Source organism: Patagioenas fasciata, chromosome W (assembly GCF_037038585.1).
Source record: "Patagioenas fasciata isolate bPatFas1 chromosome W, bPatFas1.hap1, whole genome shotgun sequence".
Classification (NCBI taxonomy): domain Eukaryota; kingdom Metazoa; phylum Chordata; class Aves; order Columbiformes; family Columbidae; genus Patagioenas; species Patagioenas fasciata.
In genome coordinates this window covers 57,895,959-57,968,047 of record NC_092559.1, presented here as the reverse complement: position 1 = coordinate 57,968,047, position 72,089 = coordinate 57,895,959, and the positions used below count along the sequence as shown (strand labels likewise).

At 42.7% G+C, this 72,089-nt stretch overlaps 1 pseudogene; it reads left to right on the top strand.

The window, feature by feature from the left end:
* Positions 1 to 22,046: 22,046 nt before the first annotated feature.
* Positions 22,047 to 50,290, top strand: LOC136114545 (soluble lamin-associated protein of 75 kDa-like; annotated as a pseudogene).
* The last annotated feature ends 21,799 nt before the right edge of the window (positions 50,291 to 72,089 follow it).

Below are 72,089 nucleotides of genomic sequence, written 5' to 3'. Positions count from 1 at the left end.
AAGGGACAGGCTAACAAGGGGACACTGTTGTGGGTGTTTGCTACAGGCCACCTGATCAGGAAGAGGAAGTTGATGAGGCTTTCTACAGACAGATGGAAGTAGCCTCACAATCACATGCCCTGGTTCTCATGGGGGAATTCAATCACCCTGACATCTGCTGGGTGGGCAACACAGCTAAGCACGCACAGTCCAGGGGGTTCCTACAGATAAGTAATGATAGCTTCTTGACACAGATGGTAGAGGAGCCAATGAGGAGAGGTGTGCTGCTGGACCTTGTCCTAACAAACCAAGAAGAACTCGTTGGAGATGTGAGGGTTGGGGGCAACCTCAGCTGCAGTGACCATGAGATGGTGGAGTTCAGGATCCTGCATGGATGAAGTAGGGCAATAAGTAGGAATAAAACCCTGGACTTCAGCAGGGTGAATTTTGGCCTCTTCAAGGTCCTGCTTGGAAGAATCCCATGGGTTAGGGATCTAGAAGGTAGAAGGGTCCAAGAGAGCTGGCTAATATTCAACTTAATAATAATTCACTTCCTCCAAGATCAAGACTGATGCATCTCTATGAGCAAGAAACCAAGTAAAGGGAGTAGAAAACCAAGTAAAGGGAGTAGAAAGCCAGCATGGATGAGTAAAGAGCTTCAGTCAAAACTCAGGTGGAAGAGTGATGTTTATGTAATGTGGAATAAGGGACAGACCACCTGGGAGAAATATAAGGAGGCTGTTAGAGTATACAGGGATGCAGTGAGGAAAGAGAAGGTCCACTTGGAATTAAATCTGGCAAAGGATGTCAAGGAGAACAAGAAGGGCTTCTTCAAGTACATCAGCAGCAAAAGGAAGGTTAGGGAAAACGTAGAATGAGGTGGGTTCCCTGGTGATGGAAACACAGAGAAGACAGAGTTACTGAATGCCTTCTTTGCCTCTGTCTTTACTGCTAAGACTGGGCCTCAGGAATCCCAGACCCTAGAAGTAGGACAGAATGCGAGGGCGAAAAATCATGGACTCCACACAATCCAATATGAATTCAAGCGAAGCCATTTATTACAGTGTCCTGGTTTTGTTAAAAAACAAGTTTCTCTTTTAGTGAATTTGCCTGTCAGCTAAAGCTTTCATATTAGCTGCATTTTCCTGGAGAACCAGATATATGTTTTGGTAAACATAGCAATGAAATGCAAAGTTATTGATAAGCATGGATGGACATCTCGCAAGAGGGGCAACGAGAAACAGGTGACCAAGAAACTGACCGATGGAGTATAACATTCCATTCACGTGAATACTTCATATAAAAGTTGGAGATCACGTGGATCTCATCCCTTCTTCTTTCCCTTCTGCCTATGGCCGACATTAGGACAGGATCTTGCTAGTCGTCCCTGCGAACTGAGGCCTAGAGAGAGACTGAATCCAGCTCCGGTTGGCTGCAGAGTCCAATGCAGGACTTGGGGTGCCATCTCTGCAGTTGCTGAGACTTTCAAGATTGGTTTTGTATATTTTGTATTATTTTCTCTATTCTTATTAGGAGTATTAGTAAAACATTTTTAATTTTTTCCTACTCTATTCTCTCTGTCCTACTTTTCCTCCCGATCGCCTGTCCTTAGTGGGAAGGGGGGAGAGGGAGAGGCAAAAGGGGGAAGGGGGTGGGGAGAGGAGGTTAACAATACATCTGCCAGGGTTTTATTGTCACCCTGCAATCTAAACCCTCGACATACAGAAACAAGCCTCCTTATATATGCAGTTATTTCCTGATCACGCGTCCACGCTCCAAGCATGCATTAGCTGATTGGATATTGTCTATGTTCACAAGCTGTCCACACGCCCAAGTCTCACTGCTAATAGGTCTGTTGATTTACGCTGTGTTTTCAGCTTTCGAGGGTGGCCTTGAAATTCTTTTGGGCCTGGCTAGTTTAATAACAAATCTCCATCTAATAGAATCCCATCCACACATTAACTTCAAGAAAATCCCTCAAATCTCCCACAATTCCCCTTTTTTGTTCTTGAACCAGCCAGGCCTTGTTTACAACACGCTGAATCATCTTTGAAATACACTGCAACATACAATCACATGATTAACAACAGAATTACAGTTTACATATAATGCAGTTAAGCCTTACTTAATAAGATCAAACAACTACCCATCTATTCCCAAGCTTTTAAACCATTTGTCAAACCATAATTCTACTATGACAATCTTATTAACATGCTGTTTTAGTTTGTCTAAAGTACTATGAATAGATTCAGAAGGATCAGACAAGTTCATAAAACACATTTTCTTGAATTCTTCACAACCATGACCTAGTGTTAAAAGATCTATAACTGTGCGATTTTGTAGAGTAGTATGCCTAATACCATCAACATCTACTATTAATTGAGTTAATATCTCAGAAGTTAGATTAGTCTGTTTAAAAGACCAGCAGCTTAACTTTGATATGTCTCCTAAAGCTTTACCAGCTGCTAGACTAGGGAGAAAGAGTGCAGTAGATACTATGGTAGGAATGTCTCATAATTTTACCTCATTTTTGCATTGACTATCTAAGTGTAATATCACCATTTTGGCTCTCCTGCTGTTTGTTCAAATTGCCATTCTCTACAGAAGGTACACCACCTGCTTGCTAATAGCCTTCTAGACCACCAGGTCTGTGAGCATCTATAACACTGAATTAGGATTCATGGTTTACATCTGAAACAGTCCTCACAACATATCTCCCTCCTGTCCATCTGCATCCCTTGAATCTTTGTTGTCTTTATTCAGCCATGGCTTGACCCGTTTTGCAGGAATCCACTTCAATCCTTGGCCTGTAACGACACAAGCATAACCTTTTCCCCAGGTTATCAATTGATGTGGCCTTTTCCATTTAGAATTAACTAGTGATTTGATCATAACTAATGTAGGTTCTTTCTGATTTAGCATGGTTTTGGGTCATACTTGCAAAGTGCTTCACCACATACAATGCTTTTGACAATTGGTTTTGTGGTGTTTCCCCTACTTCTCCCTTTTTAAAACAAACAAACAAACAAACAAGTTCGGAATCAGATACGTGCATTGGATCGTGACTACATACTCAGAATCACAAATCAAATGTAGAGGTTCCTCCTTAAAAAGCTCTAAGTAATGTAAAGCTGTGCCAAGTTCTGCTAATTGGGTTGAACCTTCAATAATTTTTACAGAATGATGTCAACTGTTATCTTCACGCCAGACCTCTACAGATTTATGAGACTTCCCAGAACTATCAACAAAAACTTTTCAAGTATGTAGGATCAGACCAAATACAAGTATGGCCTGTGACCTGATGTTAAAGACCTGCAGGTTCTGCATCAATTTCCATTTAGGCATGCCAAAAGCTGTGCTGTTAAGAAAACCAGCTAGTGCAATTTACAAGGATATAGATTGCAAATAAAAAAAAATCAGAATTAAATTTCACAAATGGTACATATATGACAAAAGGACCATGGCCTATTAATACATAAATTAATTCCCTGCATTTCTTGATCAAAGTAATAATTGGTATATCAATCTGTTAGCATTCTTATCATACTGTCCCATAATAGCCACAGGTTGTTTCTACTTTGTAGCTATAAATAGACAAATCTACAAGTCCAGTCAAATGCAGTTAGCTTGTAAGGTTGTCATAAACTAATTCATCAAAGTTTCTAACTCCATTTTGGCTGTCGTATTTATTGGATATTGTTTTCCCTTACCGGATCAAAGTCCACTTTCAGGTCTATCAGTACAGTGTTTGCTTTATCAAAACACTGGCTGTTAATACTAGTGGAAATACAGCATTCGAAATTTCCTTGGAGATTCCTTACTTGAAGCAAGCAGATCTGCACCATCCAAGCATCTTCTTATGGGACATGCAATTAAACAGAATTCTCAGAAAATGTTATTTGAGCTTACAATTTACTTAACAAATCTTGATCCAAGAGAGGGTATAGGGCTTTCTGGCAACTACAAGAATTCATGTATTAAAACTTTGTTCCAAATTTGGCATTCTATTGGTCTCAAAAAACAGCCTTTCTTTCATTCTCTCCCATGACCTCAAAAACTAGCACAGTGAATTTACTAAGAAGTCTCTTACAACCAGTTACCACAGAATAAGTCTATTAAAAAAAAATTTTGGTTTAATTTCCCAGTTTCATTAGAACTATGGATCCACTGGCAATGCCTTTAAACTTCACCCTCAGACTCCTTCATGCAGTATTACAGTTCTCTAGCAGTAACATTTTGGGGCGAGGGGGGGAATAAAACCTCCCTCTCGCCCCCATCTGAGATGGCAGGATCTCCAGCTCAGCATGAAAACAAATCAGTTCGAACTCCACATCAAACCAACCTGGCTCCACTCCACACCCAAATTAGTACCAGTCTGACCCAGAGAAGCACTGAGCACTCTGACCTCCCAAAGCTGACCAGTGTGAAAAGACTGACTTCAGCAAGGAGGTAAAATGATGAGCTCTCTCCCCAGATATGCCAGAACCTAGGAAACAAGACTGAAGCAAAAAGAAACAGCACCAACAACCCCCAATTCAAAGCCAATAAGCAATACAGTGCCACAACAAGGATGGATGACAACACTCCAGGAAAAAAAAAGACAAGGCGGGGGGAACAAAGCCCCCCTTTCTCCGCTTAGCAGCGGGCAAAGAGATATTTTGCTTTTTTGTGTTCCCATTTCATTCCAACCATAATAGGCTTTATACTGTGACAGAATGCAAACCCCCCTTTCTCCCACTCCCTCCTTCATCATGGAAGGAGTAGGCACATCCCCTTCTCTTTCGAGGTGAGGCTAACAGCTTCTTTTGTTTGGCCCCAGAGCACCCTGGCCAGGGCCATTAGGAGAAGGGATTGCTGAGGCGCCAGTGAGCCGCTGGGCACCTGTGACCAGTGTGGGGGATGTTTGGAGGCTTCAGGGGCACCCCGCACACGGTGTGGGGGTGCAGAGAAGCTTCTAGAATGCCTACAGTCAGGTCTGATCAGCCAGTATAAAAACGGGACTCTCTCGTCGAGACTGGGCCCATTGTCAGCGGTCTCTCGGAGTGGCAAGCTGAAGATGCTGCCGCCGAGAGCCCCCATCTCCGGGATGGAGACTCCGCTTGCCTTGCCGCCACGTGTGTGAGTAAAACTTCTCACAGGATTGCAAGTATATTTATCCTTTCGGTGCACATATGCACGTGTAACTTCCTGTGCTTAATACAAGCACGTATAAAATTATTTCCTCGCACAATCGCAAGTGTATTTATATTCCGTGCACATTTGAATGCGTACTTTAAATTATTTCCTCGCACAATCGTGAGTGTAACTTTATTCCGTGCACATTTGCACGCGTACTTTAAATTATTTCCTCACACAATCGCGAATATAACTTTATTTCCTCGCACAATTGCGAGTGTATTATAAATTTATCCTCGCACAATCGTGAGTGTATTTTCCTCCCATGCTTCTATATAAGCACGTGTAGTATTCCGTGCACATTCGCACGTGTAAGTAAATTAACCCTCACAGGATTGCGAGTGTATTATAAATGTACCCTCGCGGAATCGCGAGTGTACACTTTCTGTACTCACTACGAGTACCTATATCTCTTTAAGAATAATCCCGCACCGTGTTCAGGCAAGTGTGTACTCCTCTGGGACTCAGGGGCGGTTCCGGCATTGTTTTGGGTGAAGCCACGTGCATGCACTCTGTGGACCGCCTGTTGTACTAGTTGCTGCCCCTTAATAATTTTCCTCAACTGATACCCGAACCTATATTTAAGTCACTTTTGGAGTGCTAAAACCCTGTTTCTCACCGGTTTAATAAAAGTTGCTTTGGACCCTGTTGTCCCTTAAACTAGCCTCAGGGTGCCTCCATGACATATACGCAATTCCAATTAGCTCAACAGTCGTTACATTCCTCAGCCCCATTTACCTTTTACAATCTACAGATGTCAAAAAACAGTATATTAAACATCAATCCATTACTCCATTTTACTAGATCCAAATCAGTTCATATTCTAGCAACTTTTAAATACAACCTTATATAATACCATGTTCACATCCATCATAGCATTTAGGTGGTGGGTTTCTTTTTTTTGTTTTTGTCTTTGTTTTGTTTTTTTTTAATGCGAATCAGAGTTTAACAAATTAAATTCTTTTCTGGTCTCAAACTTACTAGAAAACAATATGAGCAATTACTCTAATGTGTAAGGATGCATCCTAACGGGGAACAAGGTGATATTTTAGCAGTGGAACCAGTTCCCATTTTGTAATTATCTCCCCAATCAAAATTCTTCTGGTACCAAATATAAATATACAAATTAAAATACTGAGCTCAGATATGAAAACCAAATACCAAGTTCAAATATGCAGATAGATCAGAGTTACAGCTATTCAAGACAATATCTCAATTTTTGCATTGCACCTTTGGGCTGCTTACTGCTCAGCCAGGCAGAGGTACCACTGGGTCTCCCTGACAAAACAGGTCAGTGCGTGCTGGAGCCCATCGGCACCTGCCCCCCCGCCGACACAGTAAACTGGACTGGGCAAGGCTTTTACTAGTGTCTCATCTGGTGTTTTACAACTGTTATCCCAAAACCAGGATTCTTTACTTGGTGTGCATACAAAAGAGCCAAATCCAGCACAAGATGAGACACGGTCTATCACAGAGTTGTGCAAGTCTTGATATTGGAATAAAGCTAGCATGCTAGAAAGAAAAGTAACAGCTATTACACACAAAATCTAACCACCACATTCACGCAATAAAGAACTAAATTACTCATGGTCTTCTGTATTATCACAAAATGTACATTTTGAGTCCATGGATTCTCATGATTTAACAGTCTGTGATCTTACTGTACCATGTAACAGGCAAAGACCTATTAAACTGTAATATGTCTGAAATGGTTTAATGATCTCTTGTAGGGATTTACTTTCTCCTGCTCTTCTGGCCTTAAAAACAACATTAATTGCAACAAAGTGTTATACTTCAAGATTCTATTCTCTGGACACTTTTCCCAATCATTTAACTTATACAGCAGTCACCATTAATTACAATATTTCACAAGATCTTCCTTCCTCATATTTCCAATTACTTTCCTATGTTCTAAAACACCTCCCAATACCAATTTCTTAGGAACACGACTGAAAACAGTCATTCCTGACCCCATCTCATAAGTAAAAACCATGAGAAGAGGTGGGGGGGGGAGGAAGCACAGGGCTGCTTGCAGTGCAAGTGGGAAAAGTGGGGAGAAGGTCTACAGTGTACCCATATAAAAAATGTCACAAAGAAAGAACTGCAAACAACCACCAAGAAAACAATTAACTCACATTCCTGACAAGTTGCTTGATTTTCAGAGAGGCAATACAGAGAAGCACGTAAATGTACTGTAAAACTCGCAGATAACACGTTGATAGCAAACGTTAGCATTCTCTACTGCTAATTTCAACACTAGTGCTTCCTCAGCTTCTAGGTTTTCAACCTGCTTATTGATGGCCTCTTGAAGATGGTCAATAAATTGCATGTAATTCTCACTGGGACCCTGATTAATAGTTGTAAATGTTTTGGCTGCTTTGTTGGTTTCGGGCACCTCTATCACAGCTTGATATGCAAGGTCCGCTAACTGCCTCAGGATTTCAGAAACTTATCACACCTGTAGTTGTGATGTGTCAATTAGTGTCTTTTCCAAGAGTTGGGGGATACCTGCCCCTTTCAACGAATCCCCATCGTTCCGTCCTAAATGATCTATAGCTGTTACATTGTATAGGTCTAATTTTGCTTGAGTCTTTCATGGTTTTTATCTGATCTCGAGGCAACACGTACACATATTTGTCTTCCTTTTAACTTCTCAAAAACAATGCTGCAAACCCCTATCCTCATCTGAGTCATCAGATAACACAGACTTGAACGGTGCTGGAGAATCATAAGTAACAGGGATGTTCGGAACAGTGCACATTCTCGCCAATACTTTCTAGCATCATAATTATTCGTATAACCTGAGTCCCCAGGCACACCCCCTTTCCCGTCACGATCAGCATGACTGCATTGCCAACTGCTGGATTCACTCGCTATTAGCTGATCTAATCTTTTGCATAGTTCTTTTGTCCAGTTCTTATCTAGTGACTCCTGCTCTCTCGTGGGAGTTGGAGGGGTAGAAGGCGGTAAAGGTGGATAAAAATTGGTAAAAGGACTGATAGTACACTTGTTTATGACTTTAGCATTCTCAGTTTTCACAGGTTCTTTGGGCAAGTCATCCGACTCCAGTCCTTTGGATTTGTTGTTCTCACCAGGGTTGCGCAATGGTACAGCAGGCCACCCGCTCGGCATTTTTCCTCCCCCCGCCCCGGACTGCTGAGCCATCAGGGGTGCCGAAGGCACAGCAGGGGATGGAGTAGGGAGGGTATCAAAGACATGAACTGGGTAAGCTTCATAGTGATTTTCAGGTTTCTTATCAGGCTGCAACGCTGCAAAAATTCCGGCAGCAGCAGACCATTCAGCCTTAAGATCTTTTAAGGTGGTAATTATAAGCTTCCATGTAGTTGATAATGATTTAGCTTCTTTATCTCCATTGCTGACTTTATCCCATAATTTCTGCCCTGTATCGTCCCAAAGTTCAAGTTTAAGTTTTGAGTCACTAATGCTCTGTATGGGAATTGCGGAAGATTGGGCGAGGAGGAGAAAGGTAAACATGCTCAAGTGACCCACAGCTGGGGTATAAAGAAAGGACATACATCACACTAATTGTTTTACTGGCGTTGTGTGCTTGACAAGTAGAACCTCTGTGTGAGATAACATAGGCCTGAGAGAAACCCTACAGTACCTTATCATGTCTGAGATTCCTGCTTTGTTTTGAGAAAGAGCAGAGCACAGCAACAAGCTACATCTGCTCTAAGCCTTTAAATATAGGCGAGCGTAGCCGGCCTAACAATCTTCCAGCAGGGCTAAACTTATCAGCACCTGCGTCCCCACTTACACCGCCTCTGCCTGGGAGCTTAGGTGTGGCTACGGAGATCCCCCAGTAGAGAGGTAACTAAAATAAAACTTGCTCTTTGCAATTACATTTGTGGCCTCTGGCTCTTCTCGCGACGTGCCTCTGCTTGTGTACACATGCTCATAACAGTCTTTTCAGGTTTTAATTGCTTCAGTGTAGTAATTATCAGTTGCCAGGCGGTTACAAGGCCAAGAATATATTTTTCACTGCAACTGATCGCCTTCCACAACACAGTTCCCACTATTTCCCAAGTCTCTATTTGAAAAGCTTCTAACAGGTCAGCAGGAAACCCATTGCCTCTGCACCAAATTAATAGTCTTTTGAGGTTACTGTCCTCATACTTCATCCTTCTCATAGAGAGTATATGTGAGAGGAGCCGCAGTATTTCTTCTTCTTTAGAAATATTTTGCCCCATCTCCTCTCACCCCCAGCTGCTCACCTCTTTGGGTGTCCATTGCAATGATATTGGATCCTCTATCCCTCCTCTGTCGCTTCTGTAGCAATCAATCAGGAGACACGCAGCCCGCAGACTACGTCCCGGTCACGGTCCAGCCGTACCGTCTCCAGCTGGAGCTCGTTTCTCGCAGCAGTCGTCCCCTCACCGTAAATTCTCATTGCGGTCACGTCAGGGTCATCACTTGTGAGGGCGAAAAATCATGGACTCCACACAATCCAATATGAATTCAAGCAAAGCCATTTATTACAGAAACAAGCCTCCTTATATATGCAGTTATTTCCTGATCACACGTCCACGCTCCAAGCATGCATTAGCTGATTGGATATTGTCTATGTTCACAAGCTGTCCACACGCCCAAGTCTCACTGCTAATAGGTCTGTTGATTTACGTCGTGTTTTTAGCTTTCGAGGGTGGCCTTGAAATTCTTTTGGGCCTGGCTATTTTAATAACAAATCTCCATCTAATAGAAACCTGTCCACACATTAACTTCAAGAAAATCCCTCAAATCTCCAACAACAGAAAGTCTGGCAACAGGAAGACTTTCCCTTGGTTGAGGAGGATTAGGTTAGCGATCATTTACACAAACTGGACACTCACAAATCCATGGGCCCAGATGGGATGCACCCACGAGTGCTGAGAAAGTTTGCACATGTTATTACTAAACCACTCTCCATCATCTTTGAAAGGTCTTGGAGAACAGGAGATGTGCCTGAGGACTAAAAGAAAGCCAGTGTAGTTGCCAAGACACGCTCCATGGTATTTGAGAAGTCATGGAAGACAGGTGAAGTCCTTGGTGACTGGAAAAAAGGGAAACATTGCACCTATTTTTAAAAAGGGTAGAAAGGAGGACCCAGGGAACTACCGACCTGTCAGCCTCACCTCTGTGCCTGGGAAGATCATAAAACAGATCCTCCAAGAACTTATGTTAAGGCACATGGGGGACAGGGAGGTGATTTGAGACAGCCTGCGTGGCTTCACCGAGGGCAAGTCCTGCCTGACCAACCTAGTAGCCTTCTACAATGGAGTGACTACATCACTGGACAAAGGAAGGGCTATGGATGTCGTCTACCTGGACTTCTGTAAAGCCTTTGACACAGTCCCCCGCTACATCCTTCTTTCTAGATTGGAGAGGTATGGATTTGATGGGTGAACTATTGGGTGGATGAGGAAATGGTTGGATGGTTGCATCCAGAGAGTAATGTTCAATGGCACAATGTCTGGATGGACATCAGTGACAAGTGGTGTCCCTCAGGGGTCTGTACTGGGACCAGTACTGTTTAATATATTTATTAGTGACATAGACAGTGGGACTTAGTGCACCCTCAGAAATTTTGCAGATGATATCAAGCTGAGTGGTGCAGTTGACATACCTGAGGGAAGGGATGCCATCCATGGGGACCTGGACAAGATCAAGAAGTGGGCACATGCGAACCTCATGAGGTTCAATAAGGCCAAGTGCAAGGTCCTGTGCCTGGGTCAGGGCAACCCCCGGTATCAGTACAGGCTGGGGGATGAAGGGATTGAGAGCAACCCTGCTGAGAAGGACTTGGGGGTACTGGTGGATGAAAGATGGACATAAGCCAGCAGTGTGCACTTGCAGCCCAGAAGGCCAATCATATTGTCGGCTGCATCAAAAGGAGTGTGGCCAGCAGATCAAGTGAAGTGATACTGCCTACCTGCTCCGCTCTGGTGAGTCTCCCATTTGGAATACTGCATCCAGCTCTGGAGCCCTCAGTAGAGGAAAGACATGGACCTGTTGAAGAGACATGGAGCTTGGAGAAGAGAAGGCTCTGGGGAGACCTTATTGTGGGCTTTCAGTACTTAAAAGGGGTCTGTAAGAAAGATGGGGACAGGACAGACTTGTAGCATGGCCTGTTGCAACAGGACAAGGAGGAATGGTTTTAAACCAAAATAAGGGAGATTCAAGCTAGACATGAGGAAGACATTTTTTACATTGAGTATGGTAAAATATTGGAACAGGTTGCCCAGAGAGATGGTAGATGCCCCATCCCTGGAACCATTCAAGGCCAGGCTGGATGGGGCTCTGAGCAACCTGATCTGGTTGAAGATGCCCCTGCTCATTGCAGGGGGTTGGACTAGATGACCTTTGAAGGTGCCTTCCAACCTAAACTGTTCTATGACTCTATGATTCTATGAAAAGCAACAAAACAGGTTGGCTGGAGACTGGGCTTATAAGCAGCTGAAACTGCATGAACACAGCAGAAAAATCTGACTGATTTAACCACTTTACACTATAAATATGTGCAGCCAAAAGGGTCCGTTGACTTCTCCCCCCATAACAGCTGTCTGCGTGGTGATCTCCCCTTGAGTAGGGACACCTCTCAAGGTTACCCCTTGAGGCTGAGAGATCCCTTACCAGACACCAGGCATCATTGGGCTGGTGATATCTTTTGGTATGCATGTATGTCCTGGTTTTGTTCCAACTTGAAGTCTAAGTCTCCCTTCCTTCTTATCTTCCTTACTGTCTTTCCAATCTAAGGAAAGGGTGAGGGGAGGGTAAGGGGGTAACAGGGAGCATCTACCACAGTTTATTGTCACCTTGCTTTAAATCTTGACAGATTTAATTGGTAGCCCATAGGGGGAATCAAACCTGCGAGGAGAGAGAAGCTGTACGGGGAAAAGAGGAGCCGTATGGGGAAAAATAAGAGGAAACCATGACAAGCTTTATTGGTGCCATGACTCGGATTCGAATGAGAAACGCTGACAGTTTTATTTGCGACGGAGGAAGGATGGGGTTTGAGTGAGATGGGCTAAGAGCAGTATCTGACAATTAGTATAAACAGCTTACTGGGTAGTGTAAGTGAGAGAGCATCAGACTTTGATGTTCGTGATCTGAGTTTGAACCCTCTGGTGGAAGGAAACTTTGGGAAACAGGTCATAAAGCAGACTGCACTTGAGTTTGTTTTTGATTTAAAGGATGTTGTTGCAAATCTGGTTGTATCTGATAATGCCTTTTGGGGGTTAATTCTTCTTGTTAATGTTTTTTTGTGCAGAACATTATTTTTGGAAGTAGGGATAAAGTTGTTATAATAGTTTTGTTCCTGGGTTCTGTATCACTGATTTATGTGATTTTAGTTAAGTCCATGATGTATTTCTACTCATTGTTATCATACTTCGGGAGTATGCATTTTTGGGATTCTTTGGTAGAAGCAGAAGAAATTAAAGAGACCTGTGCCTTTTGTTTTCTCAGTTTCAAGAGTGAGATTTTAAGACAGCTATTTAACTATTCTCTGCCTGTGTCATTAGAGAAATTTACAGATGCCTCTGGGAATTTTGAATATCCCTGGACCTTTGAGCACAGCTTCTTATTATTACTAGGTCTCTGGAACGTGTGTCAGTCCTTGCTGGTGATAAAACTACTTAGGAGGATTGTAGCGATTCTAACTTCTGTGGCAGGAGTTGCCACTCTTAAAGCTACCAGCACTTCGGCCACTCCAGTTCCTGACTTGGATATTGCAGCCACTACAACTGCAACATCAGAAGATATGTGTAAATGGCATGGAAAACCCACTGCTGACCTACAGGAACGAGTACGTGAGTTGAAAAAGAAAGCTCCCAAGAGAAAAGCTGCTCCAGTTTCCAGTGGGAGGCTTTCCAGCCAGGGTAGGAAAGATTCTTGTGCCTCCCTACCAGAGACTGTGCAAAGCACCAATTAGTGGGGCCCTGCCTCCAGCCAGGTGGAGAGGGACAATGACAACTGAGTTTATTGGACTGTGTGGATTCGGTGGCCTGGTACGTCAGAACCACATGAGTATAAATCCCTGGTAGACACTGGTGCACAGTGTACAATGATGCCATAGAAGCATAAAGGGTCAGTATCTGTCAGTATTGAAGGAGTGACTGGGGGATCCAAGCGACCATGAACTGGTGGAGTTCAGGATCTCCTGTGGCAGAAAAAGAATTGCTAGCAGAATTGCAACCCTGGACTTCAGCTGGGCAAACTTTGGCCTTTTCAAACAATTGCTAGGGGAAATCCCATGGACAAGGCTGCTTGAAGGTAAAGAGGCCCAAGATAGTTGGTTAGTGTTCAGGGACTGCTTCTACCAGGCACAAGATCAAAGCATCCTGACACGTAGGAAGTCGGGGAAGGGAGCCAGGAGACCTGCGTGGTTAAAAAGGGAGCTTCTGGGTAAGTTCAAGTGGAAGAGGAGAATTTATAGATCATGGAAGGAGGGGCTGGTCACTTGGGGAAAATACAAGGCTGTTGTCAGAAGATGTAGGAAGGCAACCAGGAAAGCTAAGGCCTCCTTAGAATTAAACCTGGCGAGAGGGGTCAAGGACAACAGAAAGAGGTTTTTCAGATACATGTCAGATAAAACTAACACCAGAGGCAATGTAGGCCCACTAATGAATGGTGTGGGTGCCCTGGTGACAGAACATACAGAGAAGGCAGAGTTACTGAATGCCACCGTTGTCTCTGTCTACTCTGCTGGAGGCTGTCCTGAGAAGTCCCGTACCACTGAGGCCGCAGAGGAAGTCAGGAAAATGGAGGAGTTTGCCTCAGTTGATGAGGACTGGGTTAGGGAGCAATTAGGCAATCTGGACATCCATAAATCCATGGGTCTGGATGGGATGCACCCACGGGTGCTGAGGGAGCTGGCTGAGGTCATTGCTAGACCACTCTCCATCATCTTTGCCAAGTCTTGGGAAATGGGAGAGGTGTCTGAGGACTGGAGGAAAGCAAATGTCACTCCAGTCTTCAAAAAGGGCAAGAAGGAGGACCTGGGTAACTATAGACCGGTCAGCCTCACCTCCATCCCTGGGAAAGTGATGAAACAACTTGAGTAAGGCATTTGACAGAGTCTCCCACAGCATCCTTAATGGTAAACTGAGGAAGTGCGGTCTGGATGATCAGGTTGCGAGGTGGACTGTGAACTGGCTGAAGAGAAGAAGCCAGAGAGTCGTGGTCAATGGGGAGGAGTCTCGTTGGAGGCCTGTATCTAGTGGAGTGCCTCAAGGGTCAGTACTGGAGCCTGTATTATTCAATATATTCATCAGTGATTTGGATGAGGGAATAGAGTGTACTATCAGCAAGTTTGCTGATGACACCAAGCTGGGAGGAGTGGCTGACACACCAGAAAGCTGTGCTGCCATCCAGCGAGACCTAGACAGGCTGGAGAGTTGGGTGGGGAAAAATTTAATGAAATATAACAAGGGCAAGTGTAGAGTATTGCATCTGGGTAGGAACAACCCCAGGTTCCAGTATGAGTTGGGGAATGACCTATTAGAGAGCAGTGTAGGGGAAAGAGACGTGGAGGTTCTGGTGGACAGCAGGATGACCATGAGCCAGCACTGTGCCCTTGTGGCCAGGAAGGCCAATGGCATCCTGGGGTGTATTAGAAGGGGGGTGGTTAGTAGGTCAAGAGAAGTTCTCCTTCCTCTCTACTCTACCCTGGTGAGACCCCATCTGGAATATTGTGTCCAGTTCTGGGCCCCTCAGTTCAAGAAGGACAGGGAACTGCTTGAAAGAGTCCAGCACAGGGCAACAAAGATGATTAAGGGAGTGGAACATCTCCCTTATGAAGGAAAGGCTGAGAGAGCTGGGTGTCTTTAGTTTGGAGGAGACTGAGGGGTGATCTTATTAATGTTTACAAATATATAAAGGGTGAGTGTCACGAGGATGGAGACAGGCTCTTCTCGGTGACAATCAATGATAGGATAAGGGGTAATGGGTTCAAAGTGAAACACAAGATGTTCCACTTAAATTTGAGAAAAAACTTCTCAGTGAGGGTATCAGAACACTGGAACAGGCTGCCCAGGGGGATTGTGGAGTCTCCTACTCTGGAGACATTCAAAACCCACCTGGACACCTTCCTGTGTAGCCTCATCTAAGTGTTCCTGCTCCAGCAGGGGAATTGGACCAGATGATCTTTTGAGTTCCTTTCCAATCCCAAACATTCTGTGGTTCTGTGAAGGCTGCTCAGCTTCCTTGCTGTGTCCTTTTTACCTTTGGCCTGGTGTGCTGAGTTGGCTGGGGCTCAAACTGATGAGCCGGTTAGAACTGTCTTATCTCCTGTCCTGTGCCCAAGATTCTCCTTATCTTGTTCACCCAAGATGTAGCTAGGTTTTTTTATCTTTGCAAGGCCTGTGAAGTCATCAGCCAACTCCTGTTTCTCATACAATAAGTTACACAAAGCTCTAAGCTAGGCAATTGCTATGTGTGTTAAGCGTTAGCTCTTTAAGTGTTAGCTCTTCAAGTATTAGTTAGTTAGTTCCCTGTATCAGTTTTGCTATGCTGGGTGTGCCACAACAGGTTAAAACTGACAACGGTCCTGGATACACTGCCAGATCCACACAATATTTTTTATAGCAGTGGGGTGTTTTGCATGTGTGAGAGTCGATCTGAAGATGGAGCAGTATTTGCCTGAACCACCATCAGGAACTAAGAGAACTGAGGCCCTGACAGAAAGAACGCATGGACAATGACTTGGAGAGAGGCCCGAGGAGAAGCATTGTGCTGCACTGGTTTCTGCAATACGGAAGGCTGCTGCTTACAATGGCCGCTGTATGGACTTCGCCTGCTGCTTCAGCCAAACCAGCCCCCGCCTCCTGAAAGTGATTGTTATGAGGGTCTCTTTGACTCAGGGACAATAGCTGCCGTCCAGAAGAATGTGTTCTCACCTGCAGCCTCAGTCACACGTGTCCCCCACCTGCTCCCCCAAACAATGGCCAATGAAAAGGAGCATGCCCAGAAGCTCGCCAAGGGTCCTGAGGTCACCCAGTGGACCAGAGAAAGATCCCTGAATGCTGGACATGTAAGCGTTGGCAAAAGAAAGCATGAATCTTTTGAGCCTGCGCAGTACAAGCCTGGGTTGCGAAATCAAGACTGGTCTCAAACAATGGGAGCAAGGCGGGGGTGAAGAAGCATAAGAGATGACTCCAGAATGGACACCGTTGAAGATATTCCCACCAGAGGATCTCGAACCATGATGGAGGACCGGCAGGACTCTACGGGACCAGAGACCAGAGGGACGCTTCTGGAACTCAACTGGTGATAACCGCAACCTCATCTCTTATCTTTACTTTTACTTTTTCCCCATTTATTTTCCCCTTTCTTTTTCTTACTCTCTCTCTCTATCGCATGCCACTTTACAGGCAAATTAATAAAGTAACACTGCTTGATTGAATTATAACCCCTTGGCATTTTGGTTGCCTTAATTTTGCGCTTCAAGATCAAGGTAAAAGAACCATCACGAGTCCATCACTGAATGGACCGTGACAGCATGTCACAGGTATTACACATTCTCCCACTGGACAGGCTATTATTGAACAGGTGCATTCCAGATTGATACAAATGTTATTAAAACAAAAAAGGGGGAATATGATCCCTCAAGAACAACTAGACAATGCAACATATACTTTAAACTTTTTGATTCCTTTAGAGGAACACCTCTACATATTCATAACCTTTCTCCGAGAAGGTGGTTCTTATAAAAATGAGTTCCAGGACCTTGGCCCCTCCCTGTTGCGCCTGTGCGGTGCTACCTGGTGGTCTTGAGAAGGGGTCTTTGGATGAAGGCTCCTTCAGCTTCATCACTGTGAACTTTTTGCCTTTGGCTTAGTATGCTGAAGTGGCTGGAACCCAAACTGCAAGTTGGTTGAAACCAGATTGGTGCCCCCCTTTTGTTGAAAATCTTTGTTATCTCATCTCCTCAAGGATACAGCTGGGTGCTGTAAGACTTCTTATCTTTGCATTCAGTGAGGCCCTGTTCTTCTTAATATAATTGGTTACGTAAAGCTCTAAACTAGGCACTCATCATGTGGTTAACCCTTAAAATGTTAGTTCGTTAGTTCTCTCTATCACCAGTAATTTATACAGTATGGTACAGTGATATGTTCAGAGGTATGATTAACTTGCTTATCTTTGTTCTAAATCCAGGGGAGAGAACCCAGGTGTGTGTTTTTAGATACATTTTGCATTTGCACTTTTTTCTTGTTTCTATCCAAATACAGTCTGAAGGAAAGAACTAAAAGTTGTTTATCCTTTTCTAATATTAAAATAAGTACATTTTAAACTTATGCTAAGATAGTTAATCATTTAAATACCTATAGAGACTACCTATCCTGTTTATTATGAGTCTTGTAGTTTGAAATACATAGAGAAAACCTGTCCCATAATTAACAATTTAAATCACTATTGTAAAAAAAAGTTTGTTTTAGAAATATCTCCATCTCTTTTAAAACTATTTATTTTCATTTGCAATGTATGTAGACTGAGGAAAGAGGAATATATTTTAGCAAAGGGAAGGTGTTTCTTTAAACAATAGAGTATATATTAGGATTTCTTGAAAACCTTACAGGCTTGAAGATGCAACTATAATACAGTATTTGATCTGTCACATTTAATAGACAACTCAAACCCTCCCCACTGAAATAACTACATATTTAAGGGTAGGTTTTCTTGGGGTTTAATTCAAAAAGCTTGTTTTTGTATATTCCTAAGTAGGCTTCAAACCATTATCTGCACCATATCACTAAGACACATAAATACTATTTCTTGCAGCGTGGCTTTTGTTCACATTTTTAGAGAATACAGATGCATCAATCTTAAATACAAGTTCTTGCCCACTCAGATGAATTTGCTCTGGTTTAGGGCTTTGTTATTTCCTAAAAGGAAAAAGAAGCCCCCCCCCCCCCCCTTTTTTTGTTTTTGAATAGGAATATACATCCTGAAATAACATCTACTCATGCCCTATAAAATCCCAAATAGAAAGTTCTTAAAGAAAAATGGTCTAGAAATTGTTGTCAACATCCACCAAGAGCTCTGGATTAATATGCCAAGCACATTGTCCATAATCTGCTTGAAGCATCTTAGGCAGCTCTGGTTTTCCATCAAAGATATAAATCTAAGCTGTTGGTTTGAATGCAAATAAATAAAAATAATCCTTTCCATGTATTAGTTAGCCAACATTATTTATTTTCATTTATTTGTATAACTCAGAATTATGAAATCTACATAATGGATCCAACTCTTCACTCCTGGTATAAAACACAACTTCAGTGGAGATCAGCAAATATTATGGTTGAACTGTTCAACTGTGGTGGTACAGACCACCAGGGCCACCTGGCAGTCTTAAGACAAACTGAAATCATGCTTTCAAGTGTTCCTGCTTTAATCACAAGTACAGTGAGTAGAAATGAACTGGTGTTTCTCACCTGGTGATCATTAGACAGGCCAGCATTATGTTCCTGCCTAGGGGACAGATGTTCTTGTCTTGACTGGAGAGTGCAATGAGTTGGGACAATTACTCCTTACTTGGTGACCACAAGGCAGGCAAACATTGTTCTTGTCTTGATCAGAGAGTGAGTTGGGACAATCAGGTGCCCTCTGATTGCACCTGAAACTCCTACTAACTGGATCAGTGCCCAATCTGGGAAGTACCAGGTGAGCCTGAGGCAAGTTGTGAAAACATACTGACCAAAGTCAATCACCTCGTGACCCTATAAATAGTGACTTTAAAGTAAAGCCCTTTGAGGTCTCCTGGATCTCAGCAGTCTGTGATTCAGTATCTGCCCCTGATGGGGACACCTTCAGGGCTGAGTTTGTGAAGATTCAATTATTATCTACTGACAACTTTGCAGGGATCCAAAGGCCTAATTTTGCACAGTTTGATGATTGTCCTCTGATGAACACATAGAAGTGAGTAATTTATAAGACTCACAAAAGGGAAATTTTAATCATAGGTTAACCTGTGTGTGTGTAATTTGGTTTTTAGAAGTGTTTTGTTTGTCTGTTTTAGTTAAGAAAACCCTGCTGTAAGTTTAGTGTGAACCTTGCCATTTATGAATCTTTAACTAAGTCAATATTTTGATTGATTATAACAAATTTCATTAAATCACTATTAAATTGGCTGATGAAGTTGGCTGAAGTGCTATTAGTAATTCTACAATTTAACCTTGTAATCTACCACAAAGTAGTAAGAAATCAAAGCTGTGTAAAAAATTCTATTCATGACATCAACCAGTCTCTTGTGAAATGAAACATGAAAAAGGAAAGGAGTAATCTTCCACATAAAACATATTTCCACATGCTTTCTTTTCAATTAAAAACAGCCACCCAAAAACCCAACACATCAAAGTCTGAATAAAGTATATTAATTTCATTTTAAAAAAAGTCTTTAAAAAGCCTTTAAAAGTTCATATCTACAGTGTATTGGGTTTGCATTGTAAGGTTTTGGTAGTGGAGGGGCTACAGGGGTGGATTTTGTGAGAAGCTGCTAGAAACTTCCCTTAAGTCCAGCAGAGCTAATGCCAGCTGGCTCCAAGATGGACCTGCTGCTGGCCAAGACTGAGTCAGTCAGCAATGGTGGTATCACCTCTGTGATAACATATTTAAGAAGGGGGGGGAACAAAAAACACAAAAAACAAACAAAACCCACAAACAAAACCAAACCTGTGGGGAGAACAGCAGCCGGAGAGAGGAGTGAGATGTGAGAGAAACAACTCCGCAGATACCAAGGTCAGTGAAGAAGAAGGGGGAGGAGGTGCTCCAGGTGCTGGAGCAGAGATTCTCCTGCAGGCTGTGGTAAAGATGATGGTGAGGCAAGCTGCCCACATGCAGCCCATGGAGATCCATAGTGGAGCAGATATCTACCTGCAGCCTGGGATGGACCCCATGCCAGAGCAGGTGTACGTGTCTGAAGGAAGTTGTGACCCCATGGGAAAACCTGCACTGGAGCAGGCTCCTGGCAGGACCTGTGGCCCCATAGAGAGAGGATCCCACACTGGAGCAGGTTTGCTGGCAGGATTTGTGACCCTGTGGGAAGGACTCACGCTGGAGATGTTTGTGGAGGGCTGTCTCCCATGGGAGGGACCCCATGCTGGAGCAGGGGAAGAGTGTGAAGAGGAAGGAACAGCAGAAACAATGTGTGATGAACTGACTGCAACCCCCATTCCCTGTGTCCCTGCACTGCTGGTAAAGTTAAGCACAGAAAGAAGGGAGGGGTGGGGGTGTTAGTAACAGAATCAGTTTTACAAAATGTTCCCTTCAGGGACAGTTACAAAACTGATTCATCCTTTTGGGATGTTCAGGGATGTTCAAGCATATCGTGTTTTACCTAGTAAGGGATTTGAGTATACTCTTATCTTATCAAACTAGCTTTTATCTTAGCCCAAATATGCCTAGAATGAGAAGAAATATACACAGTATCTCTGGAAATTGAACAAGTCAGCAGTTATGCAACTATAGAGTAGTACACATGTGCAGTACCCAAAGGTGAAAAGGACAGAAGCGATGAAGACTACTTACTTCATCCTGAAGACCCCCTGAAAGACCACCAGGGGACACTGCGCATGATCAAAGTAGTTCTAAGATGTTGCAATCGATGTTGCAATCAATGTTGAGTAACTGTTACGTATCCTAATGAATATATGAATATGTATGTGAATGGACTGTATAAATACTGTGTAACTTAAACTGACCATTGAAGCCAGCTTTGGGTGCGAACCCCTGGTTTCCCAGCGCTGAAATAAAGCACCGTATATAACTACGCCTGTGGTTATGTGTCCTGATTGCTAACAGGGGGAAGGTGTTTTTAAAATTTGGTTTTATTTCTCGTTATCCTACTCTGATTTGATTGATAATAAATTAAACTAATTTCCCCAAATCTAGTCTGCTTTGCCTGTGATAGTAGTTGCTGAGTGACCTCTCCCCATCCTTGTCTCAACCCACAAGCCTTCCATTATGTTTTGTCTTCCCTGTCCAGCTGTGGAGGGGAGTAATAGAGTGGCTTTGGTGGGCACCTGGTGTCCAGCCAGGGTCAACCTACCACATTTACTCAACAGTCTGTGCTAGAACTGGAAATTCATCCTGATGCCTTCAAGTCCTTGGCTGGCAGCCTAACCACTTAGGCTTTAGTTCCCCAAAGATAAAGGCACCCCAAGCTCTGTTTAAGTCCCATTACATGCTGTAAGAAACAGTATATCTCTTGGTTTCTTATCTTCCTGTTATTTTGTGCCACTCAGTATTGAGGATCTGCAGGGGGGCAGCCTTATCTCTCAATTTTAAGAGCCTGCTGAAATCTTCTGTGTGGCCTGGAAGCTGCACGGACTGTGCATCTCTCCTTTATGCACTTCTAGGGGTTGAAATTTATAATCAAATCATTTTCCAACATTGTCCATTTATTTTCTGTTTTAAAAAATATTATATTTTAATGCTTACAATAATTAAGCTTTTGTGAATAAGGAACTGCCTCAGTTGCACAGGAATGTGTTCACTTATCCTGTTAAATGTGGGTTTTGTTGGTGTTCCTCGAATTGATCTGTTATCCTCCACAAATGTCTCCAATTTGAGTCCTTTCCACAGGCTACAGTTCTTCACAAACTGCTCCAGCATGGATCTTTTCCATGGGGTTGCAGTCTTTCAGGAATGGACTGTTCCCGTGTGGGGTCCCCCATGGGGTCACAAGTCCTGCCAGAAAACTCGCTCCAGCGTAGGCTCCTTTCTCCACAGGGTCACAGGTTCTGCCAGGAGCCTGCTCCAGTGTGGGTTTTCTCATGGGGTCACAGTCTCCTTCGGGCGCATCCACCTGTTCTGGTATGGGGTCTTCCACGGGCTGCAGATGGATATCTGCTCCACTGTGGACCTTGATGGGTTGTGGGGGGAGAACCTGCCTCACCATGGTCTTCATCACGGGCTGCAAGGGGAATCTTTGCTCTTGTGCCTGGAGCACCTTCTCCACCCCCTCCTTCACTGACCTTGGTGCCTGCAGAGTTATTTCTCTTACATCTTCTCACTCCTCTCTCTCATGGCTGCTGTTGTGCAACACTTTTTCCCCCTTCTTAAATATGTTATCACAGAGGGTCTACCACCATCGCTGATTGGCTCAGCCTTGACCAGCAGTGGGTCTGTTTTGGAGGTGGCTGGCACTGGCTGTGTTGGAAGTATGGGAAGCTTCTAGCAGCTTTTCACAGAAGCCACCCCTGTAGCCCCCCCCACTACCAAAACCTTGTCATGCAAACCCAATATAGTGTTGCATGGGGGGGGGGCTCTATAGCACCACATATCTTGTGCTAAGATATTATATTAAGAGCTGCATTAATATAGTGCCAACTAGAAGATGCTTAACTTGGTTACTACAATATTATTCCTAATTGTTTAGCAGATTTAATGAATATGTTTCTTTTTGGAATGGTAAGAACCATTAACTTTTTATTTCCCCTTGTTTCTTTGAAGCTGTAGCCCTGTATCTTGCTCACCAGCGGTGGTCAATTGATGACATTCTGAGAATATCTGCCCCTTCTTGAGAGGGGCTTCAGCAGGTAAAGTGCTCCAACATTTGCCTAGCAATTATTCTTATCCTTCAAGATAATGGCAAGTAATGGCAAATAGCTAGTGTGTGAGGTGTTACATGTTTTCATTTAATTCAGAAATGAGTTAACCGTCTCATGTCAAAAGCAAGGTCAATGGGAACAGAGGAACTAGGTACTGGGGGAAGGGCTGTGAAGACAGTGTCTACAGAAAGAGGGACTCTTGCACAGTAGCTTCATATGCAAGCTATTTAGATGTTAATGATGTTAAGAAGAGGTGATTTCCTTACTCTTTAGAACATAGTATGTCTGGTTGTATTGAAACGTCTTTGTAGAGTGGTGCATTCTATCACAGCAGTACCTGACAGTCATATCAGGAGACTAGTAAGCTAAAAGTATTGAAAGGAACCTGTTTGATAGAGGCACGTTGGAGCTGGTGGCCTGCAGTGGCAATACATGAGGTTTGGGAAAGTAAGTTGCCTGGTATCTACTTTATTGCTCATGAGTGAGCTGTGTTACCATTACTGACACTGATGTAGTATGGAGTTTTGGTTTCTTCCAAAACTGGAAACTGTGAAGGGGTTTCGTTAGAAGGAGATATGTTGTTGAATTAGTCAGGCCCAAAGGAATCTCAAGGCCACTTCGAGAAGCTGAGAACAGAATCTGCTGTGAGAAAGACGGGAGTTTCTTCATTAACAGGGCCTCAGCATGGCGTGAGTCGTCGGACCTATCATCGGTGGGGCTCCAGCATGTGGACTGCCCATGATACTCATTTAGCGAATCCATGCTTGGAGCGTGGATGCGTGATTAGAGAATAGTTGCGTATATAAGGAGACATGTTTCTGTAATAAATGGCTTTGGCGTGATTCACATTGAATCGGAGTGCTGAGTCCTTTATCGTTCCAACAGGAAACCTGTATTTTTCCAGGAGTGTAATTCCTATCTGGGCACTCATCTTTGATTATTGCATTTAAATTTACTCTAGAGAATTTGGCATGTAGCCTTGTTTTCCATGTGTTTCATAATGCCAGGATCATGAGCAAATCAGGAAAGCTGTACCTTTTACAGATAGGGTAGCTGAGACTTTGGGCATTGGGAAAGGAACATGGTTTTGTTAGCAATCCGGACACGTAACCACGGACGTAGTTATATGCGGTGCTTTATTTCAGTGCTGGGAAACCAGTGGTTCGCACCCAAAGCTGGCTTCAAACAGCTGATTCAGACCATACCTTATTATACAAGTTAGTCACATACATATTCATTACACCCCTGACAACCATTAGCATATTCCACACCTATTCTAACACAAATTTCCTATCTAAAAGATGCTATAATTATCAGTTATTTTCTACGGTACCAACTTTAAAAGAATATATCATAAATCTATGTCCACCTTAAGAATAAGGCTCGGTTACAGTTACCTGCCTTATAAGAATATACCATAAATCTATGTCAGCTTTAAGAACAGAGTTTGGTTACTGATTACAAGAGTTCTATGGCTACAGGGCTGGTTGCTATCCTAATATTAATCCAACTGTAACAGATCCAGCGGCCAGTGAAGGCCCATCTTGTCCTGTTCCATAGAAGAAAACATCTTATAAGGTTGATTACTATCAGTTTCACCATTCTTCCTTCACACTCGGTAGGATAGTGTTGAACTTCAATTTCATATGTAAAAGGAACAGATAAAAGGATATTGAATTCCTTGTTTCATGCCACACGAACTGTTGTAACTAGTTCTTCCACTGCATCATATCCTGTTGTCTTGCCACTGTTAGCAGTGATTGAGTGTGCCAAGTCCTGCTACTCTGTAAAGCTCGTGATTTTTTCTTTGTAGGACTCCAATTACCCGCTAGCCTGGGAAATCTGAGGCTGGCATACTGCTATTGTTTGTGGTGAATGTTTCTTAAATCCAAAAATAGCTTTTAATTAAAATCAAAACATTCCCCTCACTACCCCATTCCCAGCACTTCTTTCAGCTTGAGAGTGACTATGAAGTTGTGAAATATCCTCTGTCTATGGTAGTGCTTTATACTTAACCTATTGTTATGGCTTCAGAGCATCTCCTAGACCTCAAACTGAGGCACGGAACTGACCTTACAACCCTTGAGGTTATAAGGAAGGTATGTATTTTACCTATTTACTTACGATGCCGGACACACAGAGAATCATTTCACCTAATACGTGTGTATTTTACAGTAGTTGTGAGCTTGGTTAAATACAGTAAAGTGTTACATATTCATGAAAGTTTTAGGAATGCCTATACATATTCATAACCTGTCCCCGAGAAGGCGGTTCTTATTACAATGAGTTCCGGGAGGCCATTTCTAGAGTCTCTACCTCTGGCTCCTCCTGGTTGCAGCTGCGCAGTGATGGTGAACCCAGGTCCTCTTTCTCTGTACATGGTCACCTTTGGTCCAGTGTGATGAGTTGGTTAGGTCTCAGACTGCTGAGTTGGTTAAAACTGGTGTATCTCCTGTCCTGTGCCCAAGTTTCTGTTATCTGGTTCACCCAAGGATGCACCCAAGGATTATTATTTTTGCAAGGCGTCAGTGAAGTCCTGTTTTTCGTACAATAAGTTACACAGAGTTAAGCAAGGCTAGGCAATAGTGATGTGGGTTAAAGGGTTAGCTCTCTAAGTGTCAAGTGTTAGTTCTTTAAGTGTTAATTAGATAGTTGTCAATTCCCTGTATCAAAACAAACCTCAGAACTTCATCCTATTTTAGCACTTTCAGCTTCTCTTGATTCTGTCTGCAGTTGTGTTAGCTGGTGACTTTGAAAAATAAGGTCCCCGATGTGTGACTATCAACTAAACTGACCATTCTTCTAAAATGTTTTTCTGTATTTCCTTAGGTGAACTCTGTTGGAGAGAGAGTGATTCTCTATGTTCCAAATTGAATTATCTATCAGAAACAAGAAATAGAAAGAAATGAGGTCCCATTTCTCTGTCATGGTAGCAATGACTATGCTAAGGTTCTGTGGAAAAAAAGGAGAGGCTATTGGGTTCTTTTCTGTTAGATCTACAGGTAAAACACTTGTGTGTTGTGGGATTTGAGGGGGGTAGAAGAGGGGAGATAGGGAGCTTATTTGAAGAATACTGTTTAGTAGACTTTACAAGCCTTACAGGCCTGGTGACTTGGTGTTTTCTTAAATTAATAAGAAGTCAGACTGCAGTTAAATTTTATGGCTTAAATGCTTATGTCCTTTAGAAATCTAAGAGAGTTTTTAGAGTTCTTCATGTTCTGCAAATTTGTCCTGATTGGCTCTGTTATATTTTTGTGGATTTTTTTTTTTTTTAAGAAATGATGTATTGTATAATTTGTATGATTCTCAGTATTATTTTTGATGTAAAAAATGCTGTAACATGGTGGTCACAAAGTAGTATTTACATTGCAGTGGTTTTTGTTGTGGCCTTATAAAGCTGGAAATTAGAGCAGTGGTTGTATTTTTTTAGTGTAGAATGGGGACGCTTGTTTATGTGGCTCTGAAGTTTTGCTATACTCATGCTCATTTGTTATAGTTTTCATGATGCTCTCTCCCATTTACTCGTCTTGACTTAGCAAACGCTGAAGGTGTTATCAGTATTTCACCCATGTTTGATTGTGTGATGTATTCTCCAAATGAGTAGCCCATGTGGAGAAAGACAGCTCTAGATACAGATGGTTAGGAAAGAGTGGTAGAGCTTGACTGGTATCCCAAAGGGTACCCAAGTAACGTAAGCTCTCTGCCCACATTTTCCTTGCTAGAAAAATGAAGATAAGTGTGTTAACTGGTCTCAAAAGTACAAGGTTGCGTAGACAAACTATGTTGTATAGACAATTGCGTGCTTCTCTTTGGCCTTGTTAGAGGAAAGGGCTGTTATTATTTTTTTCTTTTTTTACATTATTCACACTTACTGGCAAAATGAGGGCCTGAAAATGGATTGGATAATTGACATGCTATCTTAATGCCATTATATGGCATCACTTTTTTTACCACTGAGTCCATAGCTACCCTTTGAAGCCTCTTATGCTGAAATATATATATGTGTTGTGACAGTCTGTTTCATCTTCATTTAATTACAAATAATGTATTATTTATGGGAGAATTTCAATGTAAAGCATTGTAGGATTTTTTTGTGGTTTCAGTTAAAAAATTAGAATTATAGTTTCAGTCCTTAAAGAAGAGCTGAATTGTAGTCTTCATATTTACCCCGAGGAGTAAAATAATCTACATAAAAGTGCAATTCAATAATTTCATTGTCTCCTTTTCCCTCCTCCTTTTTTCCAATTCATTTTTAGTATGGTCTTCCTATGGAATCATATAGTGAGATTTCAAAGTGAGCCTTTTCTCTCTCGGTCTGCTATGTTTTTCTGGTACTACTAGACTGCTTTATCAGACTCTTTCTAACATATCTGTGATATATCTTGGCAATGTTATGAAGCCTGTTCAAAGAGCCAATGAATATCTGATAGCAATTATCTTTATAACTTTAATAGAACTTTAGATATTTATATGACTTATTATATACTTTTTTATAAGTTTTATAAATTATCAAGGTCTTTATTTGTATGTGCTAAAATCCATGCAGCAACATGTCAGTGCTGAAGTACTGATGGATTTCCCCCCCCTATTGTTTCAGGAAGTATTTGTAGCTCTTCTCTTACTCAGGCTTACCAGCTGCCAGTGCTAGACACAACGTTTGTAAGAAAGAAACATCATGGGAAAGACTTTGGGCTAATCATGTTGGAAGATTTTGTGGATTATTGAAGATGCTCTTGGCCTACAATACCCACTGTCATCCTTCGTGTACATAGGCAAGCTCCAATTTATTCTTCTGATCTTCTTTGTGCTTTCTTACATGTCCAAATGAGTACTGCTGTTCAAGCTCTATGTTTGCGGCTGCATCCTCAGTTTTTGTATTAAATGTCCTGCTCTTCAGCAAAGGTTAAAAATCCTGATTTGTTGAAGATGGTGAAGTATTTCCTGATTAGATTTTAATCCTTTGTGTGAGATTAGATTATTGGAACTCTGTTGGCTTTTTGCTACTGTGCAGTTTACTGCTATATTCCCTCCCCCAAGCCTCCAGAGTGGGCTGAGGTATTTTTGTGTATGATCTCCTAATGTATATCTTCTTTGTAGCACCTTTTTCTTGCTCACTCCTAAGCCTCACAAGGTCATTTAATTCATGCTTTCTCAGAACTTTTGGTCAAGTGGACATACTAGGGTATGTTTTAACTCTGGTAAAAGAAAGCACAGTGCTAATGTACAAGGAAAATACTTATGGCTCTTCTATTAATAAGCCAAGAGGGTTATGTCAACTAGGTAATTAAACACATTTTAGAAACAATGTTGCTTGGGGCTGTGTTCAGGCAAGAAACATTCCCTTTGTCCAGTTTCTCAGGGCATACTCTCAGGCCATCTATCAGACTTCCTTCTATTACTATTTTCATTTGGCCTTCTTACTTAGGCACTGCAAATTTTCTGCTTTTCCAAGTAGTAGTTTTCCTGGTAGCTAGTACAGAATAATGTCAAAACATTCCTCTTCACATGGATGTTTAGTAAATGTATTGAGAGGAAAGAGGTGGAGGGACAGCAGAGAAGAAAATATCCCAAAAGTGAATAGTGAGAGGATGATAAACCATGCAATGTCAATGTGTTTGTGTTCCCAAAGAGTGCTTTTCACAAGTGCCTATAATAGCACGAGGTGACAAAAATCACTTGACTACATCCTTTGTCTAAGAGCCTTTCCATCCTGGTTGGGTCTTGTGATTGGCAGGGCAGTGACCAGTGAAGTAAAACTCAAATGGCTGCTTAGAGAAGAAGAAAAAAAAAAGCCATTTATTTTTGTTTACAGTTTAAGATGATAATGGAATGTGCTTAAACCTTAAGAAAGGACTTATTGAGAAGGATGACTAGGTAGGGTAAAGCAATGTTATGGTTATTTCAGACTGGAATCTTTTGTTGAACAGTTCTTTCTGTGATGGTTTATGTTGCAAATTAATTTGATTTCAGATAAACTTTAAAAACTGAGCTACAGAGGAGTATATTGTATACGTAGTAGTGTGGGTTTTTTCTTCTGTTTGTTCAGTTTGTAAGCACTATTTTGAGAAGTATCCTGGAGACCATGACCTTTTGTGGGAAGTGGAGGGAGCAGGATATTGGTTCCAGAGAACACCTATTGCTACTGTATTACAAAGGGAAAAGCTCAGAATTGCAGGTATGGATACTTTGTTTTGTTTTCTGACATTTTGTAAAATTTGTACTGTAGAGTGTTTGTTCAACAGGGACTTCTGTGAACATTGTCCATGGAAACTAGCAGAAAGATTTTTAGTTCTCCTGGGATCAGGGAGATCATAGTTGAAAAGGTTTATTATTATATAAAGGTACTATAACTTTCCTTTTCCCTGTTTCCTCTTTTAAATCTTAACAGCAGAGGTTTCTCAGAAAGAAAATACAAGTTTCCTAGCAGAGGATTATTTTCGACAGTCTGCAGCAGAATCTGAAGCAAATGGATGAAAGACTGAGCTAGAAACACAGCTAAGTGTAGGTACACAGACTGTCTTCCATATATTAAAAAGGCTTGAGAGCTTTTAAGAGTTTTCTGTAATCATATAATCTATCTTGTCCTATTCTTCTGACTTTCATTACTTCTTCTGTATATTCAGTAAATATTTTTAATTTCTATAAAATATTTAATTAAAAATGTAGGTTTTCAGCAGATTAGTATGTTTGATCAACTGTATGTTATGCTTGCTTGATATTTCTGTTTCAAGTTCTCAAAGAACAGTCCTGGGTTATGCAGAGACCTTGTACTTTTTGTATCTCTTCACTTTGTCTAAGCAGCAGCCAATCTGACAGAACCCTTGGTTCCATCAGAGGTATCACCAGAAAGTGATACCTCTTTTTTTTTTTTTTTTTTTAATTGCTTTGTCACTAAAAACCTATAAAATATAAGAAATGCTTTTTGTCCATCTCATTATAATTGAATTGGCTGAAGTCTGCACTATATATAAAAGACAAATGCTTTTTGGGTGGTTGTTATGCTTCCCACTGATGTAACACCGATGACCAAGCTGGGGTTAAAAATACACTTTTTTTTTTTTTTTGGGTGGGGGGAGTGGGGTGTCCCATGAATGTAGAGGGGTCTGTCACATCTGTCAGGGTATAGTAATTTGAGCTGTTTGCTAGCAGCTTAGAGGAGGATATTTCAACTGGCTCTGAGATTAAACTGTTTAGAAAGGCCGTTGAACAGTAAAGTCATCGTAAGAGTGGAGAGAATGAGGAGAAGTGTTTATAGAAGTGCACATTCACATCACAGTTCAATGTAATGGGAAGTATTTAGTTCAGTGTTTAGTCAGAGTTATACATTGACTGTAAAGGAGGATTGCAGCTTGCTTTGTACATATTTGAAATTTCATCCAGACTTCAGCTACATATGTGTGGCAGGATGCAAACCCCCCCTCTCTTCCCCCCCCCTATTCAATATGGAAGGAGTAGGCACATCTCCCTCTCTATTACTTGAGGCTAACAGCTTCTTTTGTTTGGCCCCAGAGCACCCTGGCCAGGGCCATTAGGAGAAGGGAGTGCCGAGGCGCCAGTGAGCCGCTGGGCACCTGCGGCCAGTGTGGGGGATGTTTGGAGGCTTCAGGGGCACCCCACAGCCGGTGTGGGGGTGCAGAGAAGCTTCTAGAATGCCTACAGTCAGGTCTGATCAGCCAGTATAAAACGGGACTCTCGTCGAGACTTTGCCTTTTTTGTCGCGGGTCTCTCGGAGCACGAGCTTAGCCACTGTCGCCAGGAGCCACAGCCCCTCCCCCGCTTCCCGGGACTGAGACTCCGCTTGCCCTGCCGCCACGTGTGTAAGTAAATTAACCCTCTCAGTATTGCAAGTACATATATATTCCGTGCACATTTGCACGTGTACTTTAAATTATTTCCTCGCACAATCGCGAGTGTATTTTCCTCCCGTGCTTCCACATAAGCTCGTGTAGTATTCCGTGCACATTTGCACGTTTAAGTAAATTAACCCTCGCAGGATTGCGAGTACATATATATATTCCGTGCACATTTGCACATGTACTTTCCGTACTCACTACGAGTACGTGTGTTAGAGATAGAATCAATTTTATAGGGGATTATACTAATACAATCAATACAGTCAATCTTAATAGGAGACTAACAGGATCAATTTTACAAGATGTTCTTTTCTGGGATGGGTACCAGGCTGATTCAACCTTTGCATACCGTGTTTTACCTAATAAGGGAATTGAGCATACCTTTATCTTATCAACCTAGCGTTTATCTTAGCCCAAATATGCTTAGAATGAGGAGAAATATATACAGTACCTCTGTAGTTGCACAACTGCTGGCTAGCTTATACTCTGGAAATTTGGCTGGTCAGCAATTGTGCAATTATAGAGTAGTGCGCATGTGCAGCATCAAAAGGTGAAAAGGACAGAAGCGATGAAGACTACTTACTTCATCCTGAAGACCCCCTGAAAGACCACCAGAGGACACTGCGCATGATCAAAGTAGTTCCAAGGTGTTGCAATTGATGTTGCAATAAATGTTGAGCAACTGTTACATATTCTAATGATCCTAATGAATATATGAATATGTATGTGAATGGACTGCATAAATACTGTGTAACCTAAACTGACGATGGAAGCCAGCTTTGGGTGTGAACCCCTGGTTTCCCAGCGCTGAAATAAAGCACCGCATATAACTATGCCCGTGGTTATGTGTCCTGATTGCTAACACGTGTATCTCTTTAAAATAATCTCACACCGTGTTCAGGCAAGCGTGTATTCGTCCCGGACTCAGGGCCGGCTCCGGCATTGTTTTGAGTGAAGCCACGTGCGTGCACGCTGTGGACCTCCTGTGGTATTAGTTGCTGCCCCTTAATAATTTTCCTCAACTGATATCTGAACCTGTATTTAAGTCACTTTTGGAGTGCTAAAACCCTGTTTCTCACCGGTTCAATAAAAGTTGTTTTGGACCCTATTGTCCCTCAAGCTAACCTCGGGGTGCCTCCGTGACAATATGGATATGTGGTCGTGAATATATTTGTGTCTTAAAATATTTTGAAGCTGTTCCTCTGTCTCACTTGTGTTCTGAGGTCACACAGAATGTACTTCAGAAAAACTTGTAGCTCCAAATACAGTGAGGATGGATTTGTGTGCTTCAGAACTGTCTGTAGTATTGACATGACCATGCTCTCATAGAAGTCAATGCTTTAATTAAAAATAGGAAATAATGGTTGAATTGATACTCTAAGCTCTGTATCTAAACTTTAGATTTGAAATGTAAATCAAATGTCCCTCTTCCCAGTTGAGAAAATTAGAATTTCCCAAAGCAAAACTGACAGCAAAGTAGTGATGTTTTTAGTCTCTAAATGATAAGCAACAACTCTTAGTTATCTTTTATTTGTAAGTGTCCGATTTCAATAACGATAATATCAGCAAAACAATCTCAAAAATGCATGCTTTGATTGTAGAGCTATATGGATATACTTGGAGAGGGACATTAGTAGTTCTTAAAATTTTTGTGACTGTGATTCAAGATCTCAAGCCTTGTCTCTTGCCTTCTTCCCAAAGTGGAACATGATAGATACCAAAGTGCTCCAACTCCTCATAGCTTGGTAGAATTGCTAGCAGCTCTCTTCTTGGCACCTGCACTATCTGTAAAGAGTTCTGCAATGCTTTGGCAATTGATGGACCACTAAACAAAATAAAACACCTTACCTTCCCCCAAATCAGAAAAAAACATTCCCCAAATTAACTTTTAAATTAGTGCTCCCTATTTTTGTATGTTTTAATGCTAAAATTCTCATGTATTTAAAGCTTACTTGAAACTATATCAGGCACCAGAATATAGATATGGCCACTTGTTTCTGGCCTTCTTAGTACTGGAAGTGAAGCTGAAAAGGTGGCAGAACACCTGGATGCTGGTTATTGCCAGTTCTAGATTACTTATAGCAGCTAAGAAAGAGCAATGTGCATACTTTTATTTTAATGTGTCTACCTCGCACCCACTTCAGAGTATCAAGTGCTTGACCACTGGAATCCTCAGCTAACTTGCAGAAAAAATTGAAATAATGTGGTGGTGGAGAAGAACAAGAGGCAAAAGAACTCTAGGGAGAGGGAGCTCGGACATAAGCAGCCTCTTGTGCTGACTGTGCACGTAACCTGCATTACTGCTGAATCACTAACTTCTGTTTTTTTTCTTCTTGTCTGATTTCTTCTTTTTTTTAATTTTTTCTTTTAAGATAACCCATGGGTTGCCATATTTTATTGCATGCCACAATAAAAATAAGACTACAAAATAGAATACAAGTATAAAAATAAAACTGTCCTGATAAATTTTTGTCAACTACTATAGTGCAGTCCTTTGGGTTTATACATAAAGGGAAAAAAAAACCAAACAAACAAAAAAACAAACACAAAAAACAAAAAAAATCTGTGGACATCTGTTATAAACCGAATGGTTAGGAAAAAACTTGGTAGTGTTGTTTATAACATCAGTTTACTTTCAAGTCTTATCTTCTATGTTAAGGCTAGAAGTAAAATGCAGAAAAAATATTCATGCTTGTAGTAAAGATGATTAAAAAGATTTAATATGTTGAGAGATAAGATACATATAAGTATCTTAAATTAAGAATGGTTATAGCTGCTCTTCTTCATCACTATGAAATAGTGCTTTAGAAAGAAGGTATTTCAATCAAATCAGAAGTTCTTGGAGTAACATTAGCCTTGCTTTTGCTTCATAGGCTGACTCTCAAAAAGGTAAAGAATCAACAGATGTCCATGTAAGCACATCTGAAGGTAAAAATAACTGATTATCAGTATTGTGATTACTGTGGATTAGTAGACTAGCAGGCTCTCTTATTGCTTTCAAGCTTAGCATATTTATCTGCAAAGCGTATAAAAGAAACATGCCTTCCTCTAAGGTGCTGAGGCTCAACTCATAAACATTTTGAGGTCTTTGGATAAAATTGTTATGAGTCTTGGTAAAGAGACTATGCACGTATATTCAGAAAATAAGTACCACAGTGAAAGGTTTTACTTGCACTCAGTTGCTTTAATTAAACTGGGGGGGGGATATGTGCAGATCTTACAGTCTGCATTTGTTCACTTGCATTTATTTTGTTTTTTTTCCCTAAGGCACTGATGTAACTCCTGATTGTGTTTGGACATAAAGCAGTCATTTAAAATGTCCCAGGACAGGAAAAAATAGCCAGGAATCCGAACCTGAAACTTCCCAAGGAAATGAGAAAAATGTTCTTCAGGTGTCAGAAAGCAGGTAAAGGAGCATGTATTTCATTTATTATGTCTTATTTTGTTTCTTGGTCAATCACAAACTGTCTCCCAGTGTGCTAATTAGTATTTATTCTCCTTTTTTCCTACTCTGTTTGAGTGCTTGATTTTAAAATCACTGAAAATAAAGCCTGGTGTGAGAAAGGAAGTTGAGACATCACCTGAAAAGTGCATAAAAATGTCTGGTGTTTCTGAAAGCTCAGTAGATATTGGAAATAACAATAAGAAAACAGTGAGGACTGAGGGTGTATGTACAGGGGAATGTGTCCTGTTATAACTGAGTCTGCATTAAGGTAAAACCATCTATATTCATACAGCATAGTTTCTTGTAATAATATAACTGGACATGTATCCACAAATACTGTGATCTTTGGAGAGGTCCCTTCCTGACCTCTTATTATGGTGGCATATTGCAGTAAAATAAAGCCTGACTGTTTAATTTGGGAGCTGGTTACTGCTTGTCACTTAATAACAAGAGTTACAGGGAGCCACCTGTCTTCAAAGTAAAACCTTTTGTTAAGATAAATTCTGATTTAAAACCATCATATCCAAACTTACATCCTTTAAAAAAAAAAGTCTCAGTTTAAAGAATGTTATTCTGTACAATAACTGTCAAGTGGGGATGTGAAGAATTGTACCACTTGTGTTCTGTAACAGTTCATACAAGATGGGGCCTGAAGTAATAATTTACACTGGCTTTCATCCAGAAAGCAGAGCTGTGGCTATTTAAAATAAATAAATAAATAGCTTCTTCTTCCCCTTCCTGTGTGTGGGTATATGTACACTTACAGACACACACTGCTTCTCTCTGTGTCTCATTCTCTTAAACAAATAAAAAAACCCAAAATAACCCTCACACCCAACAAACAAACAAAAAAACCCACAAACCCTCTTTTCGGGAACTGAAGATGACGTGATTCTTTTCTAGGAAATTCCTCAAACTTGTTCGATTAGGCTTCTTTAAACAGATAAAATTAGGTTTTGGTGGTGGTTTCTTTTTCTCTTGTGTGTTTGTGTGGTGTGTGTGGGTGTTTTGTTGTGGGTTTTTTCTTTCTTTTTTTCTTCTGTGAGGCTGAGTTCTTCAGCTAGCTACAGCCTAATTCCTGTATTCAAATTGCTCTGTGGAACTACAGAGATGCAGAATTGCTGCCCTATGGTGGTTCAGAACAGGCCAAATGGCATGGTTTGACTCTGCCACAGGTTGAGAAATTCTTTGCTGTTAATAACTGGCTAGTTTGTATGTGAGAGGACTAGCTTTTGGGCTTTTTTGGTGACGTCAACAAGGTACCACTACTCCTGAACAAGATGTGTTATATGGTGCTCAGGAGCAGAGCTATAGTGAATCCTGATGGCAACAGGGCAGGATATTAGCTTGGTTCTTCCCTTACACACACATTAGCAAATGCGGCAAGGTCGTCTTTCTGTTAGGGACTTTCTCCTCGCCTTCATCTCAAGACTGGCACCTGGGATGAAACCCCTCAGTACTGCTTTTTTTTATGAGATTGTGAAGCAGTCTCCCGCAAATATATTGCGTATACTTTAACTTATTAGGTGTTAGCCGGTTTTAGATGTATTTAGTTTTCTGAATTCATATTTCCTATGGCAAGTAAGTGATATAGCAGTTCAAAATTGGTAACAAAGTAATTTCCCTGCTGCTGAGATCACCAACACTACGTATTAATCTAAAAGACTTAAAGGATATATCTTAATACCTTCTGCAGGCTGGAATTTCCTGCCCACACATTTGAAAGCCCTGAAGACTTGGTAAAAGAACCTGAGGAGAATGCTGTTGACAATGAGGAAATGACTTGAAAATGAGGAACAAACTATATCAGAAATGGAGTTACATGCATCACTTCCTGTGAAATGGAGTGAGAAGGAGGTGAGTCAGATCTGATACCGATAGCAGATAAAAAATTTGGAATACAACTACAGTTTATTAAGTATGGTCTTTGCTGCCTTGATCCATGTGACTATCAATTCTTTGATTTTTGTACTGATGCTTTGTTGAGAAGTATATATGAGAAGCTAAAGCTAGTATAGAATTAGTATCAGGAAATATTCTTTTACTTATTTTGAATTATAGAGTTTATAGGATCACAGTATCACAGTATGTTTAGGATTGGAAGGGACCTCAAAAGATCATCTAGTCCAATCCCCCTGCTGGAGCAGGAACGCCTAGGAGAGGTCGCACAGGAATGTGTCCAGGCGGGCTTTGAATGTCTCCAGGGAAGGAGACTCAACAACCTCCCTGGGCAGCCTGTTCCAGTGCTCTGTCACCCACACTGAGAAGAAGTTCTTTCTCAAATTTAAGTGGAACCTCTTGTGTTCCAGCTTGATCCCATTGCCCCTTGTCCTATCATTGTTTGCCACTGAGAAGAGCCTGGCTCCATTCTCATGGCACTCACCCTTTATATATTTATAAACATTAATAAGGTCACCCCTCAGTCTCCTCTTCTCCAAACTAAAGAGCCCCAGCTCCCTCAGCCTTTCTTCATAAGGGAGGTGCTCCACTCCCTTAATCATCTTTGTTGCCCTACGCTGGACCCTCTCCAGCAGTTCCCTGTCCTGGAACTGAGGGGCCCAGAACTGGACACAATATTCCAGATGGGGTCTCACCAGGGCGGAGTAGAGGAGAAGGAGGACCTCTCTCGATCTACTGACCACCCCCCTTGTAATACACCCAAGGATGCCATTGGCCTTCCTGGCCACAAGGGCACAGTGCTGGCTCATGGTCATCCTGTTGTCCACCAGGACCCCCAGGTCCCTTTCCCCTACACTGCTCTCTAATATGTAATTTCCCAACCTATACTGGAACATGGGGTTGTTCCTGCCCAGATGCAGGACTCTACACTTTCCCTTGTTAAATTTCATCAGGTTATTCCCCACCCAACTCTCCAGCCTGTCCAGGTCCCGCTGGATGGCAGCACAGCCTTCTGGCGTGTCAGCCACTCCTCCCAGCTTAGTGTCATCAGCAAACTTGCTGATAGTACACTCAATTCCCTCATATAAATCATTAGTGAATATATTGAATAATATTGGCCCCAGTACTGACCCCTGAGGCACTCCACTAGATACTGGCCTCCAACTGGACTCCGCACCATTGACCACCACTCTCTGGCTTCTCTCTTTAAGCCAGTTTGCAACCCACCTCACTACTCTGTTGTCTAGACCACACCTCCTCAATTTAGCTGTGAGGATGCTGTGAGGGACTGTGTCAAAGGCTTTACTGAAGTCAAGGTAGACCACATCCACCGCTCTGCCATCATCCATCCACCTTGTTACATTCTCATAAAAGGCTATGAGGTTGGTCAAGCATTACTTACCCTTGGTAAAGCCATGCTGACTGCCCCTAATGACTCTCTTATCCCTGATATGCCTTCAGATGACATCAAGGGCAAGCTGTTCCATTACTTTCCCAGGGACAGAGGTGAGGCTGACCGGTCTATAATTACCCGGGTCCTCCTTCTTGCCCTTTTTGAAGACTGGAGTGACATTTGCTTTCCTCCAATCCTCGGGCACCTCTCCTGTTTCCCAAGACTTGGCAAAAATGATGGAGCACCCACCTCATTCATCAGTGGGCCTACATTGCCTCTGGTATTAGTTTTATCTGCTACGTATTTGAAAAAGTTCTTCTTGCTGTCCTTGACCCCTCTCGCCAGCTCTAATTCGAAGGAGGCCTTGGCTATCCTAGCTGCCTTCCTACATCCTCTAACAGCAGCCTTATATTCCTCCCAAGTGGCCAGCCCCTGCTTCCATGACCTGTAAACTCTCCTCTTCTGCTTAAGCATACCCAACAGATCCCTATTCAACCACACAGGCCTTCTGGTTCCCTTCCTCGACTTCCTACGTGTGGGGATGCTCTGATCCTGAGCATGGAAGAAGCAATCTCTGAATGCAATCCAGCTCTCTTGGGCCCCTTTTCCTTCAAGCAGTCTTGCCCATGGGATTTCCCCCAGCAATTGCTTGAAAAGGCCGAAATTAGCCCTGCCAAAGTCCAGGGTTGCAATTCTACTTGCTATTCTGTTCCTGCCACACGAGATGCTGAACTCCACCATCTCGTGGTCACTGCAACCCAGGCAGCCCTCAACCTTTACTGCTTCGACCAGACCCTCTTTGTTAGTGAGGATGAGATCCAGCAGTGCACCTCTCCTAGTTGGCTCCTCCACCATCTGCATGAGGAAGTTATCATCAATGCGCTGGAGGAACCTCCTGGACTGTGGCTGGCTGGCTGAATGGTCCTTCCAGCAAACATCTGGGAAGTTAAAATCACCCACAACAACCAGGGCCTGTGACTGTGAGGCCACTCTCAGCTGCGCATAGCAGGCCTCATCAACTTCCTCAGTCTGATCTGTTGGCCTGTAATAGACACCTACAACCGGATCACCCCTGCCAGCCTGTCCCTTGATCCTGACCCATACACTCTCAACTTGTTCCTCATCCACTCCTGGGCAGAATTTAGTACATTGCAGTTGCTCTCTCACATAGAGAGCAACTCCACCACCATGCCTGGCTGGCCTGTCTTTCCTGAAAAGGGCGTAGCCACCCATGACCACATTCCAGTCATGTGAACTGTCCCACCACGTTTCTGTGATTGCCACCAGATCATAATCTCCCGACCGAACATAGGATTCTAACTCCTCCTGCTTATTCCCCATGCTGCGCGCATTGGTGTACAGGCATTTCAGGGAGCGAGCAGAGCACACCAATTTCTCCCTAGGGGCACAGGAGGCCACCCGGTCCTCATCCATTTTAGAATGCTGCCCCACTGGGGCAAGCCCAGCTATAACCCCATCCCCCTTCGAGCCTAGTTTAAAGCTCTCCAAATGAGCCCAGCTAATTCCTGCCTCAGCATCCTTTTGCTCCTGTGAGATAAGCCTTTCCCGCATAACACTGTCTGGACTGGAGTCTTATAAAACCAGTCATTATCAAAAAAACCAAAGCCCTGCCTGTAGCACCAGTCTTGGAGCCAACCATTTAGAGACTGAATTTTCCCATTCCACCCCACATCGTCACTTGAAGAGGGAAGGAGCGAAGAGAAGATCACTTGAGCCCCTGAGTCTTTCACCATCCTTCCCAAGACCTTGAAATCGTTCTTCATTCCCCTCAGACTATGGGAAGCAGCTTCCTCCCCATCTGTCTGGAAGACCAGCAGCGGGTAGTAGTCTGTCGGGTGCACCAGTCTGGGGAGCTCTCTAGCAATATCCTTGATCCGGGCTCCAGGTAGACTACAGACTTCCCTAAGATGAGGGTCAACCCTGCATATTGGGCCCTCTGTTCCTTTCAGAATGGAATTTCCTATTACAATCACCCTTCTTTCTTTCTTACTGGAGGCAGTCTTAAGTTGTGTAGTCAACCGCCTCTTCCTATGTGATCTTGTAGGCAGGCTTAGCACCACCTCCTCACCTACCTCTTCTTCAAGATCCAGGGCCTCAAACCTATTACAGAGGGGCACCTGGAGAGGCGAAGCAGGCAGGGAGGGGGGCTGCCCGTGATGCCGAATTGGAATACGCTTCCAACCCTCGTCTTCTTTTAGGTCACTTACCTCTGCTCGAGAGTGACAAGGGTGGGGCCGTCTCAGGACCTCCGCCTCTCTGTCTGAGAGGGCAGGAGGTCCATCTCCTTTTTTGGGGGTACCTCCCTGGGGCCTTTCCGACTGGCACGTCAGGGTATTACTCCACCAGTCGATCTGGCATGTCAGGGTATTACTCCACCAGTCGATCTCCCTTTCGCACTCCCTGATGGACCTCAGCGTCTCAACCTCCTCCTTAAGCTTCACAACCATGTCGAGCAGATCTTGCACCTGCTCACACCTCACACAAGTAGAGTGCTGGCCTCCCTCCTCCGGCAGCAGCAGGCTCTGGCACTCCTTGCAGCCAGAGACCTGAACAGCCACCGTTCGGGACAGAACCTCAGTCTGCGTTGCCACAGTCTTTTTGAGACATGCTCTCCTTCTGGAGGCGACCATGGTCATCAGCAGTCTGGGACGCTGGCAATAAGTCGGAGGGAATGACAAGCAACAAGTGCCCTCTGCGCCCCGCTGCACAAGCTGCCACACCTGCTGCACAAGCTGCCACACCCGCTGCACAAGCTGGTGGCTCCTCTCTGCACCTGGTGGGCAGGATCTTCAGTAAGGTAAATTTCTAGCTTGTCTATCAACCCAATTTTCTTTATTGATTTGTCCTTGTCGTGGTTTAACCCAAGCTAGCAATACAACCACGATAGCTGCTCACTCATCCCCCTCCCCAGCCTCCCAAATAGGGGAGAGAATCGAAAGGGAAGATACAAAGTTGGACTGAGATAGACACAGTTTAATAATATAACAAAATACTAATATACTGCTAGTAAATATATATGTAAAATAGAAATAGAATATAAAATACAAGACATTCGATGCAATTCCTCACTAACTCCATCAACACCAAGCAGCCAGTCCCAGGAAGCAGCACCTGGTCTCGAACAGCTGATCCCAGAGAGAGAAAAGAGGAAAAAGGCAGGAAAGGCCCAGAGACCTCCGCAAAACAGCAGCATGGCAAAGGCCGATCTAAATGTCCTGAACAGAACTCCCCTGGCTCTGACAAAGAGAGCAAAGAAAGCCAAGAAGCGAGAGAGATACCGGAAGATCATGACTCTCCTTAAATATGAAGCATGACGCTAATGGGATGGAATACTCTTATTGATCAGTCTGGATGTCAGTCAAGCTCTGCCCTATCTATGCCCCCCTTGCTCGCTGCCTCACACCTGTGGGCAGAGCGCTCAGAATGTCCTTGGCTCTCAAACCAGAGCAATTAAAACATTAACTCTGTTCTGGGGCATTATCTCTTGTTCTCAAACAAAGTCCAAATAATGAGCATGCTAGCTATGAAAAAGAAAGGTTTCTAACTGCACGAAGAAAATGAACTCATTTTCTGTCAAACCAACACAGTCCTACCCAAATATTGTGGAGAACAAAAAGCTAATAGCTGGTATGCTTCAGTAACTACTGTTGACTCTTTTATTTGTCCCCTTAAAGCCTGCCTGCTTTGATTTTTAAATCTAACTTGTATCTACAAATACTTGTTACCAGCTTGAATTAAAATCCCGGAGTACCCTCTGTGTCTAGTGATACCTCCAGGGTTTTATGTTTTTACTGACTGGTGAGAAAGGGGATTTGTTAAGGTTTCAAGGAAGGACTGCAGCATGTATGCTTATGAGATGCATAAAAACTACTCAGCTTCATTCCTAACAGTGTAAGCCATGGTCAAAAACTTCGTGCAGGTGACAACATCAAGCTAATATGAGGGTTAAGTAGTTGGATAGTGTATGGGGATATAGCGGAAGATTTGGCGAGGAGGTTAGTTAAATGTAAATACGCTCAAGTGACTTGCACCTGTCTGTAGAAAAAGCACACACATCACACTAATTGTCTTACTGACCTTGTGTGCTTGATGAGTAGAAGCTCTGTGTTAGATAACACAGGCCTGGGAGAAACTCTGGGCACCTTATCACTGTGTCTGAGATTCCTGCTTTGTTGTGAGAAAGAGCGGGAGGCTGCGCCTGCCTGAAGCCGTGAAATACAGGCGAGCTCAACAGGCCCAGTGATCTTCCAGCAGGGCTGAACTGACCAGCGCCTGCGTCCCCGTTTGTGTCACCTCTGCCTGGGAGCTCAGGTGTGGCTTCGGAGATCCCCCAGTAGAGAGGTAACTAAAATAAAACTTGCTCTTTGCAAATGCATCCGTGGCCTCTGGCTTTTCTTGCAATGTGCCTGCGTATGTGCACACAGATAGCTACTCTAAACTGCGCCGCCTTAGTAATTTCTAGGTACCTGAGCTAGCTGCATCTCAGATTAAGCTGCAAATTTAGATCTCAGATACACCCACTGGTGTTTGGGAACAATAATTGGGCATAATCTTGACTTAAAAATGTGATTTTTAGGAAACTCCATCTGAACCTCTTAGCAGTGAAGTAACAGTAGAAATTGATAAAACCTCACTTATGGCTGAAGAGGAAACAGCAAATGAAGTTCTAGGTGGTGAATCAAAATGGCATTCTGTGAGTCAAGAAGAACCCTTAACATTGTTCCATTAATCCTTGAGTCTCCAGCAAAACCTTCAGATGACACTGTGTCAGAGGTAAGAGAACTGAAACAAAAAGTTAAGTTGGTTTAACAATCATATGAAATTCTTGGGAGAAGCAATTATTAGGCCAGATGATGTAAATCCATAAACAGAATATACTAATTTTTTTGTTCTAATATGCAGAAGTAGGGCATATAAGTATGTGATACTGAAAATAAAGATACGTTGCTCCTGTTTGCCTTGGCATTAATGAAACAGCTATTTCTCACCAAAATATTAGTTGGATATGAGTCAAAAGCCACGTCCTTACTAGTAATTTTGCCCTGGTGAAGTGTACAAGCAATTAATGAATGGTAAAATACCTTTCTAGAACATAGATTTTACTGGGTTCTGTTTATAGTGCAAAAGCAGATTGTTATATGCTAGCAAAATGATAATTGTATTTGTCTAAAATACCTTTATTTTTTTCCCTGGGATTTGTCACAGATAAGTGATTTAGGGTCCTGCTTGCTGCAGAACAGTGTTTAGATAACTTAAAGAAAGGTGCGACTCGATGGAGTCCGATGGCAAGGTTCAATCTATTACTCACTGCATGGAGGAAATATGCTAAGCAGAATTGGGTGAGAGTTGTTTCAGAGTGATTTATACTGGGACAGGAGATGCGAAAGGGTAGGAGGCGGCCCTCCTGTTGAGTCACAATGTTCAGAATGGACCCCCTTGCTTTCTAAACTCCTCAGAGTTTAAGGGAAAACAGGTAAGGGATTACACGTGTTTACAGCCAGAGAACTGTGTGTGCACACCTGATTCTTTTATATCACTTGGTTAGGATTTCAAAGGTTCATTATTCTGCATATCAACCCCTCTAGGGGTCTGGTGTCAGGTCACTCCAAAGTCTGGATCCTAGGTCTCTCAAAATTAGCTCTCAGGCAGAAAGTAATTTAATGGAGTAGTACAGCAGCAGGGTTGGCTTGAACTGGGTGCCTTCACAGAGGTGCTGAGCTGAGCATAGAAGTTCCTGGGTAATTATACCTTTACAGACTGTTTACCCTCCCCTCACACAATGATTCAGTCCAATAGTATTTGAGTCTGGGGTCTTCTTGCTTCTCATTGGATTCTTTCACTGTCTTCAGACAGGCCCTTGTTTCGTTTAGCTGCAGACATTGTTGATAGTCCAAAGCAGCTTTGTGCTGACTTTGAAAGTGTTATTCTGTCTGAATGAATCCTGTTTTTCTCAGTAAAGTGCATAGCAGGCCTTATCTTGCAGATGGTGTTGATGGTTTGTAGCTGCTATGTTTTCATTAAGTAGATACAAGTTTGGTGAATATGAGTGAAACTTCACAACATACAGTTTAAGATTTCAGCAAATTTAGTTTACTTAGTAATGTGAAGCAGAGAGTATATTAAAAATCACACAGCCTCATAATTCAAAGTGATTAATTCTATTTAAAACACATTTACTTAAACTAAATGATTAATATAAAGCTTAAATTGGACTCATCCAATGATCTGTGAGTAGTAAAAGATCATTGCCCCACAGCCATGCTTGTCTAGCAGAGAGAGCTCCAAGTAGGCTCACACCGGCTGTCTTCTTTAAGGAATAAAGTGGTTGGCTTGTAGTCAAACCGCATACAGTGGGAAAGGCATGCATGAGACTCCTTGCACCCACAACTCTTTGGCATTCAGTGTGCTGTTCTGCTTCCTTGTGGGTTTCCTAAAGGGAGTTCTTAGCCTGGCTACAGCTTCCTTTACCTCCTTTAGAGCCTGTACCAAACTGCTGCTGGTTTGATTGGGGGCGGGGGGGGTCAAGTATGTCTGTGGCAGGATTAATTTCAGAATGTTTTTACTGTACGTGAATAATCCGTTGAATAATTTGAAAATAGGAGAGCAACTCTGGATACCAAATGCAGTTCACAAAATAGACTTGTGCAAAAAGGAGGGGAGGACTGGTTTGTTGACTGAGCATATAGTTATGCTGAACGCCAAAATAGCTCGTGAGATGGCTAGCTGGGGGCAGTAGTTGTTCAGCCTCTAGCATCTTCACTTAATTATCCCTTTGATTGTTTTGGCACCCTTCCCCCTGCAGGTTTTAAATGCATATGATTCAGAAGTGCTGACTTGCAGCGATTAGAAATGACGCATACTGGGACGCAGACAGAGATTCACGCGGAGGCAGAGATCTTGTTCAGGAAAAAAGGCACAGAGCCTGGCCAAGTGGAGAGCTGGCCTAGGCCTAGTCTGCCACCTTTATTCACCAGTGACAAGTTATAGGATTTACAGGACTAAGATGTTTACAAAAGGTGTTTTTTCCACTAGTTGTTATTAAGAACACATTGAACTCATGTGATGTTTGTCTCACGTGTTTTTCCACTCATTCACAGACCCGGACCAAGGACATTCACACATCCCATGCACTTGGGGGCGGTTATCCGGCCCGAGATACCATTCTCACAAGTCTGGGCTATAACTTTTTACGATTATGAGAAAGGTACTTCAAAGTAATCTGTCCAAGGCCCTTTATATATTATTATGTTAGTATTATGTCTTTGACCGTCCAGATGGTCATGTTAGTATTGATCTTCCTTTATCATCCAGCTGGCTGGAATTACACGTCTTGCTTTCCCACATCTTACTTTCCAACATTTCCCCCTTGTTTGTTTTAAACATCAGGTTCTCAATGAGCGCAGTAAGGACCCTGGCTTTTTTGTTCTTGTCATTCTGTATCATTCTCCAGATGATTCGAAGGACTACAAGAAAAAAAAACATCACACAACCCTATCCAATTCCCACAAAAACCCATATATGCAGATTGAGAGCTGAAAATGAAGTTTTAGGGTCTAATCACTTTATGCTATTAGATAATGTTAGCCATTTTGTCTCACAGTCCTAATTTTTACAAACTATGTAATTACTTTGCAGAGTACTGGCTAAATCCTAAATCAGGCCTTGTACATTAACTAAGACTGTTATTTTACTTTGTGTCACTCATAAACACTAGAATTCAGTTTCAACGGTATTACACATCTTCAGCACTCTGCTAACAGAAAATACAGGTTCAGATATCAGCTAAGGCGATTACTGTTATGATATTGTATTTAAATAATGAGGATCCACAACGTGCATGTAGTCACTCACAAGAAACAAAACTAGAGGCCTTTTACTTCAGGGTACTCACAAGAAACAGTCACTCACTCAAATAAAGAAGTGAGGCGTCATTAATCCCAGCAAGTTTCCTTAGATGGTGTTCCTGTCTAAGGAAAGGACTCCAGTTCACAGACTCGCAGCTCCGAGAAGACCGCTCAAAGGGTGTCTTCAGTGGGAACCCTGTTTCATTGTTTGGCCAGATGTGGTTGTGGGCATTACAACATAGTCCAGAAGCTTCTCAGCTAGTCTGGGCACCTCCTTTGTTAAGGACCCTGTCAATTGACCGAGGGTCCCACCCCTCCTGACCCATCAGTTGGTAGAGGTGTTTATTGACAACACCTTGGTACCATTCTAGGTGTATGTATGTGGGGACAGGCACAGTGGGGCACAGAAGGTGCTAAAGAGCCATCAACCTCCTAATTGAAAGCTCCAGATTTCAGGGGAATGTGTAACTGCCTCACAATCCAGCCTGTGATCACAGTCATCTGACAAACTACTGTGGAGTGGTGGTGCAGTCACCTCTTTCCTCCAAAGTCAAAAGGGGGCATTCTGTTGGTGAGTTTGAATGCCCACTGTGGATCATCATACCTTATGTGTCATTTTCTTGTTGCAAATCAACCTACAATAGAACAGAATAATACAAATTACAGCAATTACAGTTATTAAAAACTATTGGAGAAAGCTGGTTAGCTATACTAATAAGGAAAACAAATGCATTGAAAGTTTTTTTTGCCAGTTAGTCCCCAGTCCAAATAATGTAAATCTGTATCATTCTGATATGCTAGTGCCTCTTCCTTTGGTCTCTTCTGTTTCTTTGTTGCCCTCTGCTGCAGGGACAGATGCTGTATCTCTGGCATTAGGTCCTGTGTCGTGTTTGTTCAACTCGTAGAAAGGTTTAACATATTTTGCAGGAAGCCACTTTGGTCCTGTTGGAAGAACACAAGCATACCCCCTCCCCCAGGTGATTAACTCTACAGGCCCTTGCCACTGACTGTTGTGCAGGGGATCCCAGTATAAAACCTTTGGCCTCTGAGACAGTGAATCTGGAACACGGAAGTGTTTTTTCCACTGCTGCAATAGAGGAGGGAGGCATAGTATGATTCAAAAAATTTAAAGTATATGTTGCATTGTCTAATTGTTCCTGAGGTGTCGTATTCCCCCTTTTTTGTTTTAATAACTTCCGTTTCAGTGTGAAGTGCACCTGTTCAATGATAGCCTGTCCAGTGGGAGAATGTGGAATACCTGTGACATGAGCAACACCTCATTGCTGTAAAAAATATTGCGTGGATCTAGCAGTGTATCCAGGACCATTGTCAGTTTTAATCTGTTGTGGCACTCCCAGTATAGCAAAACAACAGGTCCAGTGACGCTGAACATCTCTGCTTTTCTCACTTGTATGCACAGGTGCACAAAGCGTACCTGAAAAAATATCTATAGAAACATGTACATATTTCAAAGGGCCAAAAGATGAAACGTGTAACATTAGACTGCCAAATGTCATTAGCTGAGAGTCCGTGAGGGTTAACTCCATGGGAGGGCGAGCTTGTAATCAGACCTTGACATTCCGGGCAAGAGCGCACTATGTCTCTCGCTTGCTCGAGAGTGAGACCAAACATCTTTTTTGAGGCAGCAGCATTCCAATGGAGGAAAGCATGTGAAGCCCTGGCAGACTGGAAGCAGACTGTAGCTACAGTATAAGAATCCGCAACTGCATTGCTTTCAGTTATGGGACCTGGTCAAGTTGTATGAGAGCGTATATGAGTAACAAACAGTGGGTGTTTACGAAGCTGTAATGCAGTTTGCAATGATACAAACATATCAAAAAAGTTGCTGTTGTGAGATTTCCTTAAGAAAAGTGGAGGGGATGCGCTGTAGGACCTTGACTACGTACTCAGAATCACAAACCAAATTTAGAGGTTCCTCCCTAAAAAGCTCTAAGGCATGCAAAACTGCACCAATTTCCAATAATTGGGTTGAGCCTTCAACAATTTTAACAGAATGATGCCAGTCATTATCTTCACACCAGATCACTACAGCTTTATGAGACTTCTCTGAACCATCAACAAAAATTGTACGAGCATTTGGGAAAGGACTGAATACAAATACGGTCTGTGATCTGATATCAAAGACATGCAGATTTTGAAGCAATTTACATTTAGGCATGCTAAAAGATATGCTGTTAAGAAAATCAGCTAGCGCAATTTGCAAGGACAGAGATTGTGAATAAAAAAAAAATCAAAATCTGCTTTCACAAAAGGTACATATATGACAGATGGATCATGGCCTACTAAAACCTGAATCTGTTCTCTGCCTTTTTTGATCAGAGTAACAATCAATTCCAGGGGCTCAGTAATAGTTTTACGAAAAGAATTGGGAAAAAAAATCCATTCCAAGTATATCAGTCTGTTTGCATTCTCATCATACTGTCCCACAGGTTGTTTCTATGTTGTAGCTGTAAATAGACAAATCTGCAAGTCCAATCGAATGCAGTCAGCCTGTAAGGTTGTCATAAATTTATTCATCAAAGTTTCTAACTCCATTTTGGCTGTCATATTTATTGGATATTGCTTTCCCTTACTGGATCGAAGTCCTGTTTCAGATCTATCAGTGTAGTATTTGCTTTACCAATACTTTGGTTGCCCATACTAGTGGAAATACGGCATCCAAAATTTCCTTGGAGATTTCTCACTTGCAACAAGCAGATCTGCAGGATCCAAGCAGCTTCTTGTGGGACATGCAACTAAACAGAATTCTCAGAAAAACGTTATTTGAGCTTACAATTTACTTAACAAATCTTGACCCAAGAGAGGTATAGGGCTTTCTGGCAAATACAAGAATTCAGCTGTTAAAACTTTGTTCCAAATTTAGCATTCCATTGATTTCAAAAAATGGTCTTTCTTTCCCACAATCTGAAAAACTATCATGGTGAATTTATTAAGAAGTCTTTTACAACTAGTTACCACAAGATAAGTCTATTAAAAGATTTTTGATTTAATTTCCCAGTTTCATTAGAACTATGGATCTGCTAGGGATGCCTTTAAATTTCACCCTCAGACTGCTCCATTCAGTATTACAACATTGCTGTAGTGAGGGGAGAGAAAACCCCCCTTTAACCCTTTCACCGCTGTAAAAGCAGGCAGCCAGGTTTTTCCTTTTCTTTCTCTTCTTGCTGCAGTTCAGATACAGACAAGGCCACGCAGGTGCCGTTAATTGCTGGTGCTAAGTGGGAGCTGCCTGGGAGCTGAGTTTATCTTGCAGCTTGACACAGGCCTGAAATTTATGTTCAAACAGTACATCACAGGCCTGGGATATTTTGCTTTTTTATTTTCCCATTTCATTCCAGCCATAATACACTCTATATATACACTCTTGGGCCGGATAACCTCCCCCAAGTGCATGGGATGTGTGAATGTCCTTGGTCCGGGTCTGTGAATGAGTGGAAAAACAAGTGAGACAAACATCACATAAGTTTAGTGTGTTCTTAATAGCAATTAGTGGAAAAACACCTTTTTGTAAACATCTTAGTCAAGGCCTGTACCTATAAATCCTATAAATTGTCAATGGTGAATAAAGAAGAAGGCAACCTAGGCCTAGGTCAGCTCTCTGCTTGGCCAGGCTCTGTGCTCCTTCCTGAACAAGATCTCTGCCTCTGCGTGAATTTCTGTCTGTGTCCTGGTATGCGTTGTTCCTAATTGCTGCATGTAGCTGTTCCCCAACCTGTTTCCAAATTTTACTGTCAAACATCCCCTCACTTGGAAACCAAGCACAATTCTCTCTCACCCATACCAGGAGCGAAGCTACCTGCTTCTCAGAAATATGATACCCAGAAGAACGTAATAGCTGCAGTAAAACCTGCAAGTACAATTTATGTTCCTGAGAAGTGGCTTGCCCCATACTAACGCAATCCCGCAGCGCTCTCGTTCAACGAGGACTGGTTGTCCCTATCTATACCGTAGGGATTAATGTGGCCACAAATAAAAATTACTCAACCGTCGGATTGCGTGGTTGCCCCCATACACACTGCTCGATGAAGAATTTCCAGGTGTCACACACTCACACAGGGCACCATTTGCAGCGATAAGAAATAATGCATACCGGGACACAGACAGAGATTCACACAGAGGCAGAGATCTCGTTCAGGAAAAAAGGCACAGAGCCTGGCCAAGCAAAGAGCTGACCTAGGCCTAGGCTGCTTTCTTTATTCACCATTGACAATTTATAGGATTTACAGGACTAAGATGTTTACAAATGTGTTTTTCCACTAATTGTTATTAAGAACACACTGAACTCAGGTGATGTTTGTCTCACTTGTTTTTCCACTCATTCACAGACCAGGCCCAAGGACATTCACACATCCCATGCACTTGGGGGCGGTTATCCGGCCCGAGATACCATTCTCACAAGTCTGGGCTATAACTTTTTACGATTATGAGAAACGTACTTCAAAGTAATCTGTCCAAGGCCCTTTATATATTATTATGTTAGTATTATGTCTTTGACCGTCCAGATGGTCATGTTAGTATTGATCTTCCTTTATCATCCAGGTGGCTGGAACCACACATCTTGCTTTCCCACATTTTACTTTCCAACACTGACTGAAGAAAGCACATCATTAGAGAAGGAGGGCACTGAAGAACACCACCAAGAATCTGAAAAGAAATCGTCATCCAGTGAAAATGCAGCTGCTTCAGCACCCAAGGAAGAACCCTCTGACAATGGCCTGCCTACCTCTATGGTAATTGAAGCAGCAAAAGAATCTGTTTCTGAAAATGTACATCCTAAAATAGCTTCCTCAGTGGAACATTAAAATGAAGAAGCAGGGCACAACTCACAGGAGGCCCCTGTTGCTTTGAGTCAGAGCTCTTTGATAGTGGTTGAACTCAAGGGTGTTTCTTTTCAGCAGCCTTCTGGACAGGAAATACAGAAGAACTGGTTGGAAGAACACTTGGAAGAATCTACTGAGCATATGAATCAGTACACGCAGACAGTGGCAGAGCAGGCTACTGACAGCAGCTCTGAGGAAGCAGAAATTGAGGTACCCGTTGTAGATCGGAGAAATTTGTGAAGAAAGACCAAAGGTTACAAAAGTCCACCCAAGAAAAAAGGAAAGCTGGCTTAAAGATGAAATACTGATTGTTAATCTATTTGTAAGGAAGTTATTATTTTGTGTAAAACACTAGGGTATAACTAAAGCATATGGGATACATGTGTTTATTGGGTTGGACTTCCTTTTGGGATTCATCACCTTTCTTCAAGTTTTCTTGAATTTTTAACCACTAGACATTGAGCTTCATCAGAGTATGAAAGTAAATAGCCAATCTCCTCCTTTTATAAAGGATACATGCTGAATAAATACAGTTGTGCTAGCAAAGGGAACAGTGTATATTTGAGGTAGCAGTCTTAGAAGAAAAATGAAGTGTGAAATCCTGGCACTACTAAGATTCCTTAAATTACCATAGACTTCCATGAGGCCAGACATCACTCTAGCATTTGTTTAATAACCTTGTGTTCTCTACTGTGGGAAGAAGCAGAACAAGAAAAATCCTCCTTTGCTTCTTGTTCCCTCCCCATGGACTTTCTCAGATGAGATTAGAAGAATGTAAGATTCTGTAATTGTAGGTCTCAAAATATATAAGAAGGTATAACTCAGTAGATCAAAGTAACATAAGCAGTATCTGTCTTTCACGAGAATCAGACTGGAGAGAATTGATTCCGCTTCTGATTCCCAACTACTATTTGCTAATCGCTTGAAACAGCATCAATGCAGTATCTGCCATAGCACGCTCTGATAATTAAGTTAATTATGTGAAGATTAAGAAATTTCTACACAGTACCGTAGCTTCCAAAGCAAGCGCCTTGCTAAGCCTAAGTTTTCCCAGAATGTATGGAGTGTAGACTCTAGTACATGTATGGAATTTTTTGAACTGCCTTCCTAACTACTGGCATGTGTTGAGTGGGTACTTGATTACTTGTTAACATTACAGGAAAAGGACATGGCAACTTTTGATCTAGTTTTGGTCTGAATGGAAGTGGTGCTTTATATTTTCAAAATACTCAGCTGATGCTGTGGAGTAGCTATTAAAATGTTGTATCTACCAGGTGTATGACTCCTGTGAGCTCTGGCCTTTCAGATGGTTGAGATATGCATTAATGTGAATATTAGTGGGTGTTTCAGCAAATACTTGTTTGCCAAACTTCTGTGCCTTTAGGAGTTAGCAGGAGATTGCTGCAAATACTTGTGATTCCCACATTTTTTTTTTTCTAACTTGGGTGTAATTCCTGGGATAGTAGCTTCCCAATTCCCTTTTCTTAAAAGCAGCAACCAAACTTTGCTGTATGCGAACAGAAATAAACAGGCTCTTCATGCATGTTTCCCTTCAGAGGTTCTCCTGGCAAACCAAATGTTGTATGTATGACAAAAAAAAAGTTAAATAAGTTACTCCTTAGTTTGCTATGTGTTTCTTTCAATAAATGAAGCTCCTTTCATCATGAGTTAAAAACTCAGAAGAATAATGGTTCTAAGAACAGGAAATCACACAACTATTTGTCCTGCTATATACCTTTTCTAAGATACTTGTCCCAAAAGCAGGGTTCTTTACCTGGTGTGCAAGCAGCTGAATATACACACAGAGTCAAGTTATCATTTTATTGCAAAATTGCACAATGTCAGGTGCTAGATGGTAAAACCACAAAACTAGTACACCTTCTTCACAGTACTTACATAATTTATACTTTTGATTTTGGTTAGTACCTCCCCATGTTTCCATTTACTTTCCAGGACTGGTTAGTAATTTACATATGGTTGCACAATCATTTTCTTGCTTATGGTTTAGAATCTTCACTTGGGCAGGGGTCTTCGCACCTGTGGGTATGATTTTCAGTATCATAATAAGCTTATAATGAGCAAAGTTCATCTAAAAGGCACTCTGTCTGACGGTCTCAAGATATATGTTAAACAAACTCAACTAATGTTCTGGGACGTTCAAACTGCAAGGACAGCACCTTCTTATAAGGAATTCCTCAAATCACTCTTTGTTTAAGGAGCAGACTGACCTGGTACTGGTTCGTTCCTTGTATATCCTTAGGTTAGTAATTGCTGACAGGATACATCTCTTTAATTGGTAATGACTACAAGATTAATGAACTAGTCTCCTACAGTGTCTCAAAAATAGAGGTACCTAGAAATTGCTGTTCAGGACTTGTGAGTAGAAGGTTCACTTGAATAGTTGCAATGCTGTCTTAAATTTTATCACTCTAGGAAGCTAATGTAAGAATCTGGTTTGGGATTTTATGCTTATACAGTTTTACTATATTTATAAGATATTTTATCTGTGTAAAATATATTCTTACTATTTCTTTCAGCCGATGAAGTACCATGCTTCTTTTTAATCCGTTAAGAGAAACTTATGGAAAACAGACAGTTTTTAAGAAACATGTATTACCTAAACTTTAGATTTTGGGTGAATGGCATGAACTAGTTAAATCTGGGTTTCTTGCACCATTCCACATAACTGTAACCTCTTATCAATGTACATACAGGTACTCCTTATGAACCCTGTGACTGATAAAGGTTCACTAACTTTCATGATTTTTTGCAAACATATCCAAGTGAATGTAAGCATTTCTAAAACTAATCAACCATTTTCTATGAAGCACATGAGACAAAACTTCTGTTATCTTCTGTATGGCTTTTCTTTTAGTGCCAAGATGTGTTAAAAAAGCGGCTAGAAAACACATCTATTGCATTGCTAAGAATTTGGGATTTGTGAGGACCGATGGCTTAAAAAAGGGTGGTTGTACGCAGTATATTGTTACTAATTTTCTATTTGTTAAAGCAAGCTTTACAAAACACTAATTTGCTGAATACTTCAGTTGAAACAATTGAATCAGCTTTCAATAAGTTAAGGATTATTTTGTTTATAAAAAAGTGAGTCCTAGTTATTTCAGTTACTTCTAGGTAGATTTTTGATACATATGTTTATCACTTGTATCCTTGTGAGGTTGGAAAACATTGTTTGTGAGAAGGTAATTTAATTAATCTGGCTTTTATTTTTTATAACTAAGTTGGAACTGATTTCAATTAGTATCATACTTTTAAGACATTTTTATGTTGAATGCATAAATATTACAACAGAATTATTAGATTAGGTCAATCTTGGTTTCTGCTGAGAGCAATCAGATTTCTGATCTAACTTTAGTGAGTCAGGTTTAAATACTGAACTTAAGAGTACATAAAAATTAATTGAGAGGGACAGACATTTAGCAGGGCCTGTTGTGATAGGACAAAGGGTAATGGTTTCAAACTGTAAGAGGGGAAGATTCAGGCTAGACATGAGGAAGAAAATTTTTACAATGAGAGTGGTGAAACACTGGAACAGGTTGCCCAGAGAGGTGGTAGATGCCCCATCCCTGGAAACATTCAAGGCCAGGCTGATCCCCCCGAAGCCCCGGTAGCCATTGCAAGAGAGCGGCTGACGTGGCGGGGGGCGTTCCCACGGTGACGGCGACCACACCTCCTCCCCTTGCCTTGAAAAAAACTTTTTGGGTCGCTGCCCACCAGGTGCAGAGAGGAGCAACTAGCTAGCGCAGTGGGTGTGGCAGCTAGCGCAGCGGGTGTGGCAGCTAGCGCAGCGGGGTGCAGAGAGCACTTGTTGTTTGTCATTCCCACCGACTTATTGCCAGCGTCCCAGACTGCTGATGACCATGGTCGCCTCCAGAAGGAGAGCATGTCTCAAAAAGACTGTGGCAACGCAGACTGAGGTTCTGTCCCGAACGGTGGCTGTTCAGGTCTCTGGCTGCAAGGAGTGCCAGAGCCTGCTGCTGCCGGAGGAGGGAGGCCAGCACTCTACTTGTGTGAGGTGTGAGCAGGTGCAAGATCTGCTCGACATGGTTGTGAAGCTTAAGGAGGAGGTTGAGACGCTGAGGTCCATCAGGGAGTGCGAAAGGGAGATCGACTGGTGGAGTAACACCCTTACGTGCCGGTCGGAAAGGCCCCAGGGAGGTACCCCCGAAAAGGAGATGGACCTCCTGCCCTCTCAGACAGAGGCGGAGGTCCTGAGACAGCCCCACCCTTGTCGCTGTCGGGCAGAGGTAAATGACCTAAAAGAAGATGAGGGTTGGAAGCTTATTCCAGTTCGGCATCACAGGCAGCCCCCCTCCCTGCCTGATTTGCCTCCCCAGGTGCCCCTCCGTAATAGGTTTGAAGCCCTGGATCTTGAAGAAGAGGTAGGTGAGGAGGTGGTGCCAAGCCTGCCTACAAGATCACATAGGAAGAGGCGGTTGACTACACAACTGAAGACTACCTCTGATAAGAAAGATAGAAGGGTGATTGTAATAGGAAATTCCATTCTGAAAGGAACAGAGGGCCCAATATGCAGGGTTGACCCTCATCTTAGGGAAGTCTGTAGTCTACCTGGAGCCCGGATCAAGGATATTGCTAGAGAGCTCCCCAGACTGGTGCACCCGACAGACTACTACCCGCTGCTGGTCTTCCAGACAGATGGGGAGGAAGTTGCTTCCCATAGTCTGAGGGGAATGAAGAATGACTTCAAGGTCTTGGGAAGGATGGTGAAAGATTCAGGGGCTCAAGTGATCTTCTCTTCACTCCTTCCCTCTTCAAGTGACGATGTGGGGTGGAATGGGAAAACTCAGTCTCTAAACGGTTGGCTCCAAGACTGGTGCTACAGGCAGGGCTTTGGTTTTTTTGATAATGGCTGGTTTTATAAGACTCCAGTCCAGACAGTGTTATGCGGGAAAGGCTTATCTCGCAGAGGCAAAAGGATGCTGGGGCAGGAATTAGCTGGGCTCATTTGGAGGGCTTTAAACTAGGCTCGAAGGGGGATGGCGTTGTAGTTGGGCTTGCCCCAGTGGGGCAGCATTCTAAAACAGATGAGGACCGGGTGGCCTCCTGTGCCCCTAGGGAGAAATTGGTGTGCTCTGCTCGCTCCCTGAAATGCCTGTACACCAATGCGCGCAGCATGGGGAATAAGCAGGAGGAGTTAGAATCCTATGTTCAGTCGGGAGATTATGATCTGGTGGCAATCACAGAAACGTGGTGGGACAGTTCACATGACTGGAATGTGGTCATGGATGGCTACGCCCTTTTCAGGAAAGACAGGCCAGCCAGGCGTGGTGGTGGAGTTGCTCTCTATGTGAGAGAGCAACTGCAATGCACTAAATTCTGCCCAGGAGCGGATGAGGAACGAGTTGAGAGTGTATGGGTCAGGATCAAGGGACAGGCTGGCAGGGGTGATACGGTTGTAGGTGTCTATTACAGGCCACCAGATCAGACTGAGGAGGTTGATGAGGCCTTCTATGCGCAGCTGAGAGTGGCCTCACAGTCACAGGCCCTGGTTGTTGTGGGTGATTTTAACTTCCCAGATGTTTGCTGGAAGGACCATTCAGCCAGCCAGCCACAGTCCAGGAGGTTCCTCCAGCGCATTGATGATAACTTCCTCATGCAGATGGTGGAGGAGCCAACTAGGAGAGGTGCACTGCTGGATCTCATCCTCACTAACAAAGAGGGTCTGGTCGAAGCAGTAAAGGTTGAGGGCTGCCTGGGTTGCAGTGACCACGAGATGGTGGAGTTCAGCATCTCGTGTGGCAGGAACAGAATAGCAAGTAGAATTGCAACCCTGGACTTTGGCAGGGCTAATTTCGGCCTTTTCAAGCAATTGCTGGGGGAAATCCCATGGGCAAGACTGCTTGAAGGAAAAGGGGTCCAAGAGAGCTGGATTGCATTCAGAGATTGCTTCTTCCATGCTCAGGATCAGAGCATCCCCACACGTAGGAAGTCGAGGAAGGGAGCCAGAAGGCCTGCGTGGTTGAATAGGGATCTGTTGGGTATGCTCAAGCAGAAGAGGCGAGTTTACAGGTCATGGAAGCAGGGACTGGCCACTTGGGAGGAATATAAGACTGCTGTTAGAGGATGCAGGAGGGCAGCTAGGGTAGCCAAGGCCTCCTTACAATTACAGCTGGCGAGAGGGGTCAAGGACAGCAAGAAGAACTTTTTCAAATACATAGCAGATAAAACTAATACCAGAGGCAATGTAGGCCCACTGATGAATGAGGTGGGTGCCCTGATGGCAGAAGACACAGAGAAGGCAGAATTGCTGAATGCCTTCTTTGTCTCTGTCTACTCTGCTGGAGGCTGTCCTGGGGAACCCTGTACCCCTGAGACCCCGGATGAAGCCAGGTTAATGGAGGAGTTTGCTTTAGTCGATGAGGACTGGGTTAGGGAACAATTAAATAGTCTGGACATCCATAAATCCATGGGTCCAGATGGGATGCATTCGCGGGTGCTGAGGGAGCTGGCTGAAGTCATTGCTAGACCGCTCTCCATCATTTTTGCCAAGTCTTGGGAAACGGGAGAGGTGCCCGAGGATTGGAGGAAAGCAAATGTCACTCCAGTCTTCAAAAAGGGCAAGAAGGAGGACCCGGGTAATTATAGACCGGTCAGCCTCACCTCTGTCCCTGGGAAAGTAATGGAACAGCTTATCCTTGGTGTCATCTCAAGGCATATCAGGGATAAGAGGGTCATTAGGGGCAGTCAGCATGGCTTTACCAAGGGTAAGTCATGCTTGACCAACCTCATAGCCTTTTATGAGAATGTAACAAGGTGGATGGATGATGGCAGAGCGGTGGATGTGGTCTACCTTGACTTCAGTAAAGCCTTTGACACAGTCTCTCACAGCATCCTCACAGCTAAATTGAGGAGGTATGGTCTAGACAATAGAGTAGTGAGGTGGGTTGCAAACTGGCTTAAAGAGAGAAGCCAGAGATGGTGGTCAATGGTGCGGAGTCCAGTTGGAGGCCAGTATCTAGTGGAGTGCCTCAGGGGTCAGTACTGGGGCCAATATTATTCAATATATTCATTAACGATTTAGACGAGGGAATTGAGTGTACTATCAGCAAGTTTGCTGATGACACTAAGCTGGGAGGAGTGGCTGACACGCCAGAAGGCTGTACTGCCATCCAGCGGGACCTGGACAGGCTGGAGAGTTGGGCGGGGGATAACCTGATGGAATTTAACAAGGGAAAGTGTAGAGTCCTGCATTTGAGCAGGAACAACCCCATGTTCCAGTATAGGTTGGGGAATGACCTATTAGAGAGCAGTGTAGGGGAAAGGGACCTGGGGGTCCTGGTGGACAACAGGATGACCATGAGCCAGCACTGTGCCCTTGTGGCCAGGAAGGCCAATGGCATCCTTGGGTGTATTACAAGGGGGGTGGTCAATAGATCGAGAGAGGTCCTCCTTCCCCTCTACTCCGCCCTGGTGAGACCCCATCTGGAATATTGTGTCTAGTTCTGGGCCCCTCAGTTCAAGAAGGACAGGGAACTGCCTGAGAGAGTCCAGCGCAGGGCAACAAAGATGATTAAGGGAGTGGAGCACCTCCCTTATGAAGAAAGGCTGAGGGAGCTGGGGCTCTTTAGTTTGGAGAAGAGGAGACTGAGGGGTGACCTTATTAATGTTTATAAATATATAAAGGGTGAGTGCCACGAGGATGGAGTCAGGCTCTTCTCAGTGGCAAACAATGATAGGACAAGGGGCAATGGGATCAAGCTGGAACACAAGAGGTTCCACTTAAATTTGAGAAAGAACTTCTTCTCAGTGAGGCTAACAGAGCACTGGAACAGGCTACCCAGGGAGGTTGTGGAGTCTCCTTCCCTGGAGACATTCAAAGCCCGCCTGGACACATTCCTGTGCGACCTCACCTAGGCATTCCTGCTCCAGCAGGGGAATTGGACTAGATGATCTTTTGAGGGCCCTTCCAATCCCAAACATACTGTGATACTGTGATACTGTGATACTGTGATACTGTGATACTGTGTGACTGGGTGCCTCTCAAGGGGTGGGACCCTGAGACAAAAGAGTCTTGGGCTTTTAAACCCTCACAATCTATGCATTCACTCTTCACGCATCCTTCATGGGCTGTCCGCCCGCCTTTTGGTCCACTGTTAATGCTGGATCTAGAAGCTTCTTTGTTCCTTAAGGGATTCTCTTTCTCCATCCTCCAGGCAGCTTTTTTACTGTTCTTATCTAGATGGTTTGCAGCCCCTGCTGACAGTGTTTCCTTTCTATCTCCTTGCACCAGTCTCCAAGGCCCACAGTAACCAAGCAACGAGGTCAAGATAAATTCACAGTATGTGGCCTGTAATTCCAGTGAGCCTGACCACTCATGCTGACTTTGGCTACTCATGCTAAAATAGGTTATTCAAACAAAAGAATACAGCTAAAATAATAGAATACAATTTAAAAGATAGTTTGATCAAACTTATTCTGCAACAGTCCTCCCTTTGTTTTTATTAAGCATCCCTGCTTAAGATGTCAAATAGAACTCATGAAGTCTTTCAAGGCATTTAACTATTAACCAAAGCCTCACATACGATGTTATTACTAGTAACAGGCATAACAGACACATCCCTTTGCAATATACATAAGCACAGTTCCAGGGGCTTTTCAGGAATTTGAACACCTGCCCCATAAAAATCTACGTTTACTATCTCCCCTTTAGTCCTGTTAACTTTGTACCACACTGGGTCAGCCATTGGTTTTATATTTAGTTACAGTGCAGTGGTCATCATGATGTCCTACTTAATCTTTTCAGTGTATGGGTTCTTCCAAACATAGTCATTTTTTAACTGGTTGTCTATTCACCACTTGCTTGATGTAAGAATGGTGTATCCAGTTTTCTCTTCCTAAAACTTTAACAGTGAATAAGAACATGGTAGGGACAGTACATGGCAGTACATGGCCCTTCCCATTTAGGTTCTAATTTTGATTTTTGTTAAAACACCTTAATTAGCACTTCATCTCCAGGCTGTATGTCATGTACCTGTATTTCAAGTGGCATGGGTTGATACCATTGAGCATACTTTTTTTTTTTTCCCCACAAACCCTTGTTGAATATATATAAACATACTGGTTCGACTGTTCATCTCCATCGAAGAGGCTGGCCCTAGCAGGGAAAAAGGTCCCAGGTACAGCTAAATGCCTGCCAAACACTATTTCTGCTAGTGACAACCCTAGAGGTTGAGGAGAGGTATTTCTTTTATCCCATAGCACTATTCCTAAAACTTCAGGCTATTTCAAACTCACTTAACTACAAGTTCAAGCCGTTTTATTTTTAAGAGTCCTATTCATTTTTCCTACCTGTCCTGAGGACTGTGGATGATATGGAACATAGAATCATAGAATAGTTTGGGTTGGAAGTGACCTTTAAAGTTCATCTAGTCCAACCCCCCTGCAATGAGCAAGGACATTTTCAACTCAATCAGGTTGCTCAGAGCTCCGTCCAGCCTGGCCTTGAATGTCTCCAGGGAGGGCATATCTACCACCTCTCTGGGCAACCTGTTCCAGCGTTTCACCACCCTCATTGTAAAAATTTTTTTCCTCATGTCTAGCCTGAATTTCCCCTCTTACAGTTTGCAACCATTATCCCTTGTCCTATCGCAACAGGCTCTGCTAAAATGTCTGCCCCCATCTTTCTTATAGGCCCCTTTTAAGTACTGAAAGGCTGCAATAAGGTCTCCCCAGAACATGTAGCTGTCACTGTGTTTTAAACTTTTATAAATGTTCTTTAGTACTCCTGCTGGAAAATGAGAACTCTTATCAGATTCTATGGGTTCAGGTGTTCCATATCTGGGAATGATTTCCTGCAAGAGTGCTTTGACCACTCCCACAGTATCAGCCTTCCTGGTGGGAGAAGCTTTTACCCATCCTGAGAGTTGGTTAACAATTACCAGCAGGTGCTTAAGTCCACTTATGGGAGGCATGCCAGCAAAATTAATTTGCTGTCCTTGGAATGGGACGTATGTCCATGGTCATCCTGTAGCCTCCTGTTTGGGTTTTGCATTGGAAAACTTCCAACATGTGGGATAAGAACTCAAAATCTTTTTTTACTGCCATATGTATTCCTGGGGCTGCCCCCATTCTCTCCATCTGGTTAACAATTACTGCCATCCCTCCATATGTTTTATCATGAAACCACCTAGCTGAAGTCATTACATATTTTCTTGGTAAAATGAGTTTTCCTCCAATAGTCCAAATTCCACAGCATCCCAACTTTCCCATCTTGAGTAACCTCTGCATATATTTGGGCTGGATTATTGATATCTGGCCAATCATTCGTAGAGGGCGTTGTTATGGCAGAACACTTGTATATGGGTTAGTGTATGGCAGCTTTTGCAGCTCTGTCTGCCAGTTCATTACTCCTTTCAATTTTGCTGGATCCTTTGGCATGAGGTGGACAGTGTACTACAGCAATTTCCCTTGAACACTTAATAACTTCCAACAATATTCAGATTTCAGTCCCATTAGAAATATTTTTTTCTTCCCCAAGGTAAGGAATCCTTGTTCTTTCTATAGCATACCTGTTGCATGGCACACTCCAAAGGCATATTTAGAGTCAGTATAAATAATTACGCCACTGATTTTTTTTCTCAACCAGGCTGCACTTGTTAATGTAGTTAATTCAGTCCCTTGGGCACTCACCAAGGGTTGTAGAGGTTTTCCTTCAAGTACCTCTAAGTTTCTCACCACTGCATAGCCTGTGTGTCATTTTCCGTTCACTTAGTATAAAGATCTATCGGTAAAAAGGGTTAGATCCAAGTTCTCTAGAGGTTGATCCTGTAAATCTTCCTGTAGATGGCTGGACTGGAACACTACCTTAGCACAATCATGATGTGGCTCACCACTGGAGGCAGTTAAGTTGCTGGATTCAAAACATTACATTTTTTAGAGTAATATTATCATTAATTCATAACAATTAGCTCTTTGTGGGGACAATACTTGCATAGCATGTTCAGAGTCAGTTCTATTTCATGCAAGACGTACATGGCTATTGGGTGACCCAGAACTAATGGTCTGCTTCTTTTTATGATAGCTACTGTTGCTGCTGTCACTTCAACACTGGAGTTATTCCCTGCTGCTACAGGACTCAGTTGAGTTGAGTAATAAGCCACAGAGCAGTGGTGTAAGGACTCTGCTAGATACTCCTTTGCTCTTGTGCACAAATATTTAAAAGGGCTTGGAGTTATCCAGCAATCCCAATGCTGGAGCAAAAGCTAAAGCTTCTTTGATAGCTTGGAAAGCCTTTTCTTTTTCTGAACCCTAATGTATAGACTTTACTTTCTCTGCTTTGGTAGCTTCTGTTAAGGGCTTACTTAACTCCTCTAGCCCCGGTATCCAGAGTCTGCAGTATTCTACTGTGCCTAAAAATCCTTGCAATTGCTGCTGTGTTACTGATCAAGATATTTCTACAAGAGTCTGGACCCGTTCTGGGTCTACTAATTTTTGTCCTTCTTTTAATATGAATCCTAAATATTTAATTTCCTTCTAACACAGCTGAATCTTAGAAAGAGATGCACGGTGACCTTCATTCTGCTAAAGCAATACATAGATAAATAGCATCTTTCAAGCAATCTTAATTGGAGTCAGCTGTCCCAGCTCTGTGTGTGTGTCCCCTAAGTTAACTCTACCCCAGCCAAAACCAGCACAAACTTCCAGGTTATATAATACCTTTCAAATTTTCTCCTTGCCACCCCCTCAGGCAATAACCATATTTCCACATCTAGAACCTGTAAAAGATCTCTTTCTAATAAATATGCTGGGGAATCTTTTGCTAATACAAACCTTCTCCATACACTTTTATTTCCTTTTGTCACAAATAGGGGTTTACTTGGATTTTTCTCTCCTCCTGCTCTTCCCCTACCCCATGTATTATGACTCTATCTTCAGTCTTAGATCCTTTTAGGGTAACATTTAAAAGGGATAGGGTAGCTCCCGTATTTACTAAGAATTCGACTTCATGATCTCCCACTTTACAATTACATGCCCTTTGTGATTTAAACAAATTTCCCACATACTAAACATTCTCAGCCCCTCTCCAAAGTCTATTGGGTTTTCCTCCTCTAGTCATTGTGAATGGTTGTCCCTTTGAGGTAGTTATTCCTGATAGTGATTTTCTTTCCTTGTCAGCGAGGGACTAAAGGGGCATTCACATTGTAATTTTCTCATTCTTTCTATTGTCTGACCTCAGTCTAAATCCTCTGCTTGGTTTTCCTCCTCCTCAACCCTCATCTTTCACTTTGCACATTCCTAGATAAAGCTGCTGCCAACAAATTAATCTCCTGTTCTTCTCTCTTCATTCTTTTATTAGTTCAACTTTCTGCTTCTCTTCACAACCATCATACACAAACGCAGCCACACTCAGAATCTTTGCAAATTCCCCTTGCCAGCCTGGCGTATACTCTTTAAAATACTTCTGTATATTGGGGGCTGCTTGGTCCACAAACACGCTTGCTATCTGTTCATTATTAAAATTTGGGAGAGTCATTCCCACATACATCAACAAAACCTGTCACAATCTTACCCTATAGTCTCTGGGGTGTTCCTCTGGCCTCTGTCTACATTCCTGTACTTTACTTCAATTTACTCTTATCTCCTTGAAAGCTCTAGTCACTTTTATCAGATTTTTAACCACTGTTCGGCAATTACCTCTATTAGTTTGATTATTATAATCCCAATTAGGATCAACCTGGGGCCAGGCGGTTTGGTTTCCCCCTGTCTGTAGGGTTAATTCCACATTCTTTTCAATTATCTTTCTGTCTGGACAGAACAACTCTCTCAATAAAAGGCTAACACTGGCCCAGGATGGATTATATCCCAAACAAATATTGGAAAATACTGATGCACATCAACCCACATCTTCCCTTAACCTAGGAGTTTAATTACCCCACATAACCAAATCCCTGGGGTCCCAGGGGTGATGGGTGTTGTGAGAGACTGAAATGTCAAATAACTGTCTCAAAGCTTGCGTGTGCTTGCCCAATGAAACACGGCAACTTACAAGGAAGCCACTTGCTTGTGATGACATTGCAGCTTGCAAGGAAACTTGTGCAAACTTGCTGTAGCAACGAACCATTCTTTTGTTTATCAGGCACCACAACTGGGCTGGGCTAGCAGCCTGTTATGAACGTGTACTGTCATCGTGACTAAGGATATGCACTGTCATTGTTTACGGGATGTATGTGCATGTGCCAGGCTGTGAATCCCCTCTATAAAAGGACCCTAGAAACAAGCCGTGGTGTGCACCCACCACCAAAGAACTGAAGACTGAGGACCACGGGACACTGCTGCATCCATGGTGGTGACTATCCTTTGCATATCTTCCCACATGCTTGCTTGCTTAGTTTCCTCTTGACACGAGGTTCCACTAAAATTTGAGAAGAAAATTCTTCTCAGTGAGGGTAACAGAACACTGGAATAGGCTGCCCAGGGGGGTTGTGGAGTCTCCTTCTCTGGAGACATTCAAAACCCGCCTGGACACATTCCTGTTTAGCCTCATCCAGGTATTCCTGCTCCAGCAGGGGGATTGGACTAGATGATCTTTTGAGGTTACTTCCAATCCCTAACATTCTGTGATTCTGTGATTCCTGGGGTTACCATGAATATGTAACACCTTGCTGTATTTAAACACACCTCCTATTGTTAGAAAGCACGTGCAAGATTAAAGAAGTGATTCTTCACGCACCCGACGTAGAATAAAAACATACCTGCTTTATAACCTTGTGAGTTGTAAAGTTTTATGACTTTATAGGTTGTGAAGTTGTTTCCACACGTCACTGAAACAATATCAGCACTGCTAACTCATTATATTAATCCTAAATTAGTGTTCAGCTTTAAGCCCCAGTTTCAGGAATCAGGTTATTACCTCCCGCTTCTTCAGAAAACTAATTTCCACAGCTTCAGGGTAAATATTGTCAGCATGAACTCTCAGTGCTACAGTATATAAAAAAAACCACTCCAACATTTTTAAATCCTTTAAGTTGTTTGTGCTGCACTGTAATAACATTTACGTTGTTATTGTTAACATGCCAAACTATTTTATTATTATAAACTCACAAATCATTCAAATTCCCCAAAATGATTAATTTTCCTGGTTAAATTCTATAACAGGTGTGAGCAATGCTATTTAAGTTAGAAAGCCTTTACATTTGCAGGATTTGCTATCTGCGAAAGAGACAGCTAAAGGATCAGTCTTCTAGCAATACATTTAGTAACCTAAACACATTTCACATTTTTACATCTGGTGTATGAGAAATATAGAATCAGTTATTGTTAATGCAGCATTCCATATCATTCAAAGTTCATTGATACTCAGTGCTTGTGTGGCGGATGCACTTGAACCCCCCCAGCCAAATCAGCAGCAGTTTGGTCCAGGCTCCAGAGGAGGTAAGGGCCTGAGCCATAGCCAGGCCAAGAACTCCTTCCAGGAGACCCACAGGGAAGCAGAATGTCACACTGAATGCCAGTAACTTGTGGGCACAGGGAGTCTCATGCATACTCTTCCTACTGTATGCAATTTGACTACGAGTCAACCACTTTATTCTGTAAATACGACAGCCTGGATGAGCCCACTTCAAGCTTTCCCTGCTAAATAAGTGAGCTGTATGGCAATGGTTTTACTACTCACAGGTCAGTGGATGAGCCCAATTCAAGTTCAGTATTAGTCATTTAGCTTTAGTAGATGCACACCAAGTGTAATGGATTATTTAGAGATATAAGGCTGTATGATTTTCAATATACTCTTTGCTTCATGTTACTTGGTAAGCTGGATTTGCTAAAATTTTTAAGCTGTTAAGTTCTGCTCATATTTACCAAAAGCAACTACAAGCTACACTGAACACTTGCAAGATAAGGCCTATTTTGCGCTTCGCTGAGAAGAAAGGACTTACTCAGACAAAACAGTATCTGCAAGGCTATGGACCATAAACAATGTGTACAGCTGAAGAAAACAAAGGTCCATGTGGAATCAGAGAAAAAGATCCAATGAGAAGCAAGAAGACCTCAAAGTGAAATATTGCTATTGGACTGAATCATGGTATGAATGGTTTGTAAAGATACAAAAGTCTATGGTTTCCTATGCTCGGGGGGGACCTCTGCGCAGGTACCCAGCTTGAGCCAGCCCTCCTGCTATACTACTCCATTAATTTTTTTTTCCTAAGATTTTTGTCTCCTGAAAGTCTGCTCTGCATATGGTTATCAGGCCTCACCTGAAAGTTTGCCTCTGGAGTTCTCAAATACAGACTCCAGAGCGAAAGTTATCAGGGAGGGAAAAAATCCTGAAAATTTACACTGTGACGGATGCAGGCCTCTCCTGAAAGTTTGTCTCCAGAGCTCCAAGACACAGACTCTGGAGTGAATGGTTGTCAGGGAGAGAAGGTGCCTCCAAGTTTGCTTGGTGAATGGGCACAGGCATCTGGAGAGAAGGTCAGTAGCATTTGGCTTGGCATATTTCCCCCATGCAGTAAATAATAGAGCAAATCCACCACTGAACTCTTTTAAGTTGCGCTTCTCTTTAAGAAATCTAAACATTGTTCTGCAGCAAGCAGAACCTGAAATTACTCCCCCATGACAGTTTGGGAAAGGTCAGTGCAGCTACAGGCTCACAACCACCACTATGCTAGAACTTCTGAACAAGTTGTATTCTTCTAGCACTGCTTCAGGGGCTACTGATTCAATGGAGACCATACCTTTACTGATTATTCTTCCTCTTCAGCGATTCCACGGAGTTGAAGAAACCTATTTAACCACCCTTACTTTACATGTTTTGATGACACCTGGAAGAAAGGGTAATGGTGAATTCAATTCACCCTAGCCCATAAACAATCTCTAACCATAAGCAGAAGAGAAAGACACTGCCACTGTGAATATGCAGGTCCTCTGTTCTATAGTAATAATAAAATCGCAGGATGGTAGTTTACTACAAAAATAAAATACAGGACCAAGAGAGAAACAACCCATATTTGAAAACAAATCAAAAATGAATAGCTGTACAACAAGCTGTTCAGTACACAACTCGGACAAATCCATCTTGCTAGATCTACAACTCAAGTAATCATTTAAGTATATATAGAAATATTATTTAGAACATTGACATATTTTTCCAGTTAACTTTGAAAACAAAGAAAGAGATATGTTAATTCTGACTATTCTCAGTAGTTTTAGTGAGATTTTAGGGATGATTTGAAAGCTCATCACTCTTTTGAGGAAGGATCCTTTTACGTATTTTAGGGAGATATTTAAAAGCTGCTTTGAAATCTGAGGGTCACTGGAGAACACTACATTTATAATGACTAAGTAAATACATGCTGTCACATCCCATTGTTCAAAACAAATAAAGAAAAAAAAATCAGTGATAGCAAACAAAACTGCAAGAACGCCAGAGAAGAGCTATCAAGACACTGCATATGTCATTTCAGTCATATTTAAAACAATGCGGTAGGAGAAACATTAAAACAGGCTTTTCCACTTAGAATTGTTTAATCCATACTGAAACAGCTGCAAACAAAAGTTTGGGAAAAGGGTTGAATTTTTCTTGATTATTTTTTAAACCCATTTCTACTGTATGAAAAAAAAAAGTTGTTTTTAAACAGTTTATGAAATTACTATCCAAGAGTCACTCACTGATGAAAACAATTCAAACAAAAAGCATGCACCTCTACTGTAGCTGCCCCAAACTTTACGTTTCATTAATCAAAGGATGACTAAGACTTTCTGGAATGTATAGCTGATACAATATGATGACTAGGTTACAACCTTGTGGGGCTGGAGGAAAGCATTTATCTGTGAGAAAATGAGAAGATAGTAACTTAAGTACAAAAAATATTTAAGGAATAAAATAAAGGAATAAAATAAGCATAAGTACACTTCAGCTCTAATAATACTATTTGTATTTGAAGTTTATAAAGGTAATTGGTAACACCTTTAAATTATGACTACTACATGATATTCATTGATTTGTATGAGATATTGATAAACCGAGCCTTATTATACCTAAGAAAATAAGCAAGCAAAGGGCTCTTCTACTCTGATGAGTTTCTCTAATGCCACCAAATTCCATGTTCTTCTCTTAGTAATTTCATATAAAACTTTTCCATTTTAAAATTTAAAAATAAAAACAAAAGCATTCTTAAATGTCAGCCTTAACACCGACATGAAGTCCATCCACCTTTCACTAGCAAAGATTCTGCACTGTGGTAGGTGTGCAATTACAACTATTTAAACCAACCTGCACAGATAGGATATTTGGATAACTAAGGAGAGTTAAGTTTGTTCTGAGTTGTGTTATTTTTGCAATACTAATAAAAGTTTTAAAAATTATATTTTAATTATTAAAGAGACATTAGTTTAATATGCATACAGAAGAAATGAAGAGTATTTCACAAGTCATTTATCAGACTAATGCCTCTCTGTAAAGGAGCTAGGTTATGAAACATTCCAAAAAGACTTAGGACTGTGTGTCTTGACGATGCTTTGCTGGAGATAGTTCATTGAAAAAGTACAGTAGAATCCCATTTTAATTACTCATCTTCCACAATAGTAAAGAAAGGCACTGTAAAACACTTTTAAATTGTTTCCTCTAAATAGGACATTAATATGTATCTAAATCAGTGAGTTAGTATATGTCGTTTTCCACTAATACTAGTAAAACTTTTTCCACTTTCTCATGCTGGGCTTAACACTCCATATGCAGGACAGCAAAGCCACATTAATGGATATCTTGGGCAAAATGTTTCCCCTTGTTTTAATAAAAAAGAATCAATCCTATCTCAAAATTAAATTTTAAAAAACCCACACATCATACAGGAAAACAAAAGAGAGCGTGTATATGAGACTGTATGTGTCCACGGGTATTTTCACACACATGCACAGAGCCATCTTTTGTGGGAGGCACCTATTGCAGCATTACAATTTTTATTTTCATATATATGCATAAAGATATATATAAATATAATAGATCTTAAATATGTGTGTGGCTATAATATGTAAATTGCAACGCTACAACAGATGCCTCTACAAAAGGTGATTGGCCCGGGATAAAATGTTGGAAAGTAAAATGTGGGAAAGCAAGATGTGCGGTTCCAGCCACCTGGATGATAAAGGAAGATCAATACTAACATGACCATCTGGACGGTCAAAGACATAATACTAACATAATAATATATAAAGGGCCTTGGACAGATTATTTTGAAGTACGTTTCTCATAACTGTAAAAACTTATAGCCCAGACTCTTGAGAATGGTATCTCGGGCCGGATAACCGCCCCTAAGTGCATGGGATGTGTGAATGTCCTTGGGCCTGGTCTTTGAATGAGTGGAAAAACAAGTGAGACAAACATCACGTGACTTTAGTGTGTTTTTAATAACAATTAGTGGAAAAACACCTTTTGTAAACATCTTAGTCCGGGTCCGTACCTGTAAATCCTATAAATTGTCAATGGTGAATAAAGAAGGTGGCCTAGGTCAACTCTCTGCTTGGCCAAGCTCTGTGCCTTTTTTCCAGAACAAGATCTCTGTCTCTGCATGAATCTCTGTCTGCATCCTGATATGCCTCGTCCCTAATCGCCGCAACAAAATGTGGCCGTTTTCCTGAAAACTCACACCACGCAAGTCCCAGCCCACACCCCATGGTGCTCCGCTCCGTGCGGAGGCCAGGAGAGGCAAGGCAAGAGACAGCAGGAGCAGCCGGAGAGGCCGGGTTGCCCTCCCGCCGCGGGAGGGCCTGGCTACCCCCACTACCTGCCTGAGCCCTGACGGAGCCACATCTGCCTGCCTCCTTGGCCTCTGTGGCCCCCGTGATGGTGGGCTCGGCACGGTCACACCAGCCAGCCCTGCGATGGCCACATAGGGCAGTAGAGGCCGAACACTGCCTCCAGGGAGAGAGCACGGCACCCACAGGACGTGGCAGTGGGGATACAAGAAGACACCTGGTGCCAGGGCCGGCTGTGGACGAAGAGCAGCTGCTGCTCCGGCCCACCCACTTAAACAGGAGAGCACGCTCCGCACCCACCAGCGCAACGGGCTGGATCTGCCTCCCTTCCTTACCCCGGCCGCAGCAGGTGGCCACCGAGTCCTTCCACTCGCCTAACCAGGCCCAGCTGGGCTGCGCAGAGAAGCAGGATGCCCAGGTAGGTTACCCCTCACATTCCCATTGCGCCTCAGCCGGCCAGGCTGCCTCCCTGGAAGGGGCTGGGTCCTTGATAGAGTTCATGACTCTCTATGACTCACCTTTGTCTTCCCCCAGTCCTGCAGCCTGACATCATCTCCCCAGGTGGCTGCCCCTCACCGCTGACGCATTCTTGCTGCTACAATGAGCCACCGCTACTCGCCCCGCGTACCCTGACATGGCGGCTGTTGGAGAACCTGCGCCATCGCCCCCCAACATGGCAGCTCCTGTGGTACTGTTGGAAGTTGTCACAGAGGCACCCGGAGGTTAGTTTAAGGGACAACAGGGTCCAAGACAACTTTTATTAAAACGGTGAGAAACAGGGTTTTAGCACTCCAAAAGTGACTTAAATACAGGTTCGGATATCAGTTGAGGAAAATTATTAAGGGGCAGCAACTAATACAACAGGTGGTCCACAGAGTGCATGCACATGACTTCACCAAAACAATGCTGGAGCCATCCCTGAGTCCGGGAAGAGTACACACTTGCCTGAACACGGTGCGGGATTATTCTTAAAGAGATACATGTACTTGTAGTGAGTACGGAAAGTTAGTACACTCGTGATTCTGCGAGGGTAAATTTATAATACACTCGCAATCCTGCGAGGGTTAATTTACTTGCACATGCAAATGTGCATGGAATATTACACGTGCTTATGTGGAAGCACGGGAGGAAAATACACTTGTGATTGTGCGAGGAAATAATTTATACACGTGCTTGTATAGAGCACAGAAAATTACAGGTGCAAATGTGCACAGAAAGTACACGTGCTTGTATTAAGCATGGAAAGTACACGTGCAAATGTGTACGGAAAGTTACACATGCTTATGTGGAAGCACGGGAGGAAAATACACCCGCGATTATGCGAGGATTAATTTTACACGTGCTCATATTGAGCACGGGAAGTTACACGTGCATATGTGCACGGAAAGGATAAATATACTCACAATCCTGTGAGAAGTTTTACTCACACACGTGGCGGCAAGGCAAGCGGAGTCTCCATCCCGGGGAGGGGGGCTCTCGGTAGCAGCATCTCGCTCGTGCTCCTAGAGACCCGTGACAATGGGCGGAGTCTTGACGAGAATCCCATTTTTATACTGGCTGATCAGACCTGACTGTAGGCATTCCAGAAGCTTCTCTGCACCCCCACACTGGCTGTGGGGTGCCCCTGAAGCCTCCAAACATACCCCACACTGGCCGCAGGTGTCCAGCAGCGCCTCAGCACTCCCTTCTCCTAATGGCCCTGGCCAGGGTGCTCTGAGGCCAAACAAAAGAAGCTGTTAGCCTCAAGTAGCAGAGAGAGAGGGAGATGTGCCTACTCTTTCCATACTGAAGGAGGGAGGGGGAGAGAGGGGGGGTTTGCATCCTGCCACAGAAGTATATGAGAAATAAAGACAAAGGACACCATAAATTAGCCAAGCAAGGAAACACCAAGATCAGTATGAAAGGAACAAGGCTGATAGAGGAAACTAACGAACTAACACTTTAAGGGTTAACCATATAATGAGTGCCTAGTTTAGAGCTTTATGTAACCAATTATATTAAGAAAAACAGGGCCTCATTGAATGCAAATATAAGAAGTCTTACAGCACCCAGCTGTATCCTTGAGGAGATGAGATAACAAAGATTTTCAACAAAAGGGGGGCACCAATCTGGTTTCAACCAACTTGGCAGTTTTGGTTCCAGCCAATTCAGCGTAATAAGCCAAAGGTAAAAAGTTCACCGTGACAAACCTGAAGGAGCCTTCATCCAAAGACCCCTTCTCAAGACCACCAGGTGGCACTGCACAGGAGCAACAGGGAGGGGTGTGAGAGTTGGTCCGAAGATGGAGCAGTATTTGCCTGAACATCGCCATCAAGAACTGAAGCTGAGACTGAAAGAACAGATGGACAATGACTTGGAGAGAGACCCGAGGAGAAGCATTGTGTTACACTGTTTCTCCGATACAGGGGGGCTCCTGCTAACAATGGCTGTTGTGTGGACTTTGTCTGCTTCTCCAGCCAAACCAGCCCCCGCCTCCTGAAAGTGATTGTTATGAGGGTCTCTTCGACCCAGGAACAATAGCCGCTGTCCAGAAGATGTGTTCTCACCTGCAGCCTCAGTTACACGTGTCCCTCACTTGCTCCCTCAAACAATGGCCAATGAAAAGGAGCATGCCCAGAAGCTCGCCAAGGGTCCTGAGGTCACCCAATGGACCAGAGAAAGACCCCTGAATGCTGGACACGTAAGCATTGGCAAACGAAAGCATGAATCTTTTGAGCCTGCGCAGTATGAGCCTGGGTTGCGAAATCAAGGCGGAGACTGACCTCAAACAATGGGAGCAAGGGGGGTGAAGAAACATAAAAGTTGACTCCAGAATGGACACCGTTGAAGATCTTCCCACCAGAGGATCCTGAACCACAACAGAGGACTGGCCGGACTCCACGGGACCCGGAGACCAAAGGGATGCTTCTGGAACTGGACTGGTGATAAACGCAACCTCTTTTCTCATCTTTTCCTTTACTTTTCCCCGTTTCTTTCCCCTTTCTCTTTCTTTCTCTCTCTATCGCGTGCCGCTTTATGGGCAAATTAATAAAGTAGCACTGCTTGGTTGAATCATAACCCCTTGACATTTTGGTTGCCTTAATTTTGCGCTCTGAGATCAAGTTAAAAGAACCATCACAAGTCCATCGTCAAATGGACCGTGACAAGGGGTCAGGGAGGGAACTATGGAAATGATTTCCTGGGACTCATTTTAATAAGAATCGCCTTCTCTGGGAAAGGTTATGAATATGTATAGGCATTCCTGGGGTTATTATGAATATGTAACACCTTACTGTATTTAAACACACCTCTTATTGTTAGAGGATGTGCATGAATGGTGGACTGATTCCCTTTGCGCCCAACGTCAAATAAACATACCTGCTTT